General features: G+C 36.0%; 7 protein-coding genes and 2 long non-coding RNA genes across 20 annotated transcripts; 2 read left to right on the top strand and 7 right to left on the bottom strand.

Annotated features, from left to right (window-relative positions):
- Positions 1-2152: 2152 nt before the first annotated feature.
- On the bottom strand, positions 2153-3089 carry LOC147482863 (uncharacterized). Its single transcript, XM_086581515.1, has 5 exons — positions 2935-3089; positions 2769-2841; positions 2592-2687; positions 2357-2458; positions 2153-2199 (listed from the first exon to the last, which is right to left on the bottom strand). Exons 1-4 carry the CDS (start codon positions 3030-3032, stop codon positions 2366-2368), a joined length of 360 nt encoding a protein of 119 aa, XP_086437641.1. The 5' UTR covers positions 3033-3089; the 3' UTR covers positions 2153-2199; positions 2357-2365.
- An 881-nt stretch (positions 3090-3970) lies between these two features.
- LOC147482862 (uncharacterized) lies at positions 3971-4750 on the bottom strand. The gene is made up of 4 exons (XR_015207038.1): positions 4476-4750; positions 4324-4389; positions 4122-4184; positions 3971-4024 (listed from the first exon to the last, which is right to left on the bottom strand). It is a non-coding gene; the product is annotated as an uncharacterized LOC147482862 (long non-coding RNA).
- Positions 4751-9755: 5005 nt separating this feature from the next.
- On the bottom strand, positions 9756-10235 carry LOC147482861 (uncharacterized). Its single transcript, XR_015203962.1, has 3 exons — positions 10083-10235; positions 9891-9983; positions 9756-9797 (listed from the first exon to the last, which is right to left on the bottom strand). It is a non-coding gene; the product is annotated as an uncharacterized LOC147482861 (long non-coding RNA).
- Positions 10236-20270: 10035 nt separating this feature from the next.
- LOC147482860 (uncharacterized) lies at positions 20271-21702 on the bottom strand. The gene is made up of 2 exons (XM_086579441.1): positions 21487-21702; positions 20271-20705 (listed from the first exon to the last, which is right to left on the bottom strand). Exons 1-2 carry the CDS (start codon positions 21700-21702, stop codon positions 20271-20273), a joined length of 651 nt encoding a protein of 216 aa, XP_086435567.1.
- Positions 21703-24126: 2424 nt separating this feature from the next.
- Positions 24127-24522, bottom strand: LOC147482859 (uncharacterized). The gene has a single exon (XM_086579439.1). It carries the CDS (start codon positions 24520-24522, stop codon positions 24127-24129), a length of 396 nt encoding a protein of 131 aa, XP_086435565.1.
- A 6507-nt stretch (positions 24523-31029) lies between these two features.
- On the top strand, positions 31030-32638 carry LOC147482858 (CEN-like protein 2). The gene is made up of 4 exons (XM_086576918.1): positions 31030-31303; positions 31405-31466; positions 32032-32072; positions 32162-32638. The coding sequence occupies exons 1-4, from the start codon at positions 31100-31102 to the stop codon at positions 32377-32379; spliced, it is 525 nt and encodes a 174-aa protein (XP_086433044.1). The 5' UTR covers positions 31030-31099; the 3' UTR covers positions 32380-32638.
- Positions 32639-35100: 2462 nt separating this feature from the next.
- On the bottom strand, positions 35101-40375 carry LOC147482857 (ABC transporter I family member 1-like). 8 transcript variants are annotated; one of them, XM_086578000.1, is made up of 4 exons: positions 39034-39363; positions 36789-36883; positions 36626-36697; positions 35101-36025 (listed from the first exon to the last, which is right to left on the bottom strand). In XM_086578000.1, the coding sequence occupies exon 4, from the start codon at positions 35998-36000 to the stop codon at positions 35326-35328; it is 675 nt and encodes a 224-aa protein (XP_086434126.1). In that variant the 5' UTR covers positions 36001-36025; positions 36626-36697; positions 36789-36883; positions 39034-39363; the 3' UTR covers positions 35101-35325. The 8 variants fall into 8 exon arrangements, with proteins under 8 accessions (XP_086434126.1, XP_086434125.1, XP_086434124.1 ...); XM_086577999.1 differs by having other exon boundaries at positions 35101-36015; positions 39034-39362; XM_086577998.1 differs by lacking the exon at positions 36789-36883.
- Positions 40376-44060: 3685 nt separating this feature from the next.
- On the bottom strand, positions 44061-50553 carry LOC147482856 (putative sodium/metabolite cotransporter BASS4, chloroplastic). 5 transcript variants are annotated; one of them, XM_086578196.1, is made up of 14 exons: positions 50303-50553; positions 50172-50232; positions 49451-49540; positions 49248-49315; positions 48273-48351; positions 48117-48175; positions 47969-48037; positions 47632-47745; positions 47453-47474; positions 46974-47041; positions 45777-45862; positions 45227-45356; positions 44531-44632; positions 44061-44442 (listed from the first exon to the last, which is right to left on the bottom strand). In XM_086578196.1, the coding sequence occupies exons 1-14, from the start codon at positions 50447-50449 to the stop codon at positions 44359-44361; spliced, it is 1179 nt and encodes a 392-aa protein (XP_086434322.1). In that variant the 5' UTR covers positions 50450-50553; the 3' UTR covers positions 44061-44358. The 5 variants fall into 5 exon arrangements, with proteins under 5 accessions (XP_086434322.1, XP_086434321.1, XP_086434325.1 ...); XM_086578195.1 differs by having other exon boundaries at positions 49433-49540; positions 50303-50549; XM_086578199.1 differs by having other exon boundaries at positions 49211-49315; positions 49433-49540; positions 50303-50498.
- A 5226-nt stretch (positions 50554-55779) lies between these two features.
- Positions 55780-59241, top strand: WIP3 (WIP domain protein 3). The gene is made up of 2 exons (XM_086580116.1): positions 55780-56437; positions 58354-59241. The coding sequence occupies exons 1-2, from the start codon at positions 55886-55888 to the stop codon at positions 58798-58800; spliced, it is 999 nt and encodes a 332-aa protein (XP_086436242.1). The 5' UTR covers positions 55780-55885; the 3' UTR covers positions 58801-59241.
- The last annotated feature ends 12234 nt before the right edge of the window (positions 59242-71475 follow it).

The following is a 71475-nucleotide window of genomic DNA, read 5'->3' as shown; positions in this document are numbered from 1 at the left end:
ATTAATTAGTAAGACTTAACTTTAGATTCTTGTAATAGTGATTATTTTGTCTTGATTTAGTTTTAGATAGGATGGAATTTAATGTGGGAGGTGGCTTCACGTGGGATGGAAGAGAGAATGCTCTCATATGTAGTAAATTAGAAAATGAGAGCATTCATTCCTTGTCTTGTATTTTTTTCTTTTTCTTGTTTGACGTTAAGCTCTTGTAATAATTTTAATGGTGGCAACACTTATGTTCTTCTAAATTAAATTTACATTTTCCTTAAGGCAAAGTTAGTTTCTTCTCTTATTCTTCTTCTTGCTCTTTCGTAATAGCATAACACATAACACATGAACATTGTAATCCTATGATCATGAGCTAAAACCTTCCTTTGTGGAAGGTTAATGAAGCTCACGTGAGGAATAACTTTTGTTATTGAATTCTAGTTATTTGTTTAGGACAAATAAACTAAACTTTATATCCCACCCCAAAAATAGTAGTTGGTGTAGAGTCTAGTTAGGAATTGAGGGTGATTTCTTAGAGATAAGTCATTGCTTTTATTTCTCATGCTAGCAATATGATCTTAGAGATGAATTATATTGTTAGGGATCAAAACTCTAATATTTATTAAGATTTGTCTATGAATTCTAAGAAAGATTAAAGACGAAATAAACTAGATTCAATCAATAGAGGTTTGTCTTCAAATGAGTGGATTTAACTCTCCACCCCTTACTATCATCCATTTCATTTTTTAGTAGTGCATGTTTACGAACCTTAATTTAAGAAGAATCTAAAAGTAAGCTAAGTAGTTTTAGTATAACTCCAATCATCAAAAATCCTTCTCACTAGTTTTCCTTGAACAATTCTAGTTGTAATGTCATCCTTGTCTTAAAAGTTGGAATGAACCCTTACTCTAACAATACACACGAAGAATGTAGTAAGGAACTTGAGTTAGTACTAAAACGAAAAAAGAAACTTCAAATATTTACCCATAAAAAGTGCTAACATCATTACTAAATGTGTCACTTTTTGTTAATAAAAGTGACACTTAAGAATAACCTCTTGTGTCACTTTTAAGAAAGAGTGTCACAGTGCTTATCAAAAGTGACACTAGTTGTATCCGTTTAGAACTAGAGTGAGACATAATTTCGTTAAAAGTGACACATTAAGTATACTAGTTGTGTCACTTTTGGACAGAGTGAGACATAAAGTACGTCAAAAGTGACACATTAAATATATTAGTTGTGTCACTTTTGGACTAAAGTGAGACATAAGTACGTCAAAAAGTGACACATTAAGTATACTAGTTGTGTCACTTTTGGACCAGAAAGAGACATAAAATGCGTCAAAAAAGTGACACATTAAGTATACTAGTTGTATCACTTTTAGACCGTGAGCGAGACATAAGTGCGTCAAAAGTGACACATTAAATATACTAGTTGTGTCACTTTTTGGACCAGAGATGAGACATAATTTCGTTAAAAGTGACACATTAAGTATACTAGTTGTGTCACTTTTGGACCAGTGAGACATATAAGTACGTCAAAAGTGACACATTAAATATACTAGTTGTGTCACTTTTGGACCAAAGATGAACACAAATGCGTCAAAAGTGACACAAAAGCCCCTTGCTTCTTGTGTCACTTTTTGGGAATCAACTCCATATAACTTCATTATGAAAAAAGAAAGCTTACACATAAGAGTGGTCAGTTGTGTCACTTTGAATAGATATTATGTCACTTTTTTCAAAAGTGAGACAAATGAAAATAATTTTTTTTAAAAACATTTTCTCATTTTAGTATTCAATCGTATTCATTTCTCAACCTGCATCATATACGTCATAACCAAAATCCCATTAACCTGCTTTATGACATAAACAACATCCACATACATTTATCAAAACATCACAACCAAAATCACTTTAACCTGCTTTATGATACGGAAACAACATCCACTCAAGAAGAAAGAAACAACATTTAAAACAATTAACTTCTATTGATTTCATCGATCAAACCAAGTATTTTTCATCTAGTTTGACTCTCAACAAAAGAAGTCATTCCAATACCAAAAGAATCATAATTAAAAAAAAAACAAAAAAAAAAAAACTACATAACGCCAATACTATCCTAGCAATATCTTAGCTTATTGTTAAGCACTTCCAACACCAAAACCTAGCTGCCATCTATTCATCTCACAATCGATCCATCGATCCATGACACCTGCATCATATCATGAAGTCGTCATTCCACTATGACTAGTATATAAAATTAAAAAACAAGTGAATCAAGAAGGGTATATTATACAAGTAAGAAAAAAAAAACGATAAGAAAAGTATATATATACATAAACAAAGGGAAAATATGGAAACCCACTTACCCAAATTAACTACTCGATAAATTGTTGGATAAAGTCGATGAATTCAAGACGAAGTTCATCTATTTCATTGGTGTAACTCTTCTTGCTAGAGAACTCCAATACCTTGACGAAAAAATATATTATAAATATTATGAAAATAAATGATGCAGGCAATGCATTGCCTACCATATTTACAAATGCACCAATTTATAAGCTAGCTAAGACTATATGAAAAATAATGCTACTTTGTAGTCACCTTCTTTTTTATCGGTGGACCAGGATCCTCTACTAAATCTCGCATAAAGCGCAATACATAATATCCGCATACAATCCCTCCTTGTTGTTGTGGGCACTATACATAATTAATACTTGCATTAACACATACACAAATTGAAAGATACTTTGTATTGTATTCCAAAGAAACTAAGCTTACTGTCACATAGTTCCAATTTGGATTTGGATTCATCTTTCTCTTTCCTTTGGACATATTTGATGTCTTGATCGCACTGAAAATGAAAATGCATTTGTTTCATTCTCATTATTTTCAAGATAGAATCAAATATACAATGAAAAATACAATAAATAAAGACTAAACTCACGTGTTTACTAATAATTTAAAAGCTGGATCCGGCGGCCCACGAAAATCTTTTAAAGAATCCAACCAGTACACTTCCATTGATGGTATGTCAAGAACCATTAAGACCCAATGCCCCCTACATGACCAGTTATGTGGATACAAATTCAATTAAGTACTTTTAATTATATAACCAATCGGAAAAAAATAAATAAAAATAAAAATAAAAATAAAAATAAAATAATTTTAATTATATGAAAATAATGTATATGTACTACAAATGTATAAACACAGTTACCCTGTTGAAAGGAATTAAAAGCACCACGATCACCGTGTTTCTTGACCAACTTCAACTATATCGAGCCTTCTCATCATCTTTTGTATAAATAGTAAAACTTTACGGGTTACCAAATGCATACTTTGCTCGAGCAATTCCAAAAAGTCGATATAAATATCTACAACATATATATACATTCTGTTAAGTCATCGCATATGAAAAGTTAAATTATAACTAACACAAATAAGTTCACCAAATTATTCATACCTCATGTAGGAGATAATGCAGCTACCATTTAACATTCTCTTCTCACACACATCCATCAACTCATCTTTTGAAACTTCGTTACTTCCTCCATCTCATCATGGAAAAGAGTTCCAACCATTGGAACTTCTATAAAAGCGTTTTCTTTCACTATTTTGTCGACCTAAATCCACAAACTTTCTGATCTTATATTGAATCTTGCCCATGGAAGTGGAATACGCTTCTCTACCTAACAAAAAGTTGATGAACAAAATTGATATTTATATAACAAAATTAAATAAATTACCATACAAATATCCATATCCTTATACTACCTCGTCACTTTTAAGTATCACAAGTTCCTTAGGCCATGCCACAAACGAGTTTACTGCATCTTTAACAAATACATGTTCATCGCCGTTTGGAACTGGGAGAAAGGCATCACCACACAATGCTTTATTTATTGAGACCTTCATATATGACTCTCCCAAAGGCATGTTGTGAACGAGTATCCTCTGCCCCTTCCTTGCTAAAACCACCGACCTTCGGCAACAATGTTGTCTTTAGATCCCAATGCCAATCTACAATCTTGGTCCTATAACAAATAAGCAAAACAAAGACAGGATTATCTAGTAACAAATTTGACACAAACATTTAATCAACCTTTTTAATTAAGAAAATATTTTTTTTACCTTCCCATCTTTAGCTTTAAGTTTTTCGGAATCCACAATGCTCTTTCCGTTGTCTATTTTTGACTATATGACGAAGTGTACATCAAGTTAGTATATGTGAAGCACTTGGAATAAAGGAATGAAAAAAGCTACGTATCATTCCCTGCATTTATTATACCACAATGAATATAACATGGTTAAGGCAACTATAGAATGAGCTTACCTGTACATTTTTCGACTTAAGTTTTACTGAAGTCACACCTTTTTTTTGTTGACCACCATCTTTTCTCTATACATTAAATATGAGTTTAGTTAAAGAGAACACTTGAAATATGTAGAAAATCAAAAATACAAATTTAAAGCCAAAAAACTTACCTGCTTAGACTTGCCAATCACCTTATGCCTATTATCACTTTTGGCACTATTAGATTCCACATTTTCTAATGGCAACGAGTTGACGAGTTTTGGTCCTTGCTTGAGCAACTCGCTCAACAGTTCTGTCGTCGCTGGTGAATTAGTCTCACCTTGTTCTTTAAGCACATGTAGCACCAAAATTTTCAACTTCTCGTTTTGAGCTTCTTTCTCTTTCAACTTCACTTCCAAATCCTCGTGATATTTCTTTGATCTTTTATTAGGAAGATTGAAGTACATAGTGGATATTGTATTGTCCACCCATAACTTCGACCACTAGGCTCGGGTTCCCAATGCCATAGTAAGTATGTCATTCTTTCCTTCCGTTGCCAAAACCCCCCTCCTCTACCTTATTTTTCAGCTCCTCCTGCAAAAATAGATATAAAATTCAAAATCAACGAATGAGCGACCACAGGGCTGTTCTAAGAAGAGACGAAGACGGTTTTTTCAAGATTGTCATTCTGTTTTTGCAAAGAGTAGTATATCGTTAAAACCATCATAGAAAACTTAGTCAATGTGTAGGAGATAATATCGATATGTAAATAATTAAAGCTAATTTATGATCGGATTATTCTTATCTTTCTTCGATTGAGAAGATGAGTAGATACCGATATATTGAATTGTAGATCTTGCCAACACCTCAACTTCAGTTGGCGAGATCACGTGTCAAGCGTGTGGTGACTTCGAGATCTGGTGAAAGTTATGGTTCAACCGGATTGTGTACCATATCTTCATAACTTCGATTAGCGGCTCCACTATTTGTTTCCACCTGCCTCAAGGCTCGAGTAAAACCCATCTCAACTATAGTAGCAATAGTTGCTTCATCTGGAGGTGGAGCCATACTTATTCTATATCTATACTATAATAAGAAAAAAGAAATATTACTTTGTCGTAGAAAATAAGATAGTATTATACTATTATAGGTAAGGTGGTTCAATTGGATGAACTAACCATAAATAGAAAAGTATCTGCAAGAAATTGACCAAGTTAATGCATATAGAGTCCAACTTAGCTCAACACCCTTTGCTTGAGGTGTTGTTAACCTCAAAGTTGTGATCACGAAAACCTTACGATGAAATTGGCACAAGTGTGGGCGATGCGCCAATACCACAAGACCAAGTCTAACATTTGGACAAGGCGAGGAAAATAGCCAAAATGGCAAAACCGCGGTACAAGAAGAGCAAAATACTGAAAATAGTGTACACGAACTTGCGGTAAATACATATATCGGTAGAGTTTAATTCGTGATGCAAGATATTACATGCATTATTACGGTAGACATCGCGCATAAATACATTCTGTGACATGCAGTAAATACACATGCAAAGTAAATACATGCAGTAAATACACATGCGATTACCGCGGTACACATGCGATTACCACGGTACACATACGGTACACATTACGTGATCGCGGTACACATCGCAGTAAATAATACATATATCGGTAGAGTTCATCCAATCCACGTAGACAATGATCACGGAGCATCCCGAAAAGAGCCCGTACATACGTCACGGAAGTAAATATTCTTACAAAGGACCTCAAAGCATTGCAATCCTTAACGGCTTGCGGGCCTTTGTTATTCAAGCACAATGGATCAAAGCACATGCATGCAACGGCCCCAGCAGAGCAAATAACACCACCCATTACAACCTCGAGGAGAGCGATGGCAAATCAGCAGATCTAAGACAAAAAAACAAGTAGGATCTATGAGAGTCAAAAAATAGGTCCAGGATCTAAATAGGCTGCCGTGGTATGCAACCAATCCATCAAAATAGGTCTTTGTTATCCATTTCGCCATATCGACAACTTGTTTTCCCTTACCAAAACTATGAGAGTCTTCACCATTTTCAAAGCCACTTTCAATATCTTGTGAAAGTTATGGTTCAACAAGATTGTGTACCATATCTTCATAACTTCGATTAAGCCCCCAAGAGTTTGTTTCCAAATCCTCGAGGCTCGAGTAAAACCCAAACTATAGTTGCCCCTCCCTCCTCTTCTATTCACTCATCATCTTATTTTTATAATATGGGCCTCTTCCTTCGGTATGGGCAACCAAATAAGGCCATAACGGTTGCACTTATCTTTATTCCTAATACCAAACTTATCCACTTCAATATACATTAACAACTATCATATTAGTTGTTTTATCTTGGAAAAATATTCAATGACCCTTTGAACTGAGAATATGGCCTATGCATTTTTTGCGTCTCTCTGGCCTACAAATTGGTGCTGGATAGTAAAACAGTGACATTGGTACTGGATCTCATCATTCACTCAAAGTAGGATCTACCCTCTTGGGCGATACAAACTTGGCTAGCATTCCAAATAAAGAGAGCTCCCATGACCATATAATAATCTGGGGCGCAAACATTTTACTGAGGAGGAAAACACTCCCTATCTGTAACTATATCCTTTTGCCAAAACCAACCCATTTTACTTTTGCGGCCGAATGATATTAATCGTTCTCAAACTGCTGTGACCATCTAGTGTCTACATTAGTTGAACTTAAGCTTTATTAAAGCAAAGAAAACTTGTAACCCTTCACAATTGTCTGCTAGATAATTTGGTTCACGACCTATTAACTTTGGCATAAGAATGCTTAAGTATATAATATTCAAGATGACCTTCCCAATGCTAATATATCACTAAAACAAAATAAAATGCAATTCTAATCAACTAGCCGTTAACAGGTAAAAAAATCGAGAATATTAAATACTGCATCAAATATATTTTCACAAGAAAAAAAATGTTAGCAAGTACTTTCGGATGAGCCAAATAAGTGATCAGATTTTCATAAGCAACTCAGCAACTCAAGCATTGTTAATCTTATCTACTTTTTCAGAGTACTCGTTCTTACAAAAATGTAACCTCCATGAGCCAAGTGAACAAACTCAATCACTATCACTCAATACCACTCCCATCTGTATCCTCTTGTCTCATTTGAAAGTCCGATTTCAAACATATTCCGTATATAGTATAAACTTAACATAAAATGGGCTTATTTCACTGAGCTGGAATGAATGTAAAAGCAGAATTATGGCAATCAGAAACATTAGATAGATCACCAGCTTCAAAATTACTTCTAATATAAATACATGGGGAACTAGTGATGGAATATCCACCGTAATCAGTTCTAAGATGAAGATTTGAATTACTTCTAATCCCGGACTTGCGCCCTTTTCATGTTTCGATCCCCTTATGATTATCAACATAAGAAGATATTCTAAGATGAAGATTTGAATTATACAATTATACCTAATAGTCACACAACTTAAACAGATAAACTATTCAAAACAGAAGCTGAATAAACTAAAACATTTTTTAGCACTACTATTCATTGACCAAATATTGATATACACTTCCCATATGAGGCCATATCTGATATGGTAAACAACTAATCTAACTAAAGCTGATTTCAAGTGTGTCTATAAACAAAATATTAAAACAGATGTAGGTATAAACTACAATACAAGCATAGCATGCCAAATAAGTACAAACTCAAATAGCTTAAGTCAAGTCTAGATCACAGCAATAGACACCTTCATATAATTAAATTACTTCAAGATTGAACAAGAAAGATAAGTAACTGGAACTTTACTTGATATTTACTCCATTGAAATTGAATCTAGTAACATTTCTGCTGACCCATTGCTTAGCTCTTTTTGTAGCTTGTCATCGACGCTAGTGATCGTTCGAATGGCTACCATTACTTCAATCCCACTTCCAGCCAATGCACTCATTGTATTTTGAGCAGCATCAAATAGTTTCACTTTGTTAATACCATTAGCTTGTAACATCTGAACTACAGTCTTAGGTGGTAACTGATGTGTGGCCATAGTTCCCCAATTTACACCAATACATTCAACAAGACCAAAGACTCAATAGTCTCATATTTAACCTCAAGTGTAATGAACACCAAGAAGAAAAACTAAAAAGAGGCTTTTATTTGATTCTTATTTGGAGTGAAAAGAGGGAATAATAGTGTGACTAGGAAAGTAACTTTCCATAAAGAAGTGGCACCAAAAAGATAAGGAGCAAGAAAAGCAAATGAGCTGAAATCTTATTATAAAGAATAGATAAAAATAAAAATCTCACCTTTTTTAAGATAAGTTGTAACTAACTCCAAGAACAATCGGACAACATTTTCCAACAACCCCATCAATTGAAACTAGCTCAAATATTAATTTGATGGGTAACACAGAGGATAGTGTGAAAAATGTAAAAGAAGACAACTATAAGAAGATTTTTAACATGAAAAGAGATGCATTAGAGAACCAAACGATCGGTAGAGAATAATAACTTTTATTCACACCTCCTCCGTATGATATGGATGATCTCTAACAACATGCACACACTCTCCATTTCTGGGATTCGGATCCTCAATGATGCATCCTCTGAAACCAAGGTACAAACCATTTTACCATCACGGGTAAAATCACCACACGTGATTGTTGTTACTATGACCAGAAAAACATATTCAAAAAGACATTCTTGTCTCCATTCCACATCCATGCCTTTGTGGAATCCTCGAACCAGACTAAGACCACATATCCTCTTGGATGCCACCTAACCAACTCAATACCCCCTCACGGACCTTCAAGTGTACACTTGAGACTACCTCAAGTGATGTCCCACACTTGAATAAGTCCATCAAACCCTCCGAGGCGAGAGCTTCCCGTCGAGAACTAAAGGCAGGTTGCTTGCTTTGGCTTACTCAATAGGGGATACCCTGATCTTTATTTCCGGGTATGCGTCGAGGAAGCGAAAGATCACTCCACTTAAAAGGAGAGGAAGCTTTCAAGAAAGGAAGCCTTGGAGGGATAAGCGGCGAAGTCAAAGGTAGCAAGCAAAGGCTGTGAAAAGCCATGCCCGTAGAAGCTTTGAAAGCTATCTCTCAAAAGGGGTTTGGAACCGAACCCTGATGGAAAGGTGCCTAGAAGTGCCTACTACTAGACTACATTCAATCTCAGGTCGGAGCGTTCATCGTTATGCTTGCTAGTTCAGTAAAAAAAAAAAAAATCATAAATCGAAGCTAGATCAAGCTAGATAGGGAACCACATCATCTAGATCAAGACACAAAAATACATCAATATATCAAGCTAGGTATCCTACACAATATCAAATATGCTTCAAAACACACATACAATGATGAGCTTGATACTTACAATCTTTTGAACTACCTCCTTTGTGGCATCATCGGCATATTCACCACTTTTGTCTTGTCGAGCTAAACGCCACAAAAAGAGATCTATCATCTTCATCAATAGGTATCCCAGCTTCTATCTATTATCAATTACAAATAACCAAACCAACCAAGTAATATTAGATTACCTACGTTGGTTTTATCTAACAAACTTAAATATAATATCTACTTACCATCTTATCGACAAGGCCATCATAACCTAATTTGCTTAGTCGATGGTTATACTTGTTCAAGTTTCTTCTTTCCAATTGAATCTTGCTTAGTTCCTAACAGCCCAAATGAAAATAGTATATTAGTTTATCACACCTTAACAAAATTATAAATTTATTAGAAATGAAAATTCAAAGGAAATGACAGATATATACCTGGAACTCTTCCGATAACCTTATTTTTACAAATTTCTCCCAATCTTGCTTCTTAACATTCGGATAGATTTTTGGTGGATTCATTAGATCGGGGTCATCTATGTAAGGTATGACAAAATATTTTGTGCAATAATTCTTAAATTTCCGCCATATCTTACCACATTGTTTGCAATCCTTTTTCTTAAACTTAGGATCGCCTCAAATTTTTCCTACAAATAACCAAGGCAGAGATGAGTCTACACTTCTATAAAGACAATAATAATAATTCAAAATCAGTATAATAGGCAAAACAACCGCTTACCAAAGACCTTCCCATACATACATCATCTTTTATTTGCTTGTCAACTTTCGTCCCAATTTAGATTACTTTCGGCTAGTGGAACCATATTTTTAACTAGTGTGCCAACCCACCACTGAACTTCGCTTGAATAAATGCACCTTTGATCTTTCCTTTCAGCATTAAACTCCACCACAAGCTTACCTTTAAAATGCTTAGTGAGTGAAAGTTTTTAGCTTGACCCCTAACACTTGTAATATTGTCACCTTCCTCGATTGGATGCTTCCTTTTTTTCCTGAGATGATTTGGCACTTGTTTTTGGATCCATATCTAACTAAACCTTACAAAAAAACTATAGAATAGGAAAATCATTAGAAGATGACATTGATCAAGTAGCAACAAGCATGTCTATGGCAAAAACTTGATATCATAATTTGAACGAACCAAAATAATCGTAAAAGACAATACATAAATGACAAAAGTTGGTCACAATCTCTTATTAACAAACCAAATATCGATTCCACCACAAAAACAATGAAAACTAATAAATCAAGAAGTTTCTTTATGCTCAACCCAAGTGCCCTCGCATAATCTTCACGGACGTAAACTGACTGAGATTCGTCATTAACATCCAATGAGTCAACATTTGGCAATTCAACAAAATTGTCATCTCCTACATGAGCATCAACGAGCTCATCATCGTTATCGTCGTCGTATTCGTGAAAGCATCTTTGAGGAGATTCTACAACAACTGACCACGTTGGGTCAAGTTGATCAGGTACATAGAAAACTTGCTCGGCCTGAGAAGCTAGGATGAAGGAATCAGATTTATAGCCAACTCTACCAAGATCCACTAAAGTGAAACCCATGTCATCCTTCCTAATTGCATTCTTGCTATCAACCCAGTCACACTTGAACATTGGAATCTTGAAATTTGTATAATCGAGCAACCATATTTCAGCAATAACACCGTAGAAAGACATGTTCGAAAAAATTGGGTTTTGATCCTTTGCGCTTGAAACCTGTGGTGTTGTTGCTGTCAAACTCACGCCACTATTTTGATTTACTCGTAAAGCGTCTTGCCGTTTCGTGGCAAAACGATAACCATTAGTGACATAGGTAGAATATTTGTAAACATGTGCCAAAGGCCCCTTCGATACCCACTTCAAGGTGTTTGACACCTTGTTGTCAGGATTTCCCCTCTCGAAAAACCTGTGTATTGTTGTGTAAACATTTTAGTCCTAATCTAAGTTAAATTAACATACAAAAATAACAAAAACAAAAAAAAGACCAATTTATAATATACCTTGTCTCTAAGCCAATCACTAAATGAGCGATTGTGTTCAGCATGCAACCATGTGGGTTTTTTTTATTTACGAGGTTGTTGTTCCTTCAGATAGTTCATATGTTCTCTATCATGTTAGGCCACAAAATAAACTAGTTAGCTATCGGAATCCGAAACCAAGGAACTAAAATAGACTTTTAAAGTGAACAACTAAAGAAACCTTACTTTCGATGTAAATTTGAACATCTCTTGTGTTTTGCAACACATAGAGATGTGCCCAGTCCAATGTTTTTCTATCTACTTGACTATGGGTACTTCCTCGGGGAAGATTTCGGATGATATCAAATCTGTGGTAGTGTTATCTTTACGGAGAGGAATCCCAATTGCATCTAAGTCAGGTAAGAATTACTACAAAATTCAATTGCTTCCTCTCGCAATGTAATTCTCAGAATACAAGCTTCGGTCGATTTCGATTAAGGTATAAAGCCCTTTAACACGGTCATGTACCTAAGAGATTGAACAATAGTAATGTTTATAAAGAAAAGCATTAAGAAATATTGAAGGGTAATATATAATTCATTGTACCTCTCAAATGCATACATCCATCGGTAGAATACAGGACCACAAAGATCAACTTCTCGACAAGGTGCCTTTGTTAGATGAATCATAACGTCCGAAAAAAATGATGGCGGAAAATACTTTTCCAAAGAACATACTTTGAGCAGCAATGTGTCTTCCTGAATTTGAGGCAATTTTTCCTTATCTATTACTTTCGAGCAAATAGCCTTAAAAAAGAACATAGCCTAATAATTGCACATCTCACATTCTTTGGCAAAATTGTTCTTATTGCAACCGGAAGAAGTTCTTTGCATCAAAACATGACGGTCGTCGCGACTTCATATTTTGCGGTTTTAGATCTTGCATCGAGACAAGAGGCCTAAAATTCAAGAGTATCCACTTGGGACTTTAACTCATGCAAAGTTTTGCATAGTCTTTTTTTCTCATCTCTAGATAGTGTGTGACAAGCCGAGGCAAGAACGATCGCTTTTCCCCAATTGTTGGAGCCAATTCTATCCTTAGACCCATTTCTTGGAGGTCAAGGCGAGACTTAATGGTGTCTTTATTTTTACGTGGAATGTTAAGTAGGGTCCCAACAATGTTTGTCACATACATTTTTTCTCCGTGTGCATAAAATCCACATTATGTCGGAGTTCTAGATATCTCCAATATGGAAGCTCAAAAAACTGATTTCTTCTTAAAACAATTGGTAGCACCCGTAATGGTTCCCTTTGTTCCCCATATGACTTTGATCCCTTCAACTTCTTCTAGTACTTTCAAACCCGGTTAAGGGTTCGGTGCCTCCCCGCAGCTCTGTTTTACCATTGAAGGCTTTTTTTTTGTCTTCGATATGGATGATAAGCGGAAGAAATCTTCTATTGGCTGTGTATATCGTTCTTCCCGAGTGCTTAAGCCTGGTTGAAGACGTGCCCTCGCCCATAAAATAGGACAAGCAAAATAACCTTTCACAAAGCACCCGAAAAGATTGCTATACGCAGAAGATCATTGATTGTCCATAACAAAACGGCTTTAAGTATAAATGATTCATGACGGTACACATCATAAGCATCCACCCCTATCTCCCACAAAACATGTAAGTCGTCAACCAAGGGTGCCAAGTAGGCGTCGATATTGTTTCCGTGTTGATTTGGACTGATATCAACATCGTAAGCATCATATACTTTCTTTTCATGCATAGCCACGGTGGGAGGTTGTATGTGACCAAAGCATAACAGGCCATAAACTATACTTAGTACTAAGAGTGCGGTGTGGATTGACTCCATCACCTGAAAGTGCTAGGCGAAGATTTCGGATTCCGCGCAAATTCTCGGATATTTTTCGTCAACCAACTTCCATCTTTGGAGAGTCTGGCATTGGTGGCGCATCTTACCATCAACCACCCTTTCATCGGCATGCCATGTCATTGACTTTGATGTTTGGGCAGATTGAAACATCTTCTTGAATCTTGGAATTGGTGGAAAATACCACAAAACTTTTCTTTGGTACTCCACCGATTTGTTGGTCGCTCTCTTGTTCTCTTTATATCTTGAGACTCCACAAATAGGGCACATAGTTTCATCTTTGTATTTATCACCCCTATAGAGTATACAATCATTTGGACATGCATGTATTTTCTCGTTACTTCATCCCATAAACGGATAATGTCTTCTTGACTCCATTCAAGGATTTCGCAAGAGATTTGGTTGAGGAAGCATCTGTCCCAATAGCTTCAATAACCCGAAAAACTTGTGTCGGACCACCCACTATTTGCTTTCGGATTAAATAAAATGATAACTATTGATAGCTTTGTGAATTTTGAGCAACCCTCGTTACAAAGGCGTTTCGCATCTTCAAGCAATTCCTTAAATTTCTGGGATCACCATTATAATGGTCCTCTGCAGCCTTCGCCATTTCTCTCATGCGTTCAACATCTTCGTGAGTCTCAATCTCATCATAATATCCAACATCTTCGAGTCTCCGCCTCATCATAATGTCCAACATCTTCAAGTCTCAACCTCATCATAATGTCCAAAAGTGTCTTGTTCTCAAAAACTAGTCGGGGTCTCGGAAAATAGAGAGCTTTAAGCATGAAACCCGCCAAATAGTGTAACCTTGGCTAATACCACGCTCGAAAAGATGATTTCGACCTCGATCTTAGTTAACTTCGTTGATATTTGAACAATCTCTACATGGACAACGTATGAAACTTCCTTCTTCCTTTCCAACACTAATTAACCTTTCAACTCCTTGAATATATTAAACTTGTTAACCGTCCTTGGACATCCAAGACTTATCCATATCGTAGCAAAATGCAACAAACCGATCTCTTAAAAGAAAAACAGAGTCAAAAAAAAAAAAAAAATCAAGTACAAAGACCACACATTCAAAAATAAAGTATCATGGCAAGATGATATCAACACATGACACATTAGTAGGAAAAACATTAAGTAAGTCTAAGATGATATGATAATGGTATTATGCAAAATCAAATTACATTGGAAATCTAACTAACCAATTTAGGCTACTCTCAATAACCAAATAGAAGCTAAGAAGCACGGATACCGACATGCGACCGCGATACGACCGACGACGGATACGACCGCGGCATTTTTCAAAAATATAGGAAACGGATACGCCCCGGACGCGTTTGAATAATATATATATATATATATATATATATATATATATATATATATATATATATATATATATATATATATTTATATATTTCGTCACGAAAGGGCGCGGAGCCCGGTATTAATGAATGATGTTGCACTGTGATTCGTAATCAAAGATAAATGCAAGATTACTAAAAATCTTTATGCAACATGGAGTTCCACAAAATGACTTCTCTAGTGGAACATAATTGTTGGAAACTTCATTGAACTTAGCGTTACAAGAATTCACACCGCATATATCGTTGTACCGAAACCAAAATGGACTCTCGGAATGACAATCTCATTTGAAACATAAGTGTTTCACTTTCGAAAACAGGACCGCCAAATTAGATGAGGTGGGCTATATATACAAGGGTTAAAAAATCTCTTCGCACTGTACTCGGTCAACAAAATGATGTACCATACCACTTTTTTTACTTCGAAGTTTCTAAAACGTAATAGCCGGGGCAGGGATTTACTAAATCATATACCATAAGGAGAAACAAATTAAGTGTAAAGGGTGCACCTACTTCCCATTTGCATATGTTGTTTTGCATTTTTATATAAAACCAATTTTTTTTTATTGAAACCAAATCCAAAAGTGGCTCTTACGAAGTAGTTTTAGGCTTTTAGCAAATGTAAGAAAGTGGGTACATTAACTGGTACCCTGTAAAACTTCTCATCCTGATGTTTACAAGGACAGGAAATAACTAAATTACAAACAATATATATCAACACCAACAGATTGAAAATACAACAATCAACATACATGCGACAACAGAATTCAGAATTTGCGTGCTTTCGGGGCTAAAAGACTTCGCCATATGAACCGATATCACTTGCAACATTCATAAAATGCACAACCGCACTCATTCATTATTATGCCCATCGAAGATGGATGAATTAGTTGAAACATTAGGGCACCAAAAAGCAATGCAAAGGGTCCTAACCGACAATTTGTCAATGAAATTCTATATACGAGACCTAACCATATATCTTTGATCCAAGATACACCATAAAATTCCTATAGATCTATAGAAAATGCTAGACACAATGACAAGTGTAATCTCTTTTCGATTTCATGAGTCTCCTAAGTCGGGTCGGCCCCTCGCCTACTGAAAATGATTCATAAAAAATATAACAATCCAAATCCAGTCTAGGTTCCAAGCATTGCTTCTTCACCAAAATCCAAAAGAAGAAATGGGCACAAATGAATCAATTAAGTACAAACAACATTTAAAGGTCCATTAAAAAGATTTTTAAGTTTCACTAATGCATACCGCAATCATAATACTAGTATTTCCCTAAAGCGGTGTCCAAAAGAACCGTTCAAATCAAAATACAATGGTGACATATCAAAACTAACATAGTTATCTAAACTTGATATATTTGATAGAGCTCAAACAATGCAATCCAAAGCCCTTTCAAAGAAGAAACACAGGGGTAACATGGCAATCAAAGAGCAAATGGATCGTGCCTCCACCACATAATGGAGATAACAATATATGACATATGAGAGACAAACAAATATGGGACCTCCATAGAAGCATGTGAAGTCATTAAGCACATGGATCTGATGCACATACATTTCAAGAAACAAGACACATACAGAAAAAAAAAAAAAAAAAAACCCCATTAATAAATTGCAACTACTACCCACATACAATAACAGTTTTGTATGTATTTGCTCCTCCCTATACTAGATTTCTCCACCAAATAGTATATCAATTTTGTATTTCTTTTATTATGGGGTACCGCGGTTATAGAGACAGCATGACATTTGACTTTTTCTTATTTGTATCTAACAATAATAGACAAAATCACAAAACCATGTTCATTACTTTTAAAAAAAAAACATATCAATTTTTAGCTACAGCAATTGTGGGGAAGCAAACTAGCATCAGAATCTAAAATAACAGGTCTTGGAAAGGAGAAGCAGTGTTATTAATGTCGGCAGCATTCATCACAGAATACCCTGTCAAATGCCCTTTTCCTATGAACAGAGAAGGGTTCTTACTTGAAAAAAAAATTAAGTAAAAACAAAAATACTTCAAAGAATTTTTGGTAAAGATCTTGAAACATGAAAAGAATGCAAAAAAGTTGCTCAGAGGCCAAAACAGGATAGAAGAACGTTTTCTTTGTAATACAACTTTCAGTGGGTAACCAAACAATAAAAGTGTGCGAGGAAAACAGAAGGGCACAACACGTATCAAACGGGGGAGATTAGAGGTGGTCGACGCATATGTTCGAGATCCCACAGCTTTTGACAAATGACAAAAGCAAAAAAATCCAAAGAAACAACTGAAAGAGCAACATAATAGACTGCTACCACACAAAAACAAAACTTAGAACAGATTAATAGCATCCAAAACATAGACAATTAAATAAAAACGAAAAAAAAATCTTACCTTTATTTTTTTGCTAGAGAGAGAGAGAGAGAGAGCGGAAAAGCGAACCGGAGAACGAGGGATGGACGAGAGATGGGTGAGGAGCGCGCGTTACCGGTGAGAATTTGGGAAGAAGAATGGTTCACTGAGATAGTTTTGCTTTTCCTCGTTTTTTTTTTTACGTTTTTGATGAGTTACTGAAGTGATTTAAACACCTTCCGGTTTCTATTTCTATTCTCTTTCCTTTCCGTTTCCTTTTAGGTTTAGAAAGTTAGTTGTTTTTGGGGGAACTAAAAATATAGCGGCCAAGCAAAAATCATAACTTTGAGTTTCATGGCATACGAAGTAATTATTCGTACTTCATTACTCTTTACTCGTGTCGCTTATTTATTTCGATAATTTGTTAATTTTTGTTTTCGATATTTTTACATCCAGAAGTGACACATCAAGGCAAACCACTAGTGTCACTTTCAAATAATGGGACACAAAAAATAAAATTACTTGTGTCACTTTTCCTAAAAGCAACACATCAGCCCTCCTTCTATAAAAAAGTGACACATCAAAACTCTGTGTGTCACTTTTTTCTAGTAAGTGACACAAGACAAAAAAAATAAGTGACACAAAAAGCCCTTCTTTTAGTAGTGCATGGTGGACTGCTCTTTTCATATCTGCTCCACTCCACAGAAATCTAGCACATGTCTTTTCTATATTCTCTAGGCAAGTTTTGGGCAGAATGAAGGTTCTGGACCAGTAAGAATGGAAAGACATAAACACTGAGTAAATAAGTTGCAGTCTCCTGGCATGTGACAAAAATCTTGACTTCCAATTAGTGATTATGGACGCGACTTTCTCAATGAGAGGTTGGCATTCTCGAATGCCCAGTCTAGCCGAAATAAGTGGTAGACCCAAGTATCTCACTAGTGGATTTACAAGCTGCACTCCAAGAATTTGAGCTAGAGAATTACCATCTTGTTGATTTAAGGCCCATGTCAACAACGATGTTTTAAGAGTGTTCATTTTTACATATGTGGCCTTGCCAAACTCTTCTAAAACTACCTAGCTGCAATGGAATCTGTGTCACCCTTACAGAATATCAAGACATCATATGCAAAGGCTAGGTGTGACAGCTGGCTTTTTTTGCATTTAGAGTGGTATTTGATCATCTTGGAAGCCAATCTATCCTTCAGAATGCAAGACAGAATCTCCATAACCAGAACAAATAAGTAAGGATAAAGCGGATCTCATTGTCTCTGTAGGAACTGTTATTTTCAGAATGAATATTTCTACAAACCGCAAAAACCCACGCGCAGCGGAATTAATGGGGTTCACGATTTTGGATAGAAAATCATACCTTTAGATCAGCTTCTTGATATCTCTGAGAATCCAATAGCTATGAATCCGAATCAACAATCAACCCCTTGATCTTCTGTTGTATTCCTTTAGAATAGATTGGACGTTGTGTGGGCAACGATCTACCAACCCCCTTCTTTCTCACAAAGCTAGATCCAATTTTGGATCTATCTTTCCTTGCCTCTCTTTTCAATCCAGTGAATAGTAATTTCGGCCAAGAGAAAAGAGATTCTATTTATAGGCTACAACAGGGACCATGAGGAGAAATTAGGGTTGGGCCTCCTGAGGGGCTTGGGCTTCCCATGTTCGCCCAGAACACACGGCCTAAGTCCGTCAACAAATGGCTTATTCCACTAAAGGTCATTGTTGCACTACCGCCTCTAATCCCAAATTACGGTCGGTTTTATGGGCTCCATATTATATGCTCGTTGATCTCCCCGTGTTTAAGATATCGAATCTCCGTTGATTAAGTCAAGTTACTGACAACTACATTAATCAACTTCTTATGTCCTTGAGTAGTACCACTCAACCTCATTGTCATATCGGAATAAATCCACCGGGGTTTACATGACAATCTTTTGAGCTCCTCGAGGGACATCACCAACCCGACTTCCTGTGGGTCACGGATTCCTTCTATAATCAAAAGCACACCTTACATACAATGTCATTACCCAATCCATCGAGTTTGTTGATTCACAAATGAATCTCACTCATTGATGATTTCAAGCAATGTACAATGCACGTAAGTGCCCATTATTATATCCGAATTAAGAGGACAAACATCCATAATAACAGAGGCGTTTGTTCTCTTATATAGTCAGTATAAAAAGAAACCACCTCACTTGGTCATGTTCAATACACACAAAGTATACTAGTGTAATTCTATAGTCAAGATAGACTAATACCAAATTATACTACAACCGTACCAATGGTTTGTCCAAATCCATATAGGTTGTGAACGATTACTTATACTTTATAAGGTAGTGATGATATGATCTTCTGTGTGTTCACACCATATCATCTACAACATAAAGTATTAGACACATCCATATAACTAATAACATATATAATATGCATAACATTTGCCCATATGATTCTCATTCAAAATATAAAGAATTAGAGTTAATACAAAAGTAATGCTTTTAGTATATAACCTTATCAGTCTCAACCCTCTAGCACCAGGAAAGAAGCCTTTTGGGGAACCATTGCCAAAGATAGAATATGATGGTGAAGCAATGCACATCTCAATCCATTTTCTCAACTGCTCTGAAAAATTAAATGTGATAAGTATGGCTTTAATCGCTTCCCAACTCACCATATCATAAGCGCTTTGATGTCAAGCTTAATGGAGCATCTCGAGTCCCATGTTTCTGTCATAGCCTTGGAGTAGTTCATGTGAGTAAAATATTATCTTGAATCATTCTACTAGGGATGAAAGCCGATTGGTTAGAAAAAACAAGATCACCAATCACTATCTTGAGTCTATTAGTAATGACTTTAGAGATACACTTATAAACAGTGTTACATAGAGCAATGGGTCTAAAGTCTTCTACTTTAGACGGATTCTTAATCTTTGGGATAAGACAAAGAAAGGTGAAATTAACTCCTTTAGGCATATTGCAAGTATGAAAAACATTTGTAATAGCATTCATAAAATCCATACCTACAATCCCCCTAACAGCTTTTGAAAAAGAATGGATTGAATCTATCGGGTCCAGGAGCAGAACTGTCTTTCATGGAAAAAAGGGCTTCTTTGATCTCATTCTCAAAAATATCTGCCTCTAGAAACACCTGAGTACTCTGTATCACCCCTTTGACTTGCAAGGAATTGAAAAAATCATCGTCACTAATAGGCTCAGACGGAGTGCCAATGAGACTCTTGTAGTACTGTAGAAACATCTCTGTAACATGGCTCTGACCAGATACTGCATTTCCATGATCATCGATTATACTCCATATCCCACCTCTAGCTTTTCTTTCTTTAATGAGATTGAAAAAGAAAGTTGTACATTTGTCTCCACCCATCATCCATTCCTTGTTGCATTTTTGCTGAATCTCCGCTTCCTCATCTTTAATCAATTCTGTATACTTATCTAGTGTCACTCTCTCCTTTTCCCACAAGAAAGGATTATGAGGGAAATCTTATAGAAGCAATTAAACTTCGAGAAGAACATTTCTGGCAGCTACCACTTTACCATGTAAATCAGAAAAAAAAATTCTTAGCCCACGGCTTTATTCTTTTCTTGAGCATCTTCAGTTTTTCCATCAATACATACATCGGATTTGAGTAGATATTTGTGTTCCAAGACTGCTGTAACATGTTATGGAACTCAGTTTTGGCTTCCCAAAAATTCTTGAATCTAAAAGGCGAGACTAGCTTTCTTGACATAGTCAGTCCAAAACAGCAGCATAGGAGAGTGGTCGGACACTCCTTGTTGCAGAAATTCCACTTGGGAAGTTAAAAATTCTCCAAGCCACGCATTATTGACAAGACATCTATCAATTTTAGTCATCACTCTATTCCTTCCCCCTGCTTTATTATACTCCATGTGAACTGAAATCCCAAGTATTTAAGATCATCTAGTCCAACTTGTTGCTAGCAATCAACAAATTAATTCGCTTCGTTAGGATGCATAGGACTTTCTCCCAACCTTTCATGAGCAAATCTGATATTATTGAAGTCTCCTGCTACACACCATGGCAATTGTATGGATGAGGCAATGGATACTATGTCTCTTCATAAATTTATTCTCTCCCTTTTGGCATTCCTAGCATAGACCGTAGTCAAAAGAAAGCGTTCACTACTAGGCAAAAAGGAGACCTTATAGTGAATTAGTTGATCGGAGACTTTAAAGAGCTGCATATTGATGAAATTTGGGTCCCAACTAACCCATATTCTACCGGAAGGATCCTGGTTATAGTTATCAAACCACTCCCAATTAGGGCAACACAAACTACGAATGTCCTGGAATTTGTGTTGTCTTGCCTTTGTTTCTAAAAGACCCATGATGCAAAATTTCTTTTCCATTCTCAACTTATTGATCTCCTTAGCTCTAAGGATGTCATTCATACCCCAAACATTCCAAACACAGATAGGAGCTATCATTTTTAATATTTGTTTTTGTTTTTTGACCCTTTAGGTCTTCCTCTCTTTTTCCTACTCAACTACCCGTCATGCTTTGATGTTTGTTTCTCCCCACTGTGTCTCGAGTTGCTGCCTTGTGGATTTTTGCATTTCTGCACTGCTGGGGTAGCTGGTTCTTCCGTTACAGGCAAGGAGTCATGAATTTCCACTGTTTCTATATCAAGAAAGTGGTCGTTAAAGTGTTCGATTTCATGGATTGAGACCACTCCATCTGATTCCACACTTTCATTGCCATGCTCTTGTATATTAAATTCTTCCAACTCGAGTACCTAAAGAGCCATCTGGAAAGGTTCCTCTAAGTCAACCACCTCCTGAAAAATCACTAATTCATTCCCTGAGTCAAGACCATCTAATTCATTTAGAATCGCAAACCGATATCCCATAAGTTCTTCATTACCTTCCCTATAGACTACCATACGAGAATCATCACTAACGTTTGTAGCTATGCCTTGATGTTCTCCTGCTATCCCTGGACCATCGACTTGATTTTCTGCGACTATTGTTTCGTTGCCATTGTCACTCACTTGCGACCTTCCCTGATCATCCCTTACACAGCTAGTCCCAGCACCTGCCGATGACTGAATGTTTATGGGATTGAGGTTCCTCATAATCCAAATCCTTCAAGTCACATTTTCCCCAGGACCATTGCCATATCGTATATTACCGTATTATTTCCTCGTTCCAATCATGTCACTATTCTCCTATTTTTGTTCCTTCCAGTACCATCAGCTCTATTCATGTTGGCTGCTCTCTGGCTGATAAGCACCCAAAACTGTATTATAAAACCCCATAGAGACGTAATATTTCGGTTAATTATGTGTTTAATAATCATGAAATAATCGTATTTTCGTGTTTTTGCAGGTTTGTGCAACCAACGTAAAAATGATGATAAAGCCAGTATTTAAGCACGGAATAGTGAGTATACGTAAAGCTTTCTGAGTAAACCCATGTGAAGCCCAACAAAGCTGGACTAAAGCTCAAAGACTCAAACAGGATAGAATCAAGTCAGAAAAGGGATTACGCACATAGAAGTATCAAACTTCCGAAGCTCATATCTCTTGAACCAGGACTCCGAATTCGGCAAGTGAGATGCTCAGACGATCACTACAATGAACTATACGCAAAGGCGGGAAGTTGTAAAAATACCAAAAGACAGACCCGCCACTGGACGCAGCACGTGGACCCACTTTATAGGCCCACAAGATTGGATGAGTCATCATGTCCCAAGTCAAGCTCACAAGTCAAACAAATAATTTGCACCATATGACACCTTGCATCTTATTAATTGGCACCACATGACACCTTGCATCTCATTAATTAGTAAGACTTAACTTTAGATTCTTGTAATAGTGATTATTTTGTCATGATTTAGTTTTAGATAGGATGGAATTTAATGTGGGAGGTGGCTTCACGTGGGATGGAAGAGAGAATGCTCTCATATGTAGTAAATTAGAAAATGAGAGCATTCATTCCTTGTCTTGTATTTTTTTCTTTTTCTTGTTTGACGTTAAGCTCTTGTAATAATTTTAATGGTGGCAACACTTATGTTCTTCTAAATTAAATTTACATTTTCCTTAAGGCAAAGTTAGTTTCTTCTCTTATTCTTCTTCTTGCTCTTTCGTAATAGCATAACACATAACACATGAACATTGTAATCCTATGATCATGAGCTAAAACCTTCCTTTGTGGAAGGTTAATGAAGCTCACGTGAGGAATAACTTTTGTTATTGAATTCTAGTTATTTGTTTAGGACAAATAAACTAAACTTTATATCCTACCCCAAAATAGTAGTTGGTGTAGAGTCTAGTTAGGAATTGAGGTGATTTCTTAGAGATAAGTCATTGCTTTTATTTCTCATGCTAGCAATATGATCTTAGAGATGAATTATATTGTTAGGGATCAAAACTCTAATATTTATTAAGATTTGTCTATGAATTCTAAGAAAGATTAAAGATGAAATAAACTAGATTCAATCAATAGAGGTTTGTCTTCAAATGAGTGGATTTAACTCTCCACCCCTTTCTATCTATCCATTTCATTTTTTTAGTAGTGCATGTTTACGTAACCTTAATTTAAGAATCTAAAAGTAAGCTAAGTAGTTTTAGTATAACTCAATCATCAAAAAATCCTTCTCACTAGTTTTCCTTGAACAATTCTAGTTGTAATGTCATCCTTGTCTTAAGTTGGAATGAACCCTTACTCTAACAATACACACGAAGAATGTGAGTAAGGAACTTGAGTGTTGGTACGAAAACGGAAAAAGAAACTTCAAATATTTACCCCGCAAAAGTGCTAACATCATTGGCTATGGTTTTGTTGTGCTGTTCTCGAGCATTTCTCTATTGAATGCCCAAAAATGTGGCAGTAATCACATCGTTTAGGGATCTAAGGGTACTCATGAGAAATCTTCCTTACATTGTTTGGACTCAGTCGGATATCGAATGAGTCAGGCAATGTCTCATTTACCTTGTACTCAACACAGACACGCGCATAATCCAGTCGCCTTCGTTCCTTTGTTGGATGGTCCTGACAATGAGGTTTCCCCATCTTACTAGCAATAAAGCCTAAGCCTTCATCAGTCCACATCACTTTGGGTACACCATGCATCTTAACCCAAATGGGAATGGTATTCAGCGATTTCATTTGGATCTCAACATTTTGAGTCCAGGGTCCTATAACAAGGCATCTTCCTCCCATAAACACTGGGCCTTCACCCAAAACTGCTTGCCGATCTTCATCACTTACAAATTTGAAGTAAAACAATTCTTGGTCAGCTGACATCTCAAATGACCCCCTAGTTTAGTTTTCCATTTCTGCTGCAGCACTGATTTCACATAAGGAAAGGCTAATCTTTGCTCTAGAAAGAAACCGACTAGATACTCCCTCCACATTGTTTCACCTCTCATAATGAGATCCAAAGGAACATCATAAATACTATCAATCTCATTTATTTCGAACTGTTCTAGGCTAGTATCTAGAAAAGCAACCCGAGAATTGGAAAACAGCGAACTCCAAGAGAAAGGTTGGGTCATCAAGGGAGTTACAGAAGAGGGAGCTCCACTCAACAAGGGGTTTTCAGCAGTGGCATCTCCAAAACCCACTGGAGCTTCAACAACAGGGCTAACCATATATAATTGTATAATATGTACTACATAACTCACACTATATATAATGGAGGATTTTACCTGAAGTGGAAAGAAACATGAAAAGGAAATTAAGGATAGGAAAACTCACCGAAGGGTTTTGTTTCCTATTCTAGGTAAGAAACAGGGCACAGGATCATAACATAGTTAGTTTAGGTTATATCACTACAAGTCTCCCTTAAAACCGTCCCCATTAAAAAATTGAAGGCCTCTAGTCAATACCCAGCGACAAATAAGTACCAGGAAAAAAAAATAGCCCCAAATAAACTAAAAGGGGGGCCAAAAAAAATGAGGACATATATAACCAATTACCTAAAGAACACCAGCGACGTATGTTATAGTTGTTGCTACTCTTTATAGCGTTGCTGATAAATTTTATCATTTTCGACGCTTAAAAGTGTAGCTACTGAACTTAAACATAATATAAAAGAATTTATATTGAAAATAAAACATGAAATATGTTTACAATTTTAAGACTTACCCCCCTGTCAAGTTTTCTAAAATGACTTCCCCCACCCCCCTAGTTCTTCACTATTTAGACTCCCCCCCCCCCCAGACTCACAGTAGGACCGAGTCTACTGGTGTTGACCGTGATCTCATTGTTTGAGTTATGTAAAATGTCCTAAATACCTTTTTAGACCTAAAATTACCTAAATACCCCCTTGACTTCCTAACCACATACAAGACACAAATTTTATTAGTAGTACCCCCCTCCCTCACTGTATTTACAAAAATTAGTAGTACCCCAACTACACATCTCAAGAAGTGGTGAAAACTAATAGTAAATTCAAGTAATTGTTCATGCCATTGGATTAACTTGATAGGATGGGGACACATGTCACTAACTCCCCCTTTATTTAAGCCGTTGGATGGAGTTGATAGGATGGGGACACGTTTCACTTACTCCCCCTTTGTTTAAGCCGTTGGATTGAGTTGATATGATGGGGACACATGTCACTTACTCCTCCTCTTTGGTCTTGGGAATGCAAGGGGATACTACTAATCTTTGTAAATACTGTGGGTACTACTAATAAAGTTTATGTGTGTTCCGTATGTGGTTAGGAAGTCAAGGGGGTATTTAGGTAAATTTAGGTCTGAAAGGGTATTTAGGACATTTCACATGACTCAAACAGTAAGATCACGGTCAACACCAGTGACTTCGGTCCCGCTTGAGTCTTGGGAGTCTAAATAGTGAAGAACTAGAGGGGGAAGTAATTTTAGCAAATTTGATAGGGGTAAGTCTTAAAAACTTATATGTTTACCAACCCTTAAAAGTGTAGCAATTAGTGTCCCACCCTACCAAAATTAATTTGCTACCCTTAAAAGCATTGTTGTTGCTATATATTGGCAACGGTTTAAAAGCGTCGCTAAAAATATAGTCGCAAAAGGTCTCTTCTCTTGTAGTGAACCCTAGAAAGCATAAACCAATAGGAACATGCACAACATGTGTCACAACTAACTAATGGGCTTGGAGTCAACTAAGGGCGCATGCCTATGACGCTGACAACAACAACTAATGTTCTACATCACTCTCCCCATATTGAAGAAGCTTGGCCACAAGCTTGTTGACCTGAAAACCCACTAATATGCAAAAGCTCTTCAAACTTCAAACTTGTATACGTCAAATATATATGGATATATCACAATATGACGATACTCGATAGAATCAAGTGCAAATATCATTAATATATATCTATAAATACCACGATAAATTCATGATATTGGAGATAGTGGCGATAATTTGGGATATATATATCAATGATATCTTCCGTTTTTTATTGACGATAACAATTTAATTTATTATTTATCATTACGTACATTTCTAAATAATTCTCTCAAATAGGTTAAGTTTTTATTAGTAATTATGTAGTTATGTCTTGAAGCAACTAGAGAAAGAGTGATAACAATATATGAACACAAAGTTACATGCACTGCCCAAGTACAAGATGGATTCATTAAGTTAAGGGAGGTTGAACCAAGCACTTTCCACCAAGGGCACTACCAAAGTCAACATTTTAGAAGATGGTATATGGGATAGGCATGCGACAACTCAATCACCAGACAAATGAGATATTGATTGAAATATGTTACATTGAGGGGGAGTTCTATTCAGGGGGATCATTCATGTCTTTTAATTTGTGAGTTGCACTCTTTTTCCTTTGACTAGGATTTTCCCACGTGGTTTTTCATAACAAAGTATCTAAAGAAGCAACATAGTCAATGACTTTTGAGCGTTGTATTTGTTTTTTCTTAGCTTTGTTTTTTTCCCATTAGGTTTTCTTTAGTAAAGTTTTAATGAGGCAACAGTACGTTGTCATTGAATGGTGGTCATTCAAAGGGAAGTGTTATAAAGACGTAGGTCTTATGTGGATGCCCACCAAGATAAGTAACTCCTCCATATAACGGTTGTAATCTCCCATCCATTATTCTACACATCAATAAGATTACTTCTTCTCCACTACTATTCTTGCTCTCTTATTTTATAAAGTTTAACAATCGAGAATATATAAAGAAATATCAACAATTAATAGGGTGATATTTGTTGATACTTGATTGGTCGATATATCCTCGATATCTACATGATATCAACATGTATACCAATGCAAAGTATCCCGCCAGAGAAGGAGATATAATGATATATTCATATACCTATGATATATATCGTGATTTTAGAGGGTCGATTTATCTCTATATCACAATATTATATATGTACTATGGATAAAGGCGTATTCAATTCAGATACCTGTTCTATTGAGAAAATTTGTACTTGCAACTCCTAGTTTATTTGTCCGCGTCCTGACAGATTGATTGGAACCTAGAACACAATAATTTGTGTTCCAGTATTCCTTTCAAGAAATGCAATACTTCGCAGATTTCTTTTTTGCTACACATTGCTTTTCTTAGTGAAGTGTCTTGTCCTTGAAAATTGAAAGCATCAGATGGATGTTTACAGATGAGTTTTCTTATTGAAATCTAGCATACAAGCTTGCCTATAATTGGTGTATGCATCAAGAGAATCTTGAGCTCATATATGACAAGTGGTGAAAGCACATACGGGACGCATACTCGCATGCATAGGTTTCTTTTGAGCATTTTCGTATCGTTTTTGTATCGCTCTTTTACAGAAACAAAGTGCAAAATGTCTCAAATCCTTTGTTAGAAGAGTGTTGCACTTGCCCAGTGTTTGATTGTCTCCCAACATGCACCTTAGGAATACAGGTACACAGGGCTGGAGCTCCATTCTGTTAAGCATTCCATGGTGATCTGAAATATGGATAACTGAGTACAGTTGCCTTTGTGGCTTACTGACCCTAGCAAAGTCGCGCGTCTAGATAATTCACCACAGGCTTACCTCATAAAGTGACGGAAAGCGTTAATTACAAGGATAAAATACATTATTTGAATGTATACCTTATACTATTATAGGATAGTTATTGCTAGCAGTGCAGACAATTAGTTCATAAACTGCTATTGAAATTTGAATTGAAACAAGTTTTTGACGTTTGAGTTGCATAAGGATATGAAGATATACTGAAAGAATCTGTGGAAATCTGTATGATAAGGATATGAAGATATACTGAAGTAAATTAGGAAATAGTTTTTTGGGGAAGTACGTGAAATAGGAAGTCCTTTCTCTGGGGAATATTGAAGAACAGGACAGAGTAATCTGCAATTGTTGCAGAGAATTAAGAAGTGAATTTGTTGAAGATCGAGCAATAAGCTTTGGAAAACAAGAAATACCCTATTTATGGATCAAACTGAAGTCACTTCTCTCTATCTTTTTTTGGTGATGTACTTCTCTCCATCTTAGGTATCCCAGGAAGTGGTGCTTTTCCAACCTTTTTCGTAATTTGTACAATTTGTGCTTATCTTCAGAATACATTCTGTACAGCGCTACTACTACTTATTTTGACAGCAAATGACAAAATTTTATATCATAAAGCAGACAGGAAGGATGGGGTTGGCAGGAATGGCAGATGAGTGAACATTACTCCTTTTTTTTTTTTTTTTCTGTTTATTTATTCCATCACTATCCTATTTATTACAGGAAATTGTTATCGATTTATTAGAAATTCCAATTGCTTCCCTTAGAACTCCAATGAGTTTCCGCCTTTCCATACGCCATTTTTACATGGTGTCAACTTTATTTTTCGAGGCATATAACTTCGGTGATGGTTATTAAGACTTAAGAGGGCAGCAGCTTGAACAGAAACTTGCAGTCTTCACCCCTCAAGTCGAGAGTGGATGATTGAAATGACAGAAAGAAAGTCGTCCTGGATTCAAACGATACCCCTCACTTCAAACATAAGCCAACCCATCTAGGCATCTTAGCTGCACAAGCCCTATAATGGAGCCCAAATTTGTTCCACGTGTTTCTAATTGGTGCACGTGTTTGTAAGTGGTCCACCCTTTTAAACTCACTAAAAAGACAAGGACATCTCTACTAACGATATAATACCCTTATACCCCCGTCTCTACCAACAGTCCAACACTGATCACCTCCAAGGCCTGCTAGGAGTAGGCAGCATAGGCTCTCACGAAATAGCCCACTAAAAAATCTTCCACTTGATATGACCAATGTCTCTATCTAGAGTTAAATTTGGACTGAAATGAACAAAGTGTAAAATTCTAATTAGTAGATCATTCACATTTTGATATTAAGAGAATCTTAAAATTAGTTATTATTTATAAATAATATATATATGATTTTTTAGTAGATATTTTGAGTTTTACAAAAGCCTAATTTTAAAAACTCACCTAACCAGCCCTGATCACCTCCATACCACTACGCCACCTATTACATTGTTTTATTTTGCCTAAAATCTGCAAAGTATTAATCTTACTAGAATCTCAAATACCTTTCTTATCTTGTCCAAGAGAGCGTTTGGCAACTATGCAAAAGCCAAAACTATGAAGCCAAAAATTACTGTAAAACTAACACAGTTTCCCAAACTTCTCTAAATACCTTTCTTACCTTTATTCCTTGATTGCATATATAGATGCTAATGTTGTGTTGTGGACACTTGTGGTAAAAGAGAGGTAGTACTGTTGTACTTGGTAGAGCGGGGGTATAAGGGGTAAGTATGACTTTTTTTGGGGGAAGTTAGTATGTGTTCTTCCCTTTGTTCTTTGGTGAAAAGTGAAAACTGAGTGGAAAAGGCTGAACACGTGGACCAAAACACATGGAACAAAAGCTGAAAAGTAAAAAAAAAAGGCTGGACACGTGTACTAAAACGTGTGGAACAAAGGCTGGAGGCGGGGGCACCCACTACTGGCAGTAGCATCATATCATATTTGAGACCCACCAAGTGTTTTGTCTCAATCTTCTGATTTTTATTATTATTATTACTATCATTATTATTATTTATTTATTAATTTTCGATAAACGTCTCAATCCTCCGATCCGTGAACAAGTTGTGGTTTACCCAGTTGCGTTAGGTCAAACGTAGAGAGAAAAAGGACTCTGGTTTCTATTTATAGAAAATTCTAAAATTTCCTTTAACACATTTGAATCTCTTTAGTTGAAATGACATCTAAGCACTAAGAACCTTTGTTTTGTGGAGTTCCTTTATGCTCTCAAAACTCTCCAAAAGAATATATCATAAAACAGGAAACATTTCTTTGACATTAGGGTAAGTGTCTAACACATCCACCTCAAGAATTTTAATTTTTATACCTTAAGTGAAAAAGATTGAAATGTCATCTCGTTTTGAGAATGTTCTTGCTAGCTAGTTGTCCAGATCATTAATTAATATTTTCTAACTTCTTATCCTTCAATTACATATAGAGATAAAGGAAAATTCTCTCTACCAGCTACTGATCGAGGTCCTACACGTTCCAGGTTCGTGCTTTGTTTAAGTTATAAATTTATTTAAAGCATCCACAAATAAGATCCACACGGATTAGAGGATTTTAAGTCCCTTTTAAGTCTGGAGGACCAATGTAATTGCGGAACAGACTAGGGAGAGAATATATGCATGACCATAAGTAAGCTTTCATTGATGTATGTGCCAAGTTCTATATTATTATTATTACTATATACATACCCCTATTCTGAAGCCTCCAATTTCCATTTATAGCTCTAAAAGAACCTAAGGCGACTGTGCAACCATTTCCACACCTATATATAGGGCTTTAAACTTCTATACCATGCATCAAGTATATCCAGCATTTAGAGAGTCGTCTTGTTATTACAAACTCCAAACCCTTTTATCATGGCAAGAAGCAGGTTAGATCCTCTCACAGTGGGAAGAGTGATTGGAGATGTTCTTGATTCCTTCACTCCAACGGTACAAATGGCTGTAAATTACCAGGGCAACAAGCTAGTAAGCAATGGCCATGAGTTTTACCCTTCGTCAGTAAGCATCAAACCTAAAGTTGAGATACAAGGAAGTGACATGAGGTCTTTCTTTACACTGGTATATATAGTAGCTTTACGTTCTAACCCCGTCACCTTATCTCCATGACACTGCAACCTCTCTCTCTCTCTATCTATATCTAACTCTACCCGTATTTGCAGATTATGACAGACCCAGATGCTCCAGGCCCCAGTGATACATATCTGAAGGAACACCTTCACTGGTACAGTATACCTTATAACACAGGCAATTACAGAATTGAAGCATCCATCGGTAGAAAATTCAAGTATCAAGAAATGAATTAAATGCGATCTATATAGTCAAAAATCACAACCAAGTACAGCAAGTGGGTTATATGTGCTCTTGTATATTATAGCCCTAAGAGCATGATAATGTTTTCATGTGTACACAATTTCTATATTTTCGATCACAGATATAAGCATGTGTGTACGTATAGTGCATACACCTACATCTATTCTACATTGTTGCTGTAACTAAGTAGTTCTAGTTCCATAAAGGCCGGGTTCCATAAATCTTGGAGGACATAAAAGCTTTCAATAATCCATAATGTAAATGGGCATTAGAAACTCGATCTATAAACTCATTTCTTTTGGTTTTTAGCTTTAGTATAGTCATAAAAACAAAAAGCTTTCAGTATTCCAATATGTAAACTAAGAGTTATTTTTTATATTTTTACTTAAATTCTATAGAAAAACGGTCTACCTTAAAAGACTACAAATTAGGCAAAGTACTTATATTCAACTTGAACTGACCATCTAATCTAACAGGTTGGTGACAGACATCCCAGGCACAACAGATGCTACATTTGGTAGGTCCTTTTCTTACCATTTTTAGAGAGAGATGTGATGGACAAATAAGTAACTAAATGGATTATATACTTTGTCCGTTGAAAAACAGGAAGGGAAGTGGTGAGCTATGAGATGCCCAAGCCAAACATAGGAATCCACAGGTTTGTGTTTGTTCTTTTCAAACAGCAAAGAAGACAAATAATGACCCCACCTTCTTCAAGGGATCATTTCAGTACTAGAAAATTTGCAGAGGAGAATGATCTTGGCCTCCCTGTTGCTGCTGTCTACTTCAATGCACAAAGGGAAACAGCTGCAAGAAGACGTTAGTAATTGTCTCAACAAAATCAGCTTATGCTAAGACCATCTGTGGGTGCTGCTAAAAGTAAAACTATCTACGCCAGTGAATGTTTTCATGAGAAATGCTCAGCTGTGCATATATGATATATATGTATATTTCTTTATTAGGACTCCAGTTTTTACTTTGGTGAGTATGTATTTTGTGTAGGGGTGTTATTTGCGGTTCTATCGATTTTAAATGGCATAATACCAGACCAAGAACCATGAAAACCCACGGTTATTTATCGTTTCTGGTTCTCATTTTGGCTTGTTATTTATTTTTTATTAAAATAATTAAGCAATTTCCAACATTTGGACACTTTTTTTCTCCTTTTCTAACTTTAATATTTCATGAACGGAGAAAAGTATATCCGTAAGTAGAAATGTGGTAAATTTGTTGTTTAACCAAGTGGTGTGTTTTACTTAAAAAAGTGGTTAAATACTCTCATTGCGCGTCTAAGCTTACACAGGAAATTATTATATTAACTCATAAATAGAGAGCACTGAAAAATAAACTCGTTATATGGAAAATTTATTTTGATCTTTGTGCCAAATCTTTGGCGACAACAATCTATGTACTCGCTTTATGTTTGGATAGCGGGTAGTCGGGTACACAACGCCATATTGCTAGCTGGTGACCCAGTTGGGTCTCTCTTCAAACAAAAAAGCCATATTGCTAGTCATTGTAAATGCATAATTTGCTACTGTGTTAGCTGATGCATTAGCTTCTCTTCAAGTGCTGAAGATCCTTATTGTATCCGAGTATATCATATGTGGCTACCTATCTTGAAGTTTAACAGATATGTTGCATTGTTGATTACTGGATTTGGAAATGGCACGTTAGCAGCTTAGACATGATGCTCAAAAACAACAGGTCCGTGCATCCTCTTTTCCCCACGTTATACTGGCCGCACGGTACTGGGTTGATGGTACTGAGCAGTGAGTGCTACATTGCAGACAGAGATGTACTATCACACGACGTGCTCCATTACTTTACAATTCAATGACGCCGGCCGATACCACCAATAATGCAATTTCATCTTTATCCTTCAATTTTGGCCACTATAATTGGAGTTACTGTTGGTTTTGAAAAATAAGCAACACCAACCCCCACCCCCGCAAAGCAAGACTCAGCCTAGCTAAGCTATTGTCATATCTTTGTTCTCTTGATTCACGCAGCCCAATAGAAGAATTAAGTACGCCTATTTTGATGACTCCTGCAGTCCTGCTAAGCTGTCAGTAACTTCGCAGGCTAATTACTGTTATACCCCGATACATGATCTTTTGTTCCACCTGGTGTTAAGCAAAAGTGGCAACGACAAAAGTTCAAAAGCTCAAAAGCTCTTAAGTTGTGGGGCCCCTTGTTAAGCTTTTTAGTTCTTCCATCTGAGGCATAACTGCATAATGCATACGAGCTTATTCAATACTCTTGTATGCAACATGAATACAGTCTTCCAACATAGGCTGATCCAAGATTGCCACTCAAAGGGGTTGCTACAAGCCTACAACTAACATACACTACAAATATTTGTATAGGGTAACTAGTACTTTTTTTTTTTTACGGAAAGCCCACCCCGCCCCTGGTCTTCCACCCGTCACATTCATCAAGAAAACAAAACACTAAAATTAAATATTTTGTTAATAAAATTGGACCTAAATATCTAAACAAGAAAGAATCACCAAAATGGTAAACACTACGCCTAAATACTCCAGCAGATATAATTTAAATAACCGACACTCTTCAACTTAAAAATGGTAAACATAAGAGCATCCCAGTGGCTGTGGCTGTGTCAAATGTTATAACTAAACTATTTTTAAGGTGTGTCCCCAATATCTGAGCACCATATAAAATGATATAACTAAACTATTTTTAAGGTGTGTCCCCAATATCTGAGCACCCTATAAAATGATTGAATCAAATGCTAAATAAGTCACGTCATTTTTCTTTTTTGTGGCTATATTTGGCGTGCCGATTAGTAAAGTCGGTAAAATATTTGGATGATGATATGAGAGGTCTGAGACTCAAATTCCGCCAACATCAAAGAGTTACTGATTACCAATAATAAAAAAAATTATGGGAAAATAACCGATGAATCTATATTAATTTTACTCATGCAAGCCTTCTGCTGCATGGTGAATATTTTTTTAACAGTATTAAATTAGAAGCGCTTTGTTCATAACTGAAGAAAGAAAGCAGTTAGTCCTGGTGATCAAATCGCAGTCACCCTGTGGCAGAAGACCTGCCGCTTGGTAATGAAATATAACAAATTTGGAAATTTTCCATTGGGGTTATTGTTTGGAATGTTGAGTTTTGGGGTTATAATGTGACTTGCCTACGTGGCAGGTCATATTTGACTCACCCAATAAGGGATGCTCTAAGCCTTTTTGTAGGTACTTAAATCAGGTCAAATTTTAAGCTAAAGTGGTTCGTATTTCCGATGAACTATTCTCTGAAATAATTATCTCAGGATACCATCAGTCTATTTTCTTTCCCTTAGCGCTCGGTAGTCCTAACATATTCATGTTATCCTGCAAATCCTTTGACGAATTAAGAGAATCAACACACTCTTACATTGTCAAAAAATAAAGAAACAAGATAAAACAAAAATTTTAGGCACCCCGATCAACTTGTTAGTAGATAGTAGATACTAAATGAACATACAAGTGACACAACTAGCTACCTACTAATTGAAATTAATAGACATACTGCAGTGCCATAAATTTTTTCAAACTAGTTCACTTTTTCAACAAAATATGCTGTTCCCAGTTTCCCACTTCCCACTGTCAAAATATTACATTAAACGGGTAAAAATATACATCAGGACAAAAAAAATTACTTTTGCTCATTTTTCTGTGAAAAGATTAAAAAATGTAAAAACAAAAAAGGGAGACCCGCCCATACAAAGAACAAGAAATCCCCATATGTTATCTCCTTTATCAGTCAAGCAAATCAACCATGGTTTTCCTCCTTGGAAACCTTTGTGGCAACCTTAAACACATAGAATCCCGAATCTCGATCGGTAAATGAGTGGCTACAAACACAATTCCCCCCTTTTTTCTATGTTCCGAGATGATGTACTCGAGCAATCTCGTCCCGTCAGCATCTAATGCAACTGATGGCTCATCAAGCAACCAAATAGGACGGTCAATGGCAAGTAGTCTTGCAAGCTGAAGCCGCTTTCTTTGCCCCATTGAGAGCATCCTTGCCTTTTCGTTAATTAGCCGACCGAGTCCCATGAGCTCTAATGAGTCCCTGGCTTTTCCAGACTTGCCTTCAAGGAGCTCAAACCATTGGACGTTGTCAAGGACAGTGAGCTTGTCCTTGATGGCATCTTTAAGAGAGAGCCAATTGAGTTGAAGCTTGTACTGTTGGAAGACTCCTGATTGAGTTATGTCGTGGCCATTCCAAAGGATCTCACCTGCCGAAGGTCGTGAGAATCCTGCCAACATGCGTAGGAAGGTGGATTTGCCGGCACCATTGGCACCTGTTAGTACAAGGGCACTTCCGTCATGGACGGAGACATTGATGTTTCTGAGGATTGTTTGAGCATTTCTCATGCAAGAGACATTGTTAAGAAGGAGGCGAGGAAGTGGTGCCTTGCGCAAGGACATTCTTCCCTATTATATCTGAAGCAAACTAGCAAAACTGAAGTTAGGCCATGAAAGAAGACCTTTTGAATTCACAAATTGAAACAACTCGCAGAGCTCCAACTCATCTCATTAAGTTTGAAATCACTCTTACACGAACCACTTCAACAGAGCATCATAACAAATCAACATCCAGTTAAAAATCAACCAAAGTGATAGTGATTTGAGAAACTGAAGGAGGACTATAACAGTAACGGGAGGGAGGGAACCGGACTGCAGTTAATTCGGTGCATAAAAATTAAGAGAAGTGAGCCTTTCCTCTAGCATGCTATCTTGTCAACACCCTTACGAAAATGTGATGCTAAAAGTGAATCCTAAGTCCTAACGGCAACATGAGGAGAAAATTCTAAATAACTAACTTATAGTTACTACCTCAAAAACACAATCCTCTAGAAAGAAAGCATGCAAATTATTAATCTTGTCAAATTTCACATAGATCTATAAGACAGTAAATCCACCAAATGCCAATTTAGATGTTGATTAAAATAGAATAATAATACTATAATAGAAAGAGAAGATGAGAGAAACAGCAAAAATAGTACTAATTAAGATTTGCAGTACTTTTCTTTAAACATTCTGAAAAAAATACCTGTGAAAGTGAAGTAATTGGAAGACTAGTTGACTGTATCACTTGCTCACTCACAACTTTTTGACTTTCACCCTACACAGATATATTAAGATTGTTAGGTCGAGTACACTACCGAGACAGCAAATATCAAATCAGCTATTGTATTTGTACATCAGTCACTTGCCTTTTGAGTATTCACAGTAGCAAGTAAGTAAGTTTCTTATAAGTTCACTTGCCTTGTTTACCCTTGAATTATGAAGTTGGAAACTATCATGCGTACTGAATGAATATGCCACAAGTTCAAATATTAAAGAATGAAAAGGAGCAAATAATAGCCACTTGATGTAATTGCATATGCCGTCATCAGATATATATGAGTTGATCTCCCAGGAATGAGATCGTTAAACTAAGCTAATCAAGTTAGCTCATCACATCCATGAAGGAGATAAGTTTTGCTGCCCATCAGGTAAAGTGAGTCCTTCATATACTTCAATTATGAAATAAATTAATCCCATGTATGTATGTATGTAATAAGAGAAGGAACAAACACCCCTTATCGACCCTTTATTCAAAGTTAACCAGCCACTACATATAACTAACTAGCTCGCTCAAGAAATGAAAAACTTCCTGTTCAGAATTTCCATCTGGTCTCCCCCTTTCTTCTCTATCTAAAACCAAGAATTATAAAACAAGTAAAAGGTGGTGGCATACATGGCATACACAACTAAGAGGTGGCATGCATGCATTAAAGTTACAAAAGAATAGGTGTATGTTCTCTGATCAAAAGAGTTAGTGGGCTCAAGTCCACCTCCTGATAGTAACATGCCAAAGCCGACTAGCTATCATAAGGTTACGGCGCTTCTAATCTTATGTAATTAAGCAGCATCAAATATGAAAACAACTTAACATCATACACTTGGCTATTCCAACAATACGAAAGTAATATATCCGATACACACGTGAGAGAAAATTATATATATCTACAAGACCTTTTAAAAATCACCGCTTAAATTCTAAAATAAATTAGCTATCGTTAAAAAAAATAAAATTACTACAATAGCCCTAATCATATGTAAAAAATTAGAGAAATGCCCTTAGCTAACTTCTAGATTATTACACAAGCAATTAGTCTACCATTGAAACTTCCACATCTTAATCAACTTACTAACGAATCTAAAGCTTTAAATGACTTTCCTATATCAGCTTAAACTACAAGAATGGATTAGAAACCTAAATACAAAACAAGCATATATAGCTCCCAACATGCAAACCTTCTAAGCATACAATAAAAAAATAAACACACAACATGCAAAATATTTAAGCATCAACAAATTACATATTTGAGTTTAGCGTCTGTTTTGAAGTTAAAACAATCAAACATTCTTAGTAGTGACACTCAACTTCTAACACAATCATTTTGTTGCGTCTTTCAAACTAAGAGAGTAATCCACTGTTATTGTTAAATATTTCATATTATTAGTACATATAGTTGGTGAAATTACTTAATATGTACACAGGAAATCATGACAAGCAGATGGTACTACACTGCATTGTCAGCTTTAGCAACCAACGAGTAGCAATTCAAATTTCCAACACTTAGTTGTACATGACCAGGCCATGATGATAATCAGCAACACTAGGGGGTAATGTAAATGATAATGCATGAAGAAAACAAATTACAGGTAACCAAACATGACACTCGTCTATCTCAATGTCATTGTGCCTTTGCCAACTTAAACATCTAAACCAATGCCCTGGACTAAGGCCCATCATGCTCATGACCAACCACTCTCATAAGTTTCCCCTTTTTTGCTTCTTATACCAACATTAGATTCCTACAACAAAGTATACATGTGGTCTGGTTTGAGGTCCAACATACCAATCGTCCATCAAGTAAAAATTCCCGCCATCTTATTAAAGCTTTAATATTTATGTCCACTCTAGGATTAGGTACAAATTAGATATTATTATTGATACAAACAACTGAAGGACTATTATAGTCTGAAAGTAAAAGAAGAATTTAAGTCCAGAGTTTGACACTGAATAGTTTATATTCAATAATAGACAAAATTCGCCTCACAGTTGTTGGTACCATAATCCACTCACATAGATTAAGTACTATATAGGTAGAGGAAGTAAATCTATTCACTGGCAAACACACAAGTTCGGTCTAACTTAGAAGATGGATTATACACGAGCGCAGACATATAATAATTGACCTGAGAAGCACAATAATTGGTACAACCAGCCACTAGCAAAAAATACACGCCAACTGAATTGAATAGATTCAAAATTTTAGCACGGTTTCAATTTGATGAAGAGACCAGAGAAAGAGAACAAAGGTTTTGCAATAAAGAAAAAAAAAACAATTGAAGTAAAATTGCAATAAAGAAAAAATAACTGAGACAGAAATGGAACTGAAAACTTACTTGCAGAATATGATTATAACCCAGAAAAGGCGATGCCTTCACTGCAAAACATTCAAAGAACCTTCGAAAAATTCAAAAGAATTGACTTTTCTTGTTAAAAATAAAGAAAGGAAATATTTTTGATGGGTCGGTGATGGTAAATATGGTGGTGGGATGATTGGAGGTGGTAGCGCGGTTTTGGACGTGGTGGTGAGGTGATTGGAGGTGGTGGAAAGAGGGTTTGGATTAGAGAGAAAATGGTGGTGGCGGTTTTCTCTGCGGGTATTTTCTGAAATTTGGAAAGAGAGAAAATAGAAAAAAAGAACGCGGGCTTGAATTTGGGATTTTCCTTTGAGCGGCTTAAAATTGGGTGCGTTGAAGTCAAACATCGACCTGCCTACAATAGCAATGGTCCAAAAACGCAATCAATTTTATAGCTCTTTTCCGCCCAACGCAATTGTAATTGTCCCAGCTAAAACGACTCATTGCACTAAATCAGCAAACGCTATCTCCAGAAATTTCATAGCTTTTTTTTATAAGTGCTATTGAATAAATGCTATCTATGTGCATTTTTGTAGTAGTGTAGATTCTATTAAATACAAATTTTGTCTGAATCAACAAGTTTCATCCTATATGCAAAACTTGGTAAACTAAACCATCCACATACTACTGATTGCAACACTTTTGATCTTGTTTCCTTTTTGAGAAGCAACACCTTAAGAGAATTTCACTGTGCACCCACGAAGTAAAATGCACATGACACTCATTTCCAACTGTGACAATACAACTATGTGACCACTGCCCTGAACCTACATAGCGAAAACCATCTAGATATTGTGAAACGCATGTGTGGACTAGCTCTTGATGAAGCTGAAGACACCACCATACATAAAATGTTAAGCTTTCGTTTATAGTGATCATTTTACTGAAATCCCAAGCAACGTGAGAAACTGAGTGCCCAACCAATTGTAAGGTAATAATTGCATTATTACATGTATGTGTATACTTCAACACTCATAACTCTGAAACAACACATATTGATAGAGTCCCCAATGCAAACCATAGTTTTGTACATTTGTTATATATGCGTACGGAAGGGCTTATAAGTAGAAGGACAAGGCACCCCCCATATCTTACAACGTATATGCAAATAGGTAGAATTCGTGGCCATGTTTGTCTATAGCAGTTATAACAGTAAACAATCTAAGTGGTAGTAATAAAATTGAAACAAACTTAGTTCTGCAATCAACATGGATATATAACAACAGTTCATTTATCGCTTACCAGAATTTACAGTTGCTATCAACAATTCAAACAATTCCACACTCTTTACTTCAGAGAGAGTTTCCTGCATACAATAATAAGTTGTGTGAGGCATTTTGTCAAACAGGTCGCTCACCAAACTTGGCTACAAAATCATAGTTTTAGAAGATAAATAAACAATGAGTGGAGATTACCAGTGGGACCACTTGATTAGTATTACATTTTAAGACAGTCAAGAAATAGAATTTAAAAGCAGACACTAGTCAAATCTTTTACTTCATAGGATATAGTCTTCTGTCATTACTCGTGGTTTCTTCTCTTTGTGCCAATTACCAACAACACAACCGCCACAACACCAACCAAAAGAAACAAAAAAAATGCAATTAAGATATGAAATATGTCGGGAAAATACTCATTGTATCAATTGCAGTTAAATTAAGATACCATTAAATTTGAGACAACGATAATACACAAATAATATCAACAGTCCATTGCTTCCCAACATTCTTTCTTCACTCTAAAACCTAAGAAATAAACCGATAGTAAAAGGGTATGCTTTCATTGTTGAAAATTTTCCAAACGAAGGATGCCCAGATTCACAAATTCACAAATCCAGGGAGCATAAAGTAAAGGCAGGCAATCAGAAACAAGTGTATCAACGATCACCCAATTGTTTTTTTTAGTTCCTTTGTAGGTGAATGATATCTACCAAAAAAAAAAAAAAAAAAAAACTGGAAGGTAACTACAAGTCCAACTTTAAAAATGGATGTGCTAAACTACAGTGCATTATGTACCAAAGAGCACTTACCTGGCTGCGCTAAATGATCTTTCTCATTTGGGTTCTTTAAAGTCGAGAAATAGAGAAGTGAACAAGAGAAGAAGCAGACCTTCAAGTTCACACTGCATCTCATTGGTAAAACCATTAAAACTAATCTTAGTAGCAAAAGATAAAATTCAATACAAACAAAAATAAAATATGTACCTTTGAGTTTTTTCGAAAGCTCAAATCAGAAATCCCGAGATGAGATGTAGACAGAGAAAAATACCCAATTGCTTTGTGACTTGTGAGATAACCTGAAAGATCAGTTAATGGGGTCGGGAGAGACTGATAAGTTGCCTCGAAAAATTCTATCTCCAAAAAATTCAAAGCTCCATTCTCAGATTTTGGACGTTTTGCCTTAGAGAGAGAGAGAGAGATGGTGGTGGCTGTTTGGGGAAAGAGAGAAAATAGAGAAACAGAAGCGGACCTATTTTAGTTTTTGGGAATTTGAGTTGTAGTGGGCTGAATCCGATAAAGGCCTGCCATTTATAGCAGTAACCAGAAAACGCAATTGATTTTATTGCATTTTCCGGTGTTTCAATTACAAACATACCATAGCACTAGATGATAAACGCTATCCTCTAAAATGCATAGCGTTTTTTGTAAGTGCTATTTAATAAACGCTATCTTATTGCATTTTTGTAGTAGCAGTCTATCGTCAGAATGGGTATCTTCACTATTGGTGCTAACATCAGAAATAGAGGGGATGACAAAGGTATTTTTAGTATCGTCAATTTAATATATATATACAGTTTGAGATATCAAAAAATTTGATATGAAGGTTGAGATATCAAAAATATCGATATGAGGATTTTCAATCGATATATCCGATATGTAAAACAGTAAGAGGATGGATATACAAACAAATCATCTTAAGTATGTAAAGATGCATACTTTTAAGCATTTTAAAGAACGATATAACATTTTCTATTATTATGTAGCACAAATGTACACAGATATACAATATTCAAGTATAAAAAATCATCAAATCCCTAAACTATTGTTTTTAGTTGATTCAAGAATTATATAATTGTGTGAGTTTTTAGACTACCAAGTGAACTACAGAAAGCAAATGACGTACCTTACAGTGTACAAAAGTTAGGGTTTTCTGGAAGGAAGCAGAGAATTGAAGGATGAAGACAAAGGAAGTAAATCGTGTTTCTGGGTTTTTTAAGTAGCGTATAGAAGAAGTTGGAAAGATGAAGGAAAGAGAAATGGTTTATTTCACATTTTTATATTTTAAAATATGGACCGGGTTGTTATTTGGGCCCTGATGTGAAAAATAACTACTTCTGATATAACCGCTTCTTGAAAAGTTGAAATTTGAAGTGAAATTTTAAATTTTCGAGAGGGGGCGATATAGTGGGCAAATATCGTGCTTTTAAGTATTTTTATATGATATTTCAAAACTCAAGATATTGACATGATGGTCAATATCTCGGTATATTTCATGGTTATTTCAAACATTTGTAGGTATTGAGGGGGAAAAGAAGGAAGAAGACAATGGACACGTGTCAGGAGTTGATTGGGTTTAGCTAATTAAGGACACTATATAAAGACCGGATGAAGTGAAAGAGGAGGGGATTCATTCGATTATTCACATAAAAAATTATTAGAAACAGGAGAGAGAAAGAGAGAATTAGAGAGATTATAAACCTCCATTATTGATAAATAAAAAGCTTTGTTTCACTACAATTCAATCTTGTTCAAACTATCTTTCTATCATTCATCTTCAATTACGAACAGTAATTTGTGTGATCTGAGATCAATTATCCAAAGATTATTCTTAGTCATCACAATTCCCACTAACAAAGTTTGCACCCCCATCCAATGTTGTTTCGTTCTGATTCTTTTTCCTCCATCTCTCAAGACTTTCCATTTTCCCTCCATCTAGTCATTTAATTTGACTCTTTAAAACAAAATAACAAGAAAAAATAAACATTTGGTTCCCGATAAAATTTTCTCGAGCAAACATCATTTAATTTCAACATTACAGAACACCCCAGACGAAAAATCTAGGCCAGTTTTTTTAATTTGCATTCCCTTTTTATTCCTAATACGGATAAGTGTATTATGTTCATTTATTTATTTATTTTCTTGAACTTTCATCTCCATTCTACTCAAATAATTAAGATTCAAAAACACGCAACATTTGTTTTTACCAATGACAAAAGTACTAGGTGATTTTACGAATCAAGATTGAGGGGATGGGAGAAACTTAAGGGAATGAAGTTGATAAAAACAACTAAACTAATGTAGAACTCAGAGGTGAGAAGCTTGCAATGAAAATATTGTTTAGCTTTGTTAAGGACCTCATTGAATTTTATGCAAGATATGGAAAAGAGATGAGATTTGGTATTTGTAAAAGAAGCAGTTCGGAAGATAATAATGGGGTTTGTTTGCATGAAGGAAATGCTCGACACATATCACAAAGTTTAGTTAATATGTGTCTAGTATCAAAAACAGATTGCAAAGCTAGAATTACATGAGCTCTTCGCCTTGATGAAGAGTGGACAATAACCTATGTAATACTTAGAGTGTTGGACATAAACCATGAGAGTATAAACTTTGTTAGTGGAAATCCTAGTCAGCATGGAGTTTTCATTTCAGGAGAATTGGATAAACCATGAAAGTATAAACTTTGTTAGTGGAAATCCTAGTCAGCATGGAGTTTTCATTTCAGGAGAATTGGGTAACACGTCAGTTGGTGTTTATTTGTTTTTTTTTTTTTTTTTTTTTTCGATAAAAGTTGGTGTTTATTTGTTGGTACAACTGTTGGTACGTATAGTATTACTCGTACCCAATTTTATTTTTTTAGCTACAGACAAATGACACACGCACATGGCTGTACTGCTGGTTGGGTGGTACCAATTTGAGCAACAATGGAATCCGAAGGGGATTTTCCAATTGTTAGTTTCTGAATGTAAACTTACAATGATTAAAAAAAGTAAAAAACAATCAGACAGATTCAGAACAAAAAATATAATGTACGTATGATGGAAATCATCTCTTGGAATGAGAGAAAATCTGTTGGGTCCCCAAATCTGAAACTAGATTTTGTACTTCAGGTTTTTCGGACAGTTTCACAATGAAAAACTAGAAACTACAATCCCAGAGTCCAGCAAATCCCAATAGAACAAACTAAAGTTCTAAAGAAGGAGATTCTTTCGAGGTTCACAATAACCCCATGAGCGCAATGGGGCATTTTAAACATTAACAAATAAATAACACGAGATGTCCACCATTTGTCATGCCCTTAAGTTTCAAATGATCTTATTCTTTGTACTTCCTTGAAGCCGCTGATCCTTCTGAAGCCATAGGTTCACTAGAATTGAATCAAAGATGATCTACACCAGTGAACATTGTAAGTCATGGGGTAAACTCCGTTCCTTTAGTTAAATCACAAATAACAAGTTGATGGAAACGAGGAACCACCTGGTTTATATGAGCAGCCACACAAGGAAGAACTAGCAACCCTGATTCACCCATAGCACCATGAAGCTGTTCCACAACTGCTACCATTACAGGCAAAGTTTTCTGCAAAGACATGCTCATATACGAAGGTTTAAAAATCAAACAATAACTTTCTTGCAGACCAGCGAAAAGGCATTCTAATCTAAAAGAGTTGATGTGATATGATGATAATGATAATGATAATGATATACTACCATATGTTTATACTTTCAGACGATAATAATCAACTAATTCAAAAGTTAAAACATCTCAACTATACTAAAGAGGCAAGGATATCTTGGCATTCATCTTTGAAGAGTGAACTTTCTGCTATCTAATATTTCTCCCAGATAGGGCTCATTTCTTAAGATTTACAACAAACATTCTGTACTCTATTTCCAGACACATATGTTCTCTATTATAATTAGGTTTAACACAAACAAACACATTACCAGGCTTGATAAAGCCAGCCACACTAACTTTTAATGGCCCACTATTCTAAAATTCGGGATATTTTATATATATTGTTGATATTTCACAGGTTTAATCCAAAATACCATAAATTGCATCAACTCTTGGGGAAACCTGATATATACAACAATATTTTATACACCGAATCTTGAATTTTCCCACAATGATGCTATTTTTTTTATATAGAATATATCAGTATGTGCTGACCTGGCTAGCAACAAGTACAAAAGCACGATAATTCTCTTTCTTGGCAAAAACCGATATTTTAGCACCCAGCGCAATTGACAAGCTCTGTGCTACAAGTGTGTTGAATGCTAACAGGATAAGATGCAGAAACCTACAATAAGTTCATATCACACCCTGTTAATAAGAATATAGCAAACCAAAGTAATTTCTGCTGAGCATAAATGTGTTAGTGCATATGGGGAAAATGTATACTACTGTAGGAAAAGGGAGATAACTGGACATAACTGATGTCATGATAATGTCAGCGAATACATAAGATCCACATGTGATCCCCTATTTTTTTTTTTTTTTTTTTTTTTCTCTTTATGGTTTCCTTCTAATTTTTGGATAAAGGGTCTGCTAAGAAACTGTCACTCCTAGGCCAAGAACAGTTTCAGGAAACGTTTCAAAGAAACACCTTTTTGTGAGCAGGGGGAAGATCCTCACATGCCTTGGTAACGAAATATAGATAGGAAAAACACCTCTAAATTGAAGTTCATGATAAGTAAAGATTGATGATCGAGGAACATACATTCCCATGCCAACAGCCAGGAGGAATGCTGCTGGTTTCACCATCAATAGCAGTGACCTTGACTTACTCACTTGTATCCATGGAACCTGGCATAAAAAAATCATTGACACTTTAATTTTGATCAGTAATCAAAATGATTGAAAGAAGAACTAAACAAGCTATAAACTGACTTCGAAACAGATTTAGTTGCAATAGTTTTTCAGAAATTTAGCAACTGGGTTATTGTTTGACTAAAAACCAACATCCCCAAGCTTGAATGAATCAACAAGTTTAAAATCAATCTCCAATACCTGGACAAATTGACAGTCTGCTACGTGAAAGTGTGTTAATGGTGTACTAGGAATCAACAATTTGGTAACTATAGTATATCACAGAATCACTGTTATGATTAGGTTCCCATTTTCACTACTTTAGTAACTTTTGATTATAGTATTTAGTAAATCTTTTCACTTCAATCAGTTCTTCTGATTGGCACAGGATCCAGTGTTATTAAGTCACCAGTTTAATTATATAAGGCCTTTATCCTCACAAACAGGTGGTGACTATTGTTTTGTAAACTAACATAATGGGTTTTTTAGGTTTTGGTCCTACTATTAGTTGGTTTATTAGGCTTTGGTCCATAAAAGCTTAAATATTAGTCTTTAGTCCTAGTTCCGGTAATTGACCGTCAGTCAACCCAGTTGACTGTGGGTACCAAAACCTAAAAAGCCCTAACATAATTTAGGTTGAGTACTAAGGGTTTACCACCATTCTTCTTTTTTATAAACTAGAGTTCCTCCCTTAACAATTGGTGTTCATCTTTATTTCTTGCTTGCGTGAGTAAGGTTTTCATCAGTTAAACATGTAGATCCTTGGACCTAAAGTTTTCAATATATTTACATGACCTCAAACACACAATAAGACCATTATATTAACTTGTCATTAATTAACCTTTTATATATGTCAAACCTCCGCCCTTAACGCATAAAAAAAGGGGTATCAATCAATAGTTAGCCCTTAGCATAAGAGAAATGGTAAGTTTCTAACAGTTGGAGAAAAGAAATATAAAGTGCGTCATCATTGTCCAATACAACAATTAAGTTGCAAGCCTGAAAACTTTCAACACCGTGTACCAAATACAATGCCCCAGAGATTGTATTGTCAAATAATCTGAAAAGAAAATAGAGGAAAGAAAAAGAACTATGATTGCAATCTTACAAGACTAAGGAGGACAGCACTAATCATTGAGAAGAGTTTACGGTTCTGGTCAACATATTCTCCCACACCTACATTGCAATAATAACCAGGTCAACAATAGGTACTGCATACAATTTCATTATGCAGTATAAGTGTATAACCCCCTCCCCCTCTGTATCAAGAATACCCCAAAGAGAACACAAAATGCCAAATAGAGTTCTCTTCCAGCCATAGGTCCTCCCAAAAAGCATGCTCACTACCCTCTTCAAAATCAAGGAGGATAATTTATATAAATGAAGTCCCTTCGACACACATCTCCACATGCTACACGCATAGATGGGCCGCACAGGGCCACTCTACCAACCAAACTGGGTTCCATCAAATATTCAACATGAAGAGTACTTACTAAATGTGTAACTACAATCCTTTGTGTTAAGAGGATGTAAAGAAACTTCCAGCATGATTTTAGAGAGAAGAGAGAGAGGGAGGGAGAGGCTTACCTTTGAAGCAATCTCGAAAGACCTACAGCAAATCAAAAAATGCACGAAGCATTCAAGATATGAAACATAAAAGACACAAGCTCCCTAAAACTTTCGTTTTGAAAAGTGGGGAGAAATATTCAAGATCAAAACTGAATAATTGCTTTTCAAAAGCAAGCAGGTAATAAAAATAAGAATACCTTCCCCAGAACAAGAGGAACCAAAAGTGTGATAAGCAGGCTTCTAAGCAGTTGCTCAGTTGGAACAGATACGCCAACTCCATTCGCTATGAATTTTGATAGAGAAAAGGGAACCTAATATGAAAGGGTACTTTCAGAATACACTCATAGCAACTCCAACAAACATGCAATGTTTTAAACACCAACATATGTTAATAAATTAATAATTCATGAATTTTTCGATTTTCTCATCTACGCTCTCATCAATATCAGGTTAAGAGGTGCCATTTCACTTTTAATTATGAAAAAAGTAAATTCTACAACTGGAACCCAGAAACAAAGTGCTTCAAAGACGTACCATAAGAATACCCAACAGATTAGATATCACTGTCATTGCAAGAGCCAGAGCAGAGTTTCCTCCAACAAGCTGCATTTCGGGAGCAATTTGTAAAACATGTAGGTTCACATTTAAATGCAGCTAATAGATAAGAGTATGACCAGCATACCTGTGTCAATGCTACTCCACTTGACAATGTCGTCGGCATACAGCTAAAAATAGCTAGTCCTACAGAAGTTCAGTCTACGCGTCTCAACAAATTGTGAAAAATCAAATACTACTTAAACGAAGATACACTCAGTAAACTTATTAACCATATACATACCTGTGATAAATTCTTGAGGCGCTAGTTGATGCAGCAAAATAAGCTTTGAAAAGAATGGACTGACTATCAAAATAGATATCTGCAAAGAAAACCAAGAATATCATGATAGCAAACATACTAATGGCCATAAATAAAAGGAGGATTTTTTTTATTTATTTAATTGATTATTATTCTTAGCCAGGGACAATCGCATACTTCCTATGAGATTCTATTTATAGTGTCATAGCCTGTGACACTATAAATAGAAAGTTAAAAGATTTTAGTGTTTAATTTTCGTGACTTGACTATTCATATAATCATGTTATGAATTTATGATGAACTAATTACAGAGGAAATCATTCTTCATAGGCACACTGAGTCTGTTTGAGGTTTCTTCTTAATTGAAATACAACCACTTTCCATTCATTCTTATCAATAGATTCAAATTGCATAATTGATACCCAATGCTATTATGGATTCAAGCTTCATGCTTCTTGTTGAGATGTTTAGTGTAGTCCCACATGGGAATTTTAAAGCCTTGCAGTATGGCATAAAAGTTTCTGGATCTCTCCACTCATCGCCAATTGGTTTTGCCCATATTTAAGACTTCTGAACTAGAATAAATCATGCAATGTGATCATGAGTCCTGACATGATCAAGATGTACAGATGAAACACAGAAACAATTCAGCCCCCAAAACAAACAACACTATGTCCTACTTCCAGTCGTGAAGGCTTGTATATGGACTTACACAACACGAAAGTAAACCAGCCATGGAGATAGATCCTTTCAGGCACAAAAAATATTTAAAATAACCACTTTAAGCTGCCTCACATTATCTCTATTGACAAATGAACAATGGGAAAACAACTCTCTTTTTTTTTAAGTAAAATGTCTGCAAAATGAAGTATTTTCCATAAAAATTGACTAGAGTAAAAGAATTGTTACAAAGAACATACAACAGACAGAAGGCACATAAGGAATTTGAGGTCATACTAGCCCAAACAATCCTATGGGCCATGCTTCTGCAGCAGCTCCGATTTCCTCGGTCCGCAAAGTTAGCCCTTTATCATTATGTAAGGAAGACATATACAGAAGTTAGGCATAAAAACATTTTTTGGAAAAAAAAAAGATGGAAGAAGAAGAATATAGCAGCACAATAATGCTATTCAAAATCATACCTGAGATAAGAAAAATACCGAAAGTGCTAAATTTTGACATGGAATAATGATGCGCAAGACAACCAAGTCTTGGACTTGTAAGCCCTAGAGCAACTCCACTGACAAGAGCTGGTAAAAATTGTCAATAAAGCAACAGTAAACAAACTTCAGAAGTACTATCTGCAATTTCATACGAATAAAGAAAATAAACAAATAAAGATAAAAAAGTTACTCAAAATTAAAAAAAAAAAAATCCAAAGGTTCAAAGAACAATAAACATTTCAGTTTGAACATATCCCAAAACAATCTAACAAACAGAAATAACTAGACATAGAGTGGTGTAATGCCCTACATTACAAGGTTACTCATCTATAGGTTCTGCTCTCACTTCATCAAAACCCTTAATTCCAACCATTCTATTCCTCTTTCTCTTTTAAAGTCCAAAAAACATTATATGAACATTAGTAAGACCGTCACTTTTTTAGGTCCCGATCATTATCATTCTTCGGAAACAATCTTTAAACAATGACAACCACTTGTTCATTTATTTGTCTCTCATTAAAGATCATTCATTAATCACTGCCTTCCTACGTTACATCTCTTTTAGTCTAAAAACTATTCTCATTTCTTCTCAATTGCTGAAACATCCCCAGAAAGTATACTTCATTTCACTCCTTCCAAATTAATGTGCCTCAAGATTATACATTCCAAACTAAATTGCAATCATTTTCTTCTTCTTTTTCCAGTTAAAAGTGGTTACCAATTGGAAGGAAGTTATTCGCCGCCCAACTCTTAGTATACTGAATTCCATTACCACCCACCTGAAAAGTCAACGAAAGTGAGAAAAGTCAAAAGGCAGAAACACTAGTTATTGTGAAGTGAAAAAAAGACCTGATTGTGTTGTGCACTACTGGCTTTGGTGAACCGGAGTTTCTGATTAGAAATGAAGGACAATTTTAGACGGTGTGATGGAAAATTAGATGGTTTTTGTTGAGAGTTAAGAGGTATGAATTTTAGGGTTTGAAGGCTTCCCGCCATTTGAACCAGAAATTTCCTTAACTGAAATAACAGAAATAACAGATTTCGTAAGTTTCACGAAAGTGAAAAAATGTACCGAGATTTTTGTTGATTTTGACACTTTGGAAAACTTAGAAATATGTATTTGGAATTTTCAAATTTCAACCAACAAGTCATTTTTCACTTCGTCATAGTTTCAATGGTAGCGTGGTCAACACCAAATCTTCAAAATTTTGTTGAAATCTAACATTCGTCATTCACCAAGACCAGCAAATTGGGATGTTTTATCAACACCACAATGCGGTTTACGATGTAAACAAATCGTGTGGACTTTTTCAACTGATGGGCGTGGTTCATGGTGTGGCGCGTGCGCAAGTTTGAATTGCTAAAGGCCATGCGGTTTATGGTGTGTACCGCAGACTTTAAACCAGGATTCAATGTCTGGTGCAAGACTATATGCAACCACCCAGTCACAAATTCAGAATTCGTACAAATTTGTTTAAAAAATCAAGAAAATTATAAATAATTAAAACATAAAATAATATGCAATGTGTGATTGTGTATTATGTTAGGATTATTTCCAACATATATCAAATTGAAAATTTGTAAATATATATGTAAAGTCTTGTTATATCCTATAATATTCTACAAATATTTACAATTCAAAAAAAAAATATTAAAATAAATTAATCAAAAACTATCCATTATAAAAAAAATCGGAAAAAATTACTAAAAATCGGTAAACATTGAGAAGAAGATTTTTTTTTTTTCCGTTTTTACTAATTTGAGACTTTTTTTTACTTATTTTTAAAAAAATAGGAGATTCTATAAAAAAAAACGGTAGTGGATAGTCGCCCGTGTAGGTTTGATGAGATTAAAGTCAAACAACCTGTATTTGCACCAGCCTTCAAGTGTTGATGATTCATGTTGCTGAAATTCAGATCGATGATACCATTATATTGAAGATACTCTTAGTAGCATTTGATTATTTATCAACACTTAAACCTGTGTGTTCACAAATGACTTTTTATAGATCTCTACACAAGCTAGCTACACGAATGCACAACAGAAGAGTCCAGCAACTGATACTTGTGTGAATGTGCTTAATTTATTGGCTAGAGAAAGGTTTGCTCCGGTATTAGAAGACTAGGGGAAATGAATTTAGAACATCTCTAAAATTCTTCAAATTTGTTTTCGAAACTTGGAATTTTTCGGAATTCCAACTCTAGGTGGAAGCAAATTTAGTCACATTACCTGTTCAGTTGCATTCTTATTCGCAAATTTGGGATTTCGGATATGGATACAGAGCGATAGTGGTAATGTCGCGCGCCATTGCAAATGTCGTCACAATTTTTTTTTTTTTTTTTTGACCAGCACCACGCGTCAGTGGTGCTGTTGCGCTCTGCGCTGCGTCACGTCACTCCTAATGTTGTGTGCTCCAACGGGAAAAAAAACAAGCAAAAACGCCCGGAATTCTACATCTATATGTCTACACTTATCTCTTTCTTCATTTTACATACACTCAACTCAAACATTTTTATAAAAAAACTCAATCATTTCACATCAATCCTCAACAAACAACACACACACATTGCCAAAAAATAGACCATGATATGTATGAGATTTTTCCCCTTCAATCTTCATCTTCATCTTCATTTTCATCGTCGTCATCTTCTTCATTTTCTTCAGCGAAAAACTCGGCAGATAGTCTTGATGAATAATTTGTTAACGTCATTCCCCTTATGAAGCACCATTTGGCTGTATTTGCACAAACACAAGTACATGCTCTGAAGGCACCACATGGTGGTTCAAATAAGGGTCAAAAAGTGAAACATATAAATTATACTTTGACTTTGGAAATCTTGAAGGCCAACTACTTCGTCGATCATCCTGTTTTTCCGAAAGAGGATTTCAAATGACGCTTTCGTATGAAAAAATCTTTATTCCTTCACATCTTCAACGATATTCAGACTCATTTTAAGTACTTTCAACCTAAATTTAACAATGCTGGTAAACCTGGTATAGATCCTCTGATCAATGTGACTGCAATTTTACGTATTCTTGGTTAGGGTACGGTGGCTGATCAAATTGACGATCAATTATACATTTTCGAGCAAACTGTAAACCAGCGTTGATGCATTTTTGTGATGCAATTATCAAATTTTACGGTTCAGTCTACTTGCGAATGCCAAATATTGCAGATACAGAACGCTTGCTTGCATATTTTGTCATACATGGATGGCCGGGTATGTTGGGAAGCATTGATTGTATATATGCATTGGAAATAGCATAATTGTCCAACTGGATGGCAAGGTGTTTATAGTGGTCGTTATGGAAAACCATTTGTTATTCTCGAAGCTGTTACAACCGAAGACTTGTGGATATGACATTCTTTCTTTGGGATGTTAGGGTCACACAATGACATCAACGTGTTGGACAACTCGCCGATATTTGAGCACGTGATCAATGATACATTTCCACCTGTTTATTTTGATGTAAATCAGCATAGCTATAATATGGATTATTATTTAGTTAATGGTATCTATCTTGACTATGCGACATTTATATAAACAATTTCAAAACCTAATGCTCTAAAGACGAAGACACGAAGTGGTTCGCAACGATGCAAGAAGCTGCAAAGAAAGATATTGAAAGAGTTTTTAGGGTTTTGCAATCTAAATTTGGGATTTTGGTAAAAGCTTGCAAATTATGGCATGTGCCGTGGAGACAATGGGTACTGTTATGAGAGCATGTATCATATTGCACAATATAATAATCGGAGCTAAAAATAAAAATTATGAAATGAAGAGGTACATTCTTGATCCAGAAAGGCAACTACAGATCCCACCTACTTGGAGACACTACATATCCATTGAGGGGACTCTACGAGTTCAATCAAAGATTATGCATGATAGACTTAAAAACGACTTTGTCGAGTATCTATAGAAAGCATTAGGGGCGGTGACCGACGTTGATTGTTGTAATTTAATTTAATTTCGTAGATGCATGTTTATTCTTAATCATCAATAAACAATGTTAATCATTTTCTATTTTATTATATATATATTTTAATTTAAACTAACATATATTCATATAAAATAAAAGTTTATTCATATTAAAAAATATATTACGTTACATAGTCATAGAAAATAAAATGATTAACCAGTCTTAACCTTTTTCATTATAGCACCCAACCGCTCACATTCTACATACTAAACACTTTAATAGATCGATCAAGACCTTTCCCTTCAAGGTTCATGAACTTTTTCAGTTCTCTAACACCATCACAACCATTTGGGCATGATATCTGTGCATAGGGGCAATACCTACACCAATGATCATTCTCGCCACAACACGTGCATAGCAACGAATTGTCTATATATATATATATATATATATATATTTCATATCAGAACATGTATCATACATGCATTTCAAAAATCTTATTTCTTCACTATCTTCGTTACAACTTCTATGTATGGGCATATAACATTGGCAATGTGATGCTTTAGGACACTTTCCATTCAGATACTTGCATGATAACGCAAGGTGCTTTCTTAAAGTGTAAATTTGGCACCTTTCTTGATCGAGTGTATCAAAATAACATGATTGTTGAGTTGATTCGCCAACGTCGGTATGTTGGCTAGTTTTTTGCAATGATGAAGAAAAAACCATGGTAAAATGAAATGGTTGTGGAGATAGTTTTTGGAGTGTTGGGTGAGAATAAAGCAAATTTGTGAAATTTCCGATTTTCTACTCGATAGCACGTGACATTAGTAATAGCGCGCGTAGTGGGGTCTACAATTACATTTGCGGTCGATATTTGCGACCACTTAGAGTTGGTCAAAATTTGCGGACAGTTTTTTCAAATTTCGTATTCAAATTTTAAGAAAATTCTACCACCAACTAGAGATGCTCTTACCGGGTACAAAGGAGCAAAAAAATTCAGGACAGGCTGGGATCACACATTGGCACCCATGTTTAAGTATTCAACTAGTGTTTGGTCGATTAGCACATATCAGAAAGTCGGTACTACCACATCTTTGATGCAGCCAGCTGTGTAAAATACACTAATTTCCACTAGCTGCTGGAGTACTAGCAGCACATTCTTGTTAAAATGGATTGTGATCGGCGTGGGACGACTAGGACATTTATTAAACCAGAGGACAATAAATCATTTGCCTTCTGAGGAGAGAAATATATACCAATCATGTAAAACTCATACTATGATTTAACTGGATTGATACACATTTTGAAATAGGTGACATTTACAAGATTGGTAGCATGGATTTTTCCTGACCTTATTTGGCCACTTACAATAACAGAACCGCCCTGTTTACAGGTCGAAGATGCTCTCATGAGCCATGCATGACATCAAACTCTCTTCAAAGTCCAAAGAAGGTACTTGAACTTGCACGCCCAGGAATCAAGATAGAAGATAGAGTAATCGGTACGTTTAACAATCTTTTAAGTCAATATATAAGATGAAGAAAAAAGATTGGAAAAAGAATAAGAAAATTTTATACGACGAAGATGATGGAAGTCAATTTACAATCCAAGTCCCATGAGTGCAGTGGAGAAGAGTTACAGAGACATGAGTGGGTAGTTGAGTCATGCTGTATGATAACTAACTACCTATGGTAAATTTAATCAAAGTGAGACACAATTTTCAAAAGGCAAAACAGAACCGCCAAAGAAGATATGATTTTAACTGACTTTAAGCCTTTTTGGTTTGAAAACAAGCTGTGGGGGTGTTGTATTCAGTCTCTATATTTCTCTAGTTAAGAATCTATAACTACTACTACTATTAGGTGGAATTCCACATCAACACCAGGGAAAAAGAGAGATCCCAACTTTTGGCTACATAGCTGAGCTAGTGTAAAAGTTTTTCTTAGTTTTTATGTGTGTGTGCAACACTTTTCAAGGTATTGTGCTGCCGACTCAACGGTCGATTTGTCATAGAAAAACAGTATTAGTAAAAGACTTTTCTATATTACAAGAATTGAAAATAGCAATGTTAATTGTGTCCTCAACTTCCTTACATTCAATATCCCTTCATTACATTTGTTGTGGGAAAATGATTTCACAAATAATTAAGTACTTTGATATCTCAGCATTCTAGAATTACAGGAGCTTTTATGTGACCTCACATAGAATGATGAAAAAAAAAACTGTACGTATCTGGAAAAATAGTTTAAGACTATTCTGGGGTTCTCTTTTAAATTATCAATGAGTATCATTCCGGCATAACTACCCCACCACTAATCTCTCTAGCGCTCTCAGCTATCAACGATCGACAAAAGTAAAAGAAATATATAAAGGAAATGAAAGTAAAAGTGATATGATAGGTCAATACCACCTTTCACAAATGAACCTAGTGCAGGTCTTTTTGTAGTTTTCACACATAAAGAGCCCTGTATAAATCCATGAGTAGGGAAATTTTAAGCTCTTAAGAAGATGGTTATAAGGAATTACCATGTAAATAACATGGACTATTGCTTTCAAGCTCCAACTTTTACTGAATGGCTCAAGCCATCAACGGCAACCCCTATTTCTTCATCTTCTCCTTCAGGGAATCAACAAACGCAGGATACAAGCACCATGAGTGTCTTAAAATTACCTTTCTTTTATCGTCAAGAAGATCATGACCACGTTCTTGATAAGAAGACCAAATGCTTACCTCTTCTAAACAGGTTAACTGAAACTAAGCCTTTGAAAGAAGAGAAAGTCCTGACAGAAGAAGAGACATCAGGGATCAGAGATGAGAAGCTAGAGAAGGTCACAGTTACCTTGCATATTGGATTACCTAATAATGAAGGTTTTGATGGCGTGACCAAACCCTTGAACTATAATGATGATGAGAAAACTATCAAGAAGAGCTTTGAAGGTTGTTCTCTAAACACTGAAGGTAGGTTTTGGATCCCCACACCAGCACAGATACTTCATGGGCCAACACAATTTTCTTGTTCAGTCTGCAGCAAGACCTTCAATAGGTACAACAACATGCAGGTGTGTAATTCTGTCTCTAATTATTTCTTTTTTTTTATGTGTCCCTCACAATTTACATGCTTTTTACTTGGTTATTGTTATGATGACCTGATCGAAAAAACATCATGGTGGCCTATAAAATAACTGATTCAACCTTTTATCAGTAATAACTAACAAAAACCTTGAACTGATCTGGTGCCCGCAGTGGTGCCAGATCTAAGGATTTCAATTTTCTTTCTCTCTTAATTTATTCATTAAAGTTTACTTGAGATTGATCAGTACTATACGTGTACACGTCTCATATTCATTACCTCTTCCATACATTTCTTGAAATTATTATTTGTCAGTTTTCAAGTAGAGGATTGAAAAACAATATATATAAGATATATTGGCTTTAATGTGTATGACTATTTGCATATACACCTTCTAATAATACTGATTTGTTTAAGGTATGGAGGGAGTACTTAAAACAAATCTAATTTGATTAAATGGTTTGGGAGAAATAGGAAAAAGATAGGGTTTGGGAGAAAACACTACTAATGATTACTTATTTCATTACAGGGGTAAAAGCAGTAGTAACAGTAACAGCAGGGAAGATATATAAGACTAACTACTCCAACTTATTGTGGTACTTTTTATTTTGATGCCAACTGCTGCTCCTCTTATTTCCTAGCAATAATTGATTAGTGAACACAAGTTTTCATTGCAATTAGCATTGAAGAAACACTATGAACCTAGGAAGAAACTATGAACCGAACTTTTTCAGAAGATGAACAACCTATAGTAAGCATCTAAAACAAAGTGGACATTTCATACTTTTCCCGATTCATTCTATCTATAGAGTATGTAGGACCGCATAGTTGATTTCTACGGCATTTCAAGAAATCACTACTTCCTTTTCAATTTGTTGGTCCACAAAAGAATGAGACAACTCTTCTCAGATAGTTCTAGAAAATGATAGTGAGAACATTCAGGGGTACATGCAATCTGTTATAAGTAATCAAACTTTCAATCATATTGATAGAAAGGATGACCATTCTGATCGATGAATTATGAATACCTTCAAACATGTGCATGTTGAGTTATTTTCTGCCTACAGAATTTTACAAAGTTCCAAAAGTATTATGAAACCATACGTGTACATAGAACCTGTAAGGGAATCCAATGTCCAAATTAAGGTAATAATCCTACTAAGTATCTTCCCTAATGTTCTTATAATAATTACCTGTAAGATTTTAATTGCAAGCTCTTAGGGGGAAGAGGATGTATTTCCGACATATTGTCCCAGATATCACTCCTCTCTCTCTCTCTATATATAGGCTTTCTCTTAACGGACATGTTATATAGTGTCTTGACGCATCTTATTTAGTGTCTTGAACAGTTTATTTGGTGACTTGCCCATGACCATATAATAAGCGTAAATGAAAAAGTTGTTCAAGACACTAAATAAGTTGTCCAAGATACTGTGTCCGCGGATAATCCGTTTAAAAGAAGGCCTATATATATAGGCTTTTTCTTAAATGGGATGTCCGTTAACGGACATATTATATAGTGTGTTTCACAACTTATATAGTATCGTATATAAGCTGCCCACGAACAAGTTAATAAACGTACGAACATGTCCGTTTAAGAGAAAGCTTATATATATATATACAATATATATATACTTGGAGCAAATAATTAATGACTTGATAGTCTTGGAACCTTATGTAGTGTTATGTCTGTAGTATACTACTATTGGACTACAACAAATAGCTGCACACGAACTCCTGGATTAGTTACCATTGATTACAATTAATTAAGGTCACTTTGCTTGGAACTATATTACATATCTATCTGGATCTTTACAGTAGACATTTAAACACTACAATCATATGTATATCATATAACCACCTTTTGTTTTTGTTTACTTAATCACTAATGACAATAATTTGCAGATGCATATGTGGGGACATGGATCACAATATAGAAGAGGACCCGAATCGCTTAAAGGAACACAACCAACAACAATGTTGAAGCTACCTTGCTATTGTTGTGCTCATGGTTGCAAGAACAACATCAACCATCCTAGAGCAAAACCATTGAAGGATTTTAGGACTCTTCAAACACATTACAAGAGAAAGCATGGTGCTAAGCCATTTTCATGTAGGAAGTGTGGCAAGTTATTTGCGGTAAAGGGAGACTGGAGAACGCATGAGAAGAACTGTGGCAAGCTGTGGTATTGTACATGTGGTTCTGATTTCAAACATAAGAGATCACTCAAGGATCACATAAGATCATTTGGAAATGGACATACTCCACACCCTTGTCATCAAAGTTTTGAAGAAGAAAAGGAATGTATTACGGGGTCCGAAGATGAAACAGGCTCAAGAAGATCCAAGTGATCAATCTCCAATTTACTATACTATTTAAGGTTACATGAACACCATGTGAAAGTACTATGATTGTAGTAGGCTTATCTAAGCTTGTGCTCAGTAACAAAATACTTTAAGAAAGTGTTGTTGCAGGAAACACCTAGAGAGCAGTTTGATACTGAGCACAGATGATACGATAAGAAGATAATTAATAAAGCTACATAGTTGTCTTTATTTATTAGTGGGTGTTTACTGAAAATGAGGGTGTTGACGACTTGAAGTAGCTGAATTTGCTTCAGTGGCAAGATTTAGGTAAAGTGGCATAATCTGAAGTCGAAATGTTTGTAAAAGCTCAGGTACGTGTTTGTAATCACTCGATCCTCATGGAGAATATTTGTCCACTTCAATGTCTAGTTGGTAATTGGTAATCTTAATGAATTATTAAGTAACAGATCGATTGTTGTTTTTGTAGTAATGGTCTTATGATCACGTGTTTGAGCGATTTCAATTATATCCAGTTATTCACAATTTCACACCATTTGGTAGGCTGTACTGCTGTATGTAGGCATGTCTTATACATCGGAGTACGGGACATATGGAGATAGATTTTGGCTTTTTGGGGTGAGCTTGACCAGCAGGAAAGGCATAGTCCATCAAGGTTGTTTAAAAAAGGGGAATCAAATAAAGTGTAAGAGATCTTCCACCATGTTTTGTCGGAGCGGTGCTGTGAGCGAGCGAGCCACTATTTGAGCTTTTAACCAAGCCGTGTAAGCTCAATGGTTCATATAACAACCAATACAGAGACAGTTTAACAACTTGAGTCGAGCCAAGTGGGACGGTGGAAGGACTAATTAATCTACGTTCACATGAAAGTGAATCATGCATGAACCATACTGTGGGAGTGAGTCGCAGACAAAAGAATACTCCCCTTTTATCCATCTTTTTTGTTTGTCGCACGAATCGCACAATACTAGACACCAAGGAGTTCTGTGATGGCTGCTGGAGCCACAGTTCGAGGCAAAGCAAAACCAGGGGAAAGTCAATTCTGTGAAATTCAGATACAATCCTACTTTTTAAAGATTTTTAATGCGGCCAAAATGCACTGCCCATTTGCCTATCTAATAATCTTCAATGTACCCTTCCGAGTTCCGAAACGTTATTCCTATTAGCAATGACGAAGCAGAGGTTTCAGTGTCTCAGCTGAAGGATATTCAATCTGCTTGTACAGTAACATCTCTAGATGATAAATTAGTACATGCTGTAATAGAAAATTTGTTCAAATGTGGACGTACAGAGGCTTCATTGAAGGAGAAAACTAGTTACAAATTTCCTAAACAAAAATGCGCATTGAAGATTTGATATTTTGATCTAAAGAGATTGAAAGTTGCACTAACAATGAAGGTTGCTTTGGATGTTTAATTGACCGAATATTTCTACTAATTTATTGAGTATAGATTGTTTAAAAACATGATTCTCTCGGAAATAGATTTTTTTCTGGAAAACAATCAAGAGAACTCTCATGTTTACCAACTCTCATAATGTGATTGATTAGAACAGTTGAGATCCGATCATCACAACACTACATAAGACAGAATCAATATATATAATCATAGAAGAGGCTTATGAAGGTATAGTATGCGCGCAATTCAACTTTCCATATATAGCTTTAAGGGAAGGGGACCCCTTATTAATTGTATATATAGACCATGGCGCAATCGTCATAACACATCTTGAAGCACTTCTCACTGTTGATTCTCTCCAACAATTAGTTGGCACAGCACTTGAAACATCAGAAATAGGCAAAAGGCAATTAGCTAGAAGAACATTCTTCCTTTTCGTCGAAAAACCTTCTTTGCAACATTGTGGAGGAGGAATCTCATTGACGAACTCCAAGTTTATTTCGAACAACTCATCCTCCTCATCTTCCTCTTCACCCTCTAGACCAATGTTTGATTCTCTTTCAAATGTATTCTTAGTCTTAGAAGCCATTGCTGCTAATGTAAATCTAACATCCATGAAGTAGCCTCAAATGTTATATATGGGGAAATAAACAAAGTTGTTTGAAAGAAGAGGATCATGAAAAGGTGGCAAGTTTACCACTCTTCAACAAATCTACAACAACAAACTAAAAAGTTTTCAAACACCTATCTACCTCAACGGCTGCACCCAATAACCTACTCTGACATGCTGTTTATGACTTTATGCCATAAACAATTAGAAATATCTGATCATGCCTCAGTTTAGGAATTACACAATAATTCCTGGTGTAATAATGTATTTTACCTACACAATTTGAGTAATTATACAGAAATTTTAGCGTGATAATTATCTTGAAACCCATGATAGTGTGTGCGCCGCGCGACCATCTTTTGATTAATATGAAACTCGATGATCATCTAAATTGCCAGTTATCCTGTGTGTGACACACACACTCGAGGATCATTATCATTAAGGAAGGTGTTGAACATTCTGAAAATGACAGTAAATTCTCATTCATATCAATTAGTAGAGTACACCATAATTAACATGAGTTTTTAAATTGGACCAGCCTTTTTTCTACCACTAAATACTCTTGATAAAATAATCAAACAAATTATTCAATGCCTTTAAAAAAGACTATTTTGTCATTTCAATTTTTACTACCGTTTATATCCTTAACTTAACATAGGAAAAAGAGGGTGTTTGTGTAAATTCAAGTCGAAAACCAAATGCACACAATATATAAATTATACGCATATATAAATTATTTATAAATTAGACTTTAATTACCATAAATACACTCTGCTCCTTTCCCCTCCTTCCGTCTCCCCTTTTTGGTAAACAATAACTTCTTTCATTTCATCTTCTTTTTCTGTCTCCTCATCTTTTCTTCTTGACTCAAAAATCTCTAGACACTCTTCTCTTTCTTCTTTCACTGTCAGTGCAAGTGCAGAGAATAAAAAAGTACTTATTATTAATACTAATAGTGGTGGGCATGCTGTTATTGGGTTTTACTTTGCTAAAGATCTTTTGAGTTCTGGTCATGAAGTCACTGTGTTGCGGGAACGAGGATGACTTTCACACCTCGAATGCAGTGTAAGTAAGATTAGAAAATAAAAGTTTTTGCATCCTCTCGCCTTCCAAAGTTTCAAAACTCTTCAGTTCTCCAAAGTCCCAACCACCTTTATGAGTCTTCCTGAAACTTCGTTTCTTCACCAAAGCATCAACCAAAAAGAAATCTGAGAAATTTAAGCTCTATCAAGTTAATTGAATGATTTAATCCATTTTTTTCTCTATCTTCCTCCGTTGGCAAGAGGTGGCTACTCCGTTTCCTCTCGCTCAGGTTCTTTCCATTCATTCTCTCCTTATTATGTTCATCTTCCTTATTCGACTTCACAATACAAATTGTTAAAAATAGTTTGTGTTAGGACTTGGGAAGGAAGCAACAATTAGTGTTTCAATTTTTATCGATTAATTTTACTGGAATTTATACATTCTTCTATTTCTCCTTTCCTCATTCTATTGCACCTTTTAACCATCCATGTCTATGAGGCCATGTGCAATTTCTACTGTTCTAGATAATTATAGGAAAGTTAGTTTTTTTTGAAATGGTTATGGGGTTAAGGCAGACCCCCACCTGTGTTTATTGAACGTTGAACCTTATAAAGCCTCCCTAAGAGTTAGATCATTAGGGAAGCACACAAAGCCTTACAAAATCAAAATGCAACACGCAACAAACTTGACAAAGATGAGATTACTCACTAGCTAGACATATCACAATGGGTCCTCGATCAAGAATGAAGTGATAGCAAGCAATGCTATCTCATTCTCTTACTTTTTGGTCATTAATTGCTTCACTATCTTTGGATGATCCTTCCTAAGATGAGTCTGCGTTTTCTCATAGTCCGCGAAAGAAACCCTAAACCTGCACAACACACATAAGTGAGTCCTAGAGTGTCATCCCAAAACTCTTTGGTGTAGTCCTCAAGATTCCTCATCTTTTTGTTTTTAACTATTGACTTTACCTTTTTCATCATTGCAAGAGTGGGCTCTACTTCTCCCGAAGAACGCTCTTGTATTCTTTTGCTTCTTTTTGGATTCGCAACACTCCATTCGTTTTGATCCTTAGACTGGGTTGTATACCCTGATGTACTCTTAGGAACATGATCTACAAATAATTCGTGTTCGGATTCAAGGAGGTCATCTTCTAATTCTCCTTCGCTCGCATTAGCTAACTCCAAAGTGTTCATCTCTTGAGTCCCAATTGCCAAGACATTTATAGGGTCTTTCTCATATGATACTACCCTACTAGTTGAGTCTCCTCTGTTAGAAGCACCCATACTAACAGTTAGGCCACCTCTAGATGATGTTCCACCTTTTGTAGCAGAGCCACCTCTAAAACTTCCTCTTGCAGAAGTGCCACCTCTTACATCACTATGATGTTGATGTTGATTGATTGATTTGTGCAGTGTACTTAATTCCTCCTGTTCTTCTTGCTCAATCATTTGGAAGGGATTTACATTCTGCACAATTGGCTTACTAGGTTACTCTGTAGCTGGAGATATAGAAATTACATCGGAGTCCTGAGCTGTAGTGTTATTTTCCACCACATTAATGACTTTAGCTACTTCGGTTGGTACATTCACTGTTTGCTCTTTTCGTTTGTCACCGGGTCTCTTTCACTACCCATACAGTTTTAGTGTTTGATGTACAACCCGACCGCTTTGTGCCCAAATTTTTGCAAGTTGAGCGGGCAACGGAATCCATGGATATTCAAGGTCTATGTCCATCTCCTTTTCATTCATCTTGATCCTAACTTTTCTTGTACTCATGATCAATCGAACCTCAACACAAAACTTTGCAAAGTTAAGCCTTTGCCTTAGCTTAGTGGCCTGGTCCATACACATAGGGTTTCCTATTAGACTTGCTACATAGTCGAGTCCATCATCTGTCCATAGTTGTTTGGGTAGGTTCATCAGTTTTACCCAAACTGGCAGTGTTTTGATAGAAGATTTCTGAGCTTCCACCTCCGGTGTCCACTGCCGAATGACAAAAAGCTTCCCAGTGATATAGATTGGGTCTGCTTCTAAGAATTGCCTCATGTCTTCCACTAAACTAAACTTGAAGTAAAATAAATCTTTGTCAGTAGAGATGGAGTACCCACCTTTGAGTTTCCAGTTTTTTTGCACGAAATCTTGCACTAGTGGGTAAGGCAGCCTCCTTCCGAAGAAGAACCCCACCACGTAGTTGCTCCACTCATTTATACCCTTGTTGATAAGCTCAGATGGGATTGTTGCAACACCGTCAACTATGTTGACATTCACCTTCTTTAGTGCAGCAGAGTTGTCAGAGCGACTCGCTTTAAAGAGAGAGCTCCATGAAGAATTAGCGATGAGTACTAACTTGAGTGAAGGAGAGGCCAAGTTAGCATTTTGAGGAGTAACATTACAAGCAACAGTTAGAGATGTTGCTGGTAAGGGGGGGAAATCATTGACCGAAGCTAGTGGGTTTTCCATAGTGGTAGAGTATAGATCAATTCTTAGAGGAGAGATCTTCAAAAAGAGCCTGGCCAGAGAAGTAGAAGTTGTCAGTCAATGGTGGTCAAGCTTGGGAAGTTTGCCTAAAAAGGGAGCTTTTTTTGTAGGAACTCTTATAGCCTATGATAAAAGATTACTAGAAATGGAAAGGGTATACGGTTTCTCTCACTAGAACTAGAGAGGGCCACACCATGTTGCGGCCTCCCCACCCTAACTACCAAGATAATTGTTGCAAGATTTCCTAATCATGTGTTATATGCTTATAGTTACATATTTCTTTGACTCAAATTCACAACCCTTTTTATGCAGAAGTAACAAAGAGGAAGATAGTTTCAGGAAAACAAACAATCATTATAGGACAATCATTGTAGGAAAGTTAGTTAACTCCAAGGAAGCCATTTGTGTTGTAGTATAGTTTATTATTTTACAGGTTAAGCTAATTTGCTTATGATTTTGGGTCAATTTATTCTTTCTAATTTGTTGAAATGAAATGCCTGAAATGTTGTAGAAAAGCCTGCGGAATTATTAGTTTATTTCTGTTATGCCAAGTTATACTCTGTTAAAGTCTGGTAGAATGTCAAAGCTATCTCTACTGTTAGTTCATTTGTATCGAAACACCAAATATGTGAATAGAGATTGTACATGTTTTTGTCCTTTCAGAATGTGTTGTGGTGGTGTAGTGCATAGTGGAGTTTGTATCTTTATTCAATATTTTCTTTTGGGTGCATATAGGGCTGGCAATGGGTTGGATCGGTCCGGATATATGCAAATCCAAAATCGATCTGCTTTTCAACAATACAAACCCAGAACCGGACCCGATCCGAATGGATATTTGAGTTAGAGAACCAGAACCGAACCGAAAACTTTTTTTTGATTCCGGATCCGATCCGTTCCGAACCAATAAGCTCAATTTCAACTCGGTGAACCGAGTTTTTTATAATTAGATCATAATTTTCGTTATATAAATATTAAATAATTTTTTTTTGCTAAACACAAAAACAAGGTACACAAATCCAAAAGACATAATGAATTATTTGAAATCCAAATTTGTAAAGGAGGATTTTTCTTTAGATAGAAACCATCTTTTTATTATGTAAAAAAATATTGTAATATTACATATGTATTTTGCATATCTTATTTTGGAACTTTAAATATTGCAATGTTGCATAAGGTAATAGAAATATATGGTGGAGGAAAATTAGGAAGAATAAGACTAAAAATTTTAATCGGATTAGGCCTATAATGGTTCGGTACATACTTAATCCAGAACCAATCCAATAAGAGTCCGGTTCTGATTTTCAAGACCCAGAACCGGTCCAATATACTAACTACCTGATCCAGACCCGCTTTTATTGGTTCGGATCGGATCGGGTATCGATTCTTACCCGACCCATTGCCAGCCCTAGGTGCATATATGATGTTCACTATTGAAATATATTTCTTCTTCAAAAATAAATCTATATATAATTCCAGTTTTAAGCCCTGATCTCTATGACTTGGGTTGATTCCTAATTTTGGGATATTTTCATCTTCAATGTGATTTGATTTTTTTTCCATTAATGTATAGGTTTTGCCTTCAAATATCACAATTTTGCAAGCAACTTGATGGAAGCTCCTGCCATGCGTTATCTACTTAAAGAAATTCGGCAAAGAGTTGTCAGGTTCTCATGGGATATAGGTTAGTCTTGACACTTCTCTTAGAGTTCTTTTCCTTATCAATTTGTTTCCCAGTTAATTCTTCTTTTCATTGATGTACTCATATCCAAGTCGACTTTCTGATTTGGGGATTCCATCATTGTTAAAAACTATTAGGTTTTTTTATATTGATGTATTCATATCCAAGCCAGTTTCTGATTTGGGGTGTTCCCTCATTGTTAAATCTAATTCCACTTTGCCAATGCAATCTAATCGCTAGAATGTTTAGTTTTGACCCATTGTGATCAACAGGTGTTCTTCTGTCAAAAAATTGCCTTGCAGTCAACTTTGCAAAAAGAGTTCAGACCCCTTGACTGTTTGTACTTTTAATGGGACTTCTAATATGAGATGTTGAAAAAAAAAAAGAAAGAGTGATACAAAAGCTGGTATTTTAAGAAAGAAAAACAATAATTTTATATGACCAAGATTGTTTCATGGAACACTACTACTCATGTGATAGCCGTAACAAACTTCTCATGAGTTCATAGTGATATCATATGTTTAAGTGAAGATGTATGAAAAAGGCACTTTATGCATAACATGCGGTAAACTCAACTCTTTCAGTCTATTTTCAGCTTACATTTGCAACCATAATCGCACAAACTTTGGTGCATTTGGATCATAGATGACGAAAATTGGGATTGTGGTGCGTTTGCTCAATTATATAAGTAAACGTAAGACTGCACTTTACTCACACTAATTAGATTTGTGCGAGGTGTGGACCAGGACCAACATAGACGATCATGTTAGCTTCCTGACAATGTTGTATATTACTGTCGTATGTTTTACTTGATCATGTATGGTACCACCTTCCCTTCCCTTCATCATCTCTCTCTCCCAAACCTTCATTAGAGTTTCTTCTGTTCCTTTTATATTTGATTCTAATCCTTTAATTAACTAGCCAAACAACATATTTGTGGGTATATGGAATCAGAGTTAGAGCCATTTAATCCTATGTACCTTTGACATTATGTTACTTAAATACGGTGGTCCTGAACTTCAAAGGGCTTCAATAGAGACTCAAGTCAGTATATTCCTTGGTTATGATGAGGTGGGGAATGATCCATATATGGATACAAGTAAGTGAGTGGGATGTAGATGGTCATGCTTTATAGTTTCAGTAATATAAGAGTTAAGCTAAGTTTAAAATAGGATAGAATTGACTATATGATTTTTCTCGGAATATCGTTTTGGTTATGGCGACATTATCGTTTTATCGTTTTGGGTCTAAGATTTAGTAGTAGTGTGTTTTTTTTTTAAATGGGGGTTCAATTTATTATTCAACCATTTTTTTTTTAATTTGAATATGATTTTTAATTTAGAAGAGACACGAGGACCTACTGGTAATGAACTTAAACATTATAGGACTTAGTTGCGTAAGGTTGAGATATAATGCATCATATGCAAATGGATCAAGCCTACAAAAGGGGCACTGTAGCTAAATTCAGATGGCTCGATAACATGCAATTTTGCTGGTTTTGGAGATATTATTAGGGACCATGGAGGGCACACTACTACAGAAAAGGGTTTTAGTGACTGTTTTTAAAGGTTTTTTGTGACCGTTGGATCCTAAATTGTCACAAATGCTTTTCTCTAGGAAAGGGCATATGAATGGAGTACTATTTGTGACTATTCTACTATTTGTTACTATTCTCTAGGAGCTTCATGCCTAAATGATTGTTTGAAGTTGAGTTGCACTAACGTGGACGTTAGTTCAGACTCAATATTAGTAAATGGCAGATCACCTACGCCTTGGTATTGTCTTAAAATTTTGGTAGAATATATAAGTAAAAAGTTTCAACTTAATTCACTTCATTTGTATGTTCCATCTCAGGGTAACGAGTGAAGCATTTGACTTGCTAGCAATGTTTTCGAGTGTGGCTGATGATGCTATGTTGTACTTTGCCCCTCCACTGAATGTGCAGTTGAAAAAAACGCTCTCGGATGTATTTATGATACAACTCATTGAATGCATGTTCAGGTAACTCTTAACCCCTAAGATTTTCACAAGAAAAAAAGAAAGAAAAGAGTCCATTACAATTTGTGCTATCTAGAATAATGTCAGGGGATAAAGGGCACAAATCTACAGCTGGAGTTGACAATAATGCTCATAAAAACATTAAAGGAAAAATAAATCCTGGATTTGATCTTAGTGTTGCTTCTGAGCCAAATGGGCACCCATTTATGTCTACTATGACAGGTAAAAAAAAGAAAGCGCAAGCAAGTCCTTGGTTGCAAAAGTAAGAAGTTGGTGCTAAATCCTTTTATCCTTCATGAACTTTGTCGTGCTTCCTTGCCACATATTGTTACCCTTTGGTTTTCCTATATTTGTGTATAGGATGAATTGGTGATGACACATTATATGTTTTGCAGACTCAAAACATTGATGCTTATAATAACTGTGAACTGGGTGAAGCTTATAAAACTTAGGTATGTAGGTTTTACCCCTTATAAATAACTATGTTCACTCTTATTTCTTTTAAACCGTCCAATTAGAATTCTAAGAAGGAAATTGTAATATTTGACATTAAAACATATTTTACAGAGTCATATTCCTATTAAACTTCAACGGTGAAAGCTATATGAGATGTTAATTCACAAGTTAATTGATAAAGGCTGTGATTAATCATAGTCATTGCTGTGAATATAACACTGCGGAAACAACGTTACCCACTACAATAGATCAATCCTACACAAAGATCAATCCTTCTTACTAGACAAGACTTCAACACTCTCCAAGCAATATCTCAACACTTCTCAATATCAAATAACAAGCATATAAAGTAAAACATTTAATGTAAAAGAAGAACAAACCACAAGACGAGATATATCGTGGTTCGGCAATTTGCCTACTTCCACACTGCGAGTTCCAAGCTTTACTAGATGTCTGGAGTAACAGATTACAAGTCTCTCAATCCACTCACAAAGAATGAACACTCAACTCACAAAGAATTGCTCTCTTATAATCTCTCTCTTTCTTGGTTTTGGAAAAGTTAGGTTTCTACAGAAAAAACCTATATTTATACTATTTCAGAAAACTTTCGAAAAATGGCAAATTCGTGTTGAAATAACTCATGAGCGCGGGTTGCGCTTAAATCACTGGAGGTCAAAACCTCATGAGCGCGGTTCACACCTTGCCCAAGTGAAAACTGAGCACGGGTCGCGCCCTTCACACTGGATAGAAAAAAACATCGTTTTCTCTATAATTCTCCACCTCTATGAGGTTTTAACACATAAAACCGAGCCGAACACATCCAGCAAGAACACATCCATCCAGAAACTCGCAGTCCATCCGCCCCTAAGGGCCATGCCCACAAAGGGCTCTATCAAGCATGTAGAATTTGGAGCAAGTCCAAACAGTGTTGGAACTTAACTCCGGTGACAATGTTAGTCAGCATATCAACAGGATTGTCATGGGTGTCTACTTTTTCAAGTGCAACATCACCATCCTCAACGAAATAAAGTGATAACGGACAACAATATGCTTGGTCCGAGCATGATGAACTTGGTTTTTCACCAAATGAATAGCACTCTGACTATCACAATGCAAAGCAACACTGTTCTGCTCAATACCCATATCATCCAGAAGACCTCGAAGCTATAATGCCTCTTTCATTGCCATATACTCTGCCTCAGTAGTAGATAGAGCAACTGTAGCCTGTAGCATATACCTCCAACTAATCGGTGCACCATGCATCATAAATACATAACCAGTAGTCGATCGTCATTTATCTAGATCACCTGCATAATCTGAATCTACATATCCACTGACATAACAAGTGCCTCCACCATAAACTAATCCCACATCCAAGGTACCCGTCAAGTACCTTAATACCCATTTTACTGCCTCCCAATGCTGCTTCCAAGGATTAGTCATATACCTGCTTACAACACTAACGACCTATGAAATGTCTAGGCGTGTGCACACCATAGCATACATCAAATTGCCCACTGCATTAGCATAAGGAACATGTGCCATATGCTTTTGTTCCTCCACCGAACTAGGAGAGAACTTAGCTAAAAGCCTAAAATGCCCAGCCAAAGGTGTAGAAACCGACTTTGCATTTTCCATACCAAAACACGAAAGGACTTTCTGAAGGCATTTCTTCTGAGATACAACTATCCTTCGATTCTACCTGTCTCTGTCAATCTCCATGTCCAGTATCTTCTTGGCTCCACCTAAGTCTTTCATCTCAAACTTAGAGCTAAGTTGTGATTTCAACTTGTCTATCTCCACCATGCTTTTGGAAACAATAAGCATGTCATCCACATAAAGCAGGAGATAGATGAAGTGATTACCATGAAGCCTACGAAAGTAAACACAACAATCATACTTATTTCGGGTGTACTCATGTTGCATCATGAACGTGTCAAAGTGCTTGTACCATTGCCTGGGCGATTGCTTTAACCCATACAGTAACCGATTCAATTTGCATACATGATCTTCTTTCTCAGCAACGACAAACCCTTCAGGTTGTCTCATATATATCTCTTCCTCCAAGTCCCCATACAAGAAAGCAGTTTTCACATCAAGTTGCTCTAACTCCAAGTCGAAGTGAGCAACTAAACTCAAGAACACACGAATGGACGTATGTTTGACCACCGGGGAAAATACCTCATTGTAGTCGACTCCTTCCTTCTATGAAAAATCTTTTGCTACAACTCTTGCCTTGTACCCAGTACTATCGGACTCAGGAAGGACCTCTTTCTTTCTGAACACCCATTTACTGTCGATAGTCCTTTTGCCCTTTGGCAATAAAACTAGGTTCCATGTGTGATTTTTATCAAGAGATTCCATCTCTGCTTGCATAACTACCAACCAATCTCTATAATGAGCATCTCTGACAGCTTCTTTGAAGCTATCTGGCTTATCATCTTCGATATTCAGTGCATATGCCACTAAATCCACCTGACCATAGTGTTTCATCGGCTTCTCGTGCCCATACTTGTGCACTTCTTTAACTTGTCTCTTTGGCCTAGGGTCAGCCACTACAAGTTATGGATGCTCTTGCTCTTCTTCCTGTTGCTGTGTGGTTGCATGATTTGGTACCTCGTCATGATCTAACCAGTCATCTGCTGCATCAGACAACTCAAGCTCAGTAGCTTGAACTTCTATAGACTCATCATTCTGCCCAGCTACTTCCAGCTTACTGAACGATAACACGGAAGTCTCATCAAAGGTAACATCTCTGCTGACTAGGAACTTGTGGTCTTCTAGACACCACAATCTGTATCCCTTTACCCCATTTGCGAAGCCTAAGAATATGGCCTTCTTAGCTATAGGATCTAGCTTGCTTTCTATCACATGGTAGTAAGCTGTCGATCCAAACACTCGCAAAATACTATAATCAGCTGGGTTAGCTGATCACACCTCATAAGGTGTCCTGCAATCTATAGCTGGTACTGGTGACCTATTGTACAGGTAACACGCCATGGACATTGCATCTGCCCAATACTCTTTGCCTAGACTGGCATTAGACAACAAACATCTCGC

Source organism: Coptis chinensis, chromosome 8 (genome assembly GCF_015680905.1).
Source record: "Coptis chinensis isolate HL-2020 chromosome 8, ASM1568090v1, whole genome shotgun sequence".
Lineage (NCBI taxonomy): Eukaryota > Viridiplantae > Streptophyta > Magnoliopsida > Ranunculales > Ranunculaceae > Coptis > Coptis chinensis.
This window is presented reverse-complemented; position numbering and strand designations above follow the sequence as displayed.

Excerpts from the sequence above, each read along its gene's own strand:
- LOC147482863 (XM_086581515.1), bottom strand. The coding sequence starts at position 3,032 with ATGGTTCTTGACATACCATCAATGGAAGTGTACTGGTTGGATTCTTTA. Across the intron at positions 2,842-2,934 it reads TTTAAATTATTAGTAAACAC|TGCGATCAAGACATCAAATA; the intron begins GTGAGTTTAGTC and ends TTTCATTTTCAG. Across the intron at positions 2,688-2,768 it reads CAAATTGGAACTATGTGACA|TGCCCACAACAACAAGGAGG; the intron begins GTAAGCTTAGTT and ends AATTATGTATAG.
- LOC147482859 (XM_086579439.1), bottom strand. The coding sequence starts at position 24,522 with ATGTCAGCTGACCAAGAATTGTTTTACTTCAAATTTGTAAGTGATGAA.
- LOC147482860 (XM_086579441.1), bottom strand. The coding sequence starts at position 21,702 with ATGATAGCTCCTATCTGTGTTTGGAATGTTTGGGGTATGAATGACATC. Across the intron at positions 20,706-21,486 it reads ATCCTTCCGGTAGAATATGG|GAGAGAGTGACACTAGATAA; the intron begins GTTAGTTGGGAC and ends TTGTGGGAAAAG.
- WIP3 (XM_086580116.1), top strand. The coding sequence starts at position 55,886 with ATGGTTATAAGGAATTACCATGTAAATAACATGGACTATTGCTTTCAA. Across the intron at positions 56,438-58,353 it reads ATAGGTACAACAACATGCAG|ATGCATATGTGGGGACATGG; the intron begins GTGTGTAATTCT and ends AATAATTTGCAG.
- LOC147482856 (XM_086578195.1), bottom strand. The coding sequence starts at position 50,449 with ATGGCGGGAAGCCTTCAAACCCTAAAATTCATACCTCTTAACTCTCAA. Across the intron at positions 50,233-50,302 it reads GTAGTGCACAACACAATCAG|GTGGGTGGTAATGGAATTCA; the intron begins GTCTTTTTTTCA and ends TTGACTTTTCAG. Across the intron at positions 47,042-47,452 it reads CTTTCGAGATTGCTTCAAAG|GTGTGGGAGAATATGTTGAC; the intron begins GTAAGCCTCTCC and ends ATTGCAATGTAG.
- LOC147482858 (XM_086576918.1), top strand. The coding sequence starts at position 31,100 with ATGGCAAGAAGCAGGTTAGATCCTCTCACAGTGGGAAGAGTGATTGGA. Across the intron at positions 31,467-32,031 it reads CTGAAGGAACACCTTCACTG|GTTGGTGACAGACATCCCAG; the intron begins GTACAGTATACC and ends CTAATCTAACAG. Across the intron at positions 32,073-32,161 it reads CACAACAGATGCTACATTTG|GAAGGGAAGTGGTGAGCTAT; the intron begins GTAGGTCCTTTT and ends GTTGAAAAACAG.
- LOC147482857 (XM_086578004.1), bottom strand. The coding sequence starts at position 36,000 with ATGTCCTTGCGCAAGGCACCACTTCCTCGCCTCCTTCTTAACAATGTC.